The sequence below is a fragment of the Argentina anserina genome, chromosome 5, assembly GCF_933775445.1.
Source record: "Argentina anserina chromosome 5, drPotAnse1.1, whole genome shotgun sequence".
NCBI lineage: Eukaryota > Viridiplantae > Streptophyta > Magnoliopsida > Rosales > Rosaceae > Argentina > Argentina anserina.
In genome coordinates, this window is record NC_065876.1 from 16,479,951 (window position 1) to 16,549,239 (window position 69,289).

Genomic DNA, 69,289 nt, shown 5'->3' on the forward strand with positions numbered 1-69,289 from the left:
TTAAATTCATCACATAGGAAATCAGTAAAAATAAAAATGAAATTACTGAAGTGACAATAGGGTAAAAAAACTTTTTACTGGGGAAAAATTACTATTTCCTATTTACCAATTTACTGATTTACCGAAAGAGGTAAGAACCTCTTCAACCAAGTCGGGTCAAGCCGGAAAAGGATGACCGGGTCAGAGCCTAAGCATCCGGGTTGAGATTGTTGCTGTTGCATCGGGGAGGCTCGACGGACGGAGGTGCCAGACGGGGCAAGAGGAGCGCGGCGGCGATTGGAGGATGCCAACTCGAGCCAGGTGTTGGGCTGCGTCGAGGATCTGTCGACGAGGCTGGAGCGCAGGCGGTGCTCGAGGAAGGTCATGGGCCCGACGATAATCAAGGCTGGGATGACGATCTGGGAGAAGCTGCGGCGGCTTCGGGGTCAATATCGATCCTTCTCGGTGGCGCTGCATGGGGGCAATCTCGACGCCCATGAAGCTTAAGACTTGAGACGCGCACCGATCTGGTATGTCGTGGGGGCTAGACGCTTTGACGCGGAGGCTTGGATGCGCGTGCAGGTCGTCGTTGGCGAGGGGGAAAAACCGATCAAGGCAGATCAGAGGGGATGGGGTGCCCATATCAGAAATCTGGGTGCCCAAATCAAGTTCGGTTTTCTGGTTTTTTTTCTTCATATTTTTTGTGATTTTGTTTTAGCAGAAGAATTTCTTCATGATTTTTCTTATTCTTCCATCGAATGTTTTTCATGACAAAAAGAATTTTTTCAGAATTAAGGGTTCTAGACCTAGGAACTCAGGGTTAGAACTACGTGCTGATAATGTGTTACAGAAGAATGTAATACGTATCAAATAGGGAGAAGCATCATTTTTAGTCAAGCATTATCTTATATATAGGCATTACATTGAGTATCTCGTTGAATAAGGGATTATATATCTTTCCTTATCTAGATTAACATATACTAATTAGGATAAGATACACCTGAAGATTATAAAGATAAGTCTCCTACAACAGTTATTATATATAGTACTAGCCTTTATTCGTGAATATTTTCGCGGAAGTTAATTTTGATGATATCCACCCACTACCCATTTTTCTTTCCACAATTTTAATTTTTATCTTATAACCCCTATGTTTGTTTGTGAGAAACTGATGACAGAAGGGTAAATTGTTAGTTCGTAATTTATTGGTACTCTCCTGCTCGATTTATAATAGTAGAGATAGAGATACTCAAGTTTGTCCCAAAATGTGACAATATAAACACTTTGGAGGTGGGGGCAGTATACTCACATTGCAAAACAATGATTCTCTCACGATTCACTTGATATATGTGCCCAAACTTGTGGCTTTTACCAACTTTTTTTGTAGTGTGATAGTGTGATACTACCATCATATTCCCTTACCTCAGAATTTTATCAATACAAATTTGATATATCAGTTCATTAGCAGAGTGCAAATGCGCACTTTCATTGGTTTTGCATTATGTCCCATTGTTGCATGTTCCCATTGTAGAGGCAACACCTCTAAGGGACAGCCTGTTAAACACAAAGGAGCTTCAGTTTACCAAAATTTTGCATTCAAGGAGACTCCTCCCAAGGTCTGTAAAATCAATTATACTCATAGAGCGTCTTATTTTCTTTAGAAACATTTGAAATATCGCAATAATTTCATAAATATTTGATATTTTGGCGATATCCTCGAAATCTCAGGTGGTCTTATAGCCCATCATAGACCCAATTTGCTAATCTTGATTCAAATTCCAGAAAAAAAAAAGATCAACCTAGTTATCCATGTAAAACTCATAACATCCTTAACATCGTTGTCGTAAGTAGGAATGTGTATTACTTTCATCTTATTATAAACAAGCTTTTACATGTGAATGTTTTCACGGAAGTTAATTTTGTGTTTATACTAGAGTGAAAACTGATGAGAAATAAAATTTTGTAATTTATCTCCCTTTTCAAAAAATCGCTTTTAATGCATCATATATTGTGCACTTATAGTGCTTTAAATATAGTCCTCGAATAAAATTTAGGGATATGATGCACTCGGATACTAAAGCGTCCCAGACACTTCGTATATGTGACTTAGTCCAAACTACAAAGAAGATCCTCTACGACACGGTGTCGAAGAGGCAAAAATTGACGCAGCAACTACACACTGACGGAAACCAAAGTCTCAAAAATTAATAGATAATTGTGGAAAAGAAAGAACTTTACAAGTTTTGAAGCTATCACTTTTATTCATGTCTTGCGTGATGCCAGCTTTTTGTAAATGCCATAGCTTGCCTGGGTTACAGTTCTCATTCTATGCTCTTTGAGACTTTGGTTTCCCTCAGTGTGTAGTTGATGCGTCAATTTTTGCCTCTTCTACACCGTGTCCTAGAGGATCTTGTAGTTTGGACTAACTCACATATACGAAGTGTTGGGACGCTTTTGTATCCGAGTGCATCATATCCCTAAATTTTATTCGAGGACTATATTTAAAACACTATAAGTGCACAATATATGATGCATTAAAAGCGATTTAAAAAAAGGGAGATAAATTACAAAAATTTGTTTCTCATCAGTTTTCACTCTAGTATGAACACAAATATTTCCCTTTCACCAAACCCTAAATAATTGCACGACCGCACAAGCATAGAGTTTTAATCTAATCGTACGTGCAAACCCAATGAATTATTGGAGGCAAATACACCCCATACCCGAAACAACATTATCATAGTGCTCAGCTTAACTACCAACATCGTTGATATCTCTATCGGAGTATTAGATACTTCCTTTATAGTTTTATATATTGGTTATGTTTTATGGGTGATGCAATGCAGTGCAATGAAACCTAGCATGCGTTGCTAGCGAAAGGGAGAGGAAACCTTTCAATAAGAGCAGTGGGGCGATGGAGTTGGCAGACCCAGTTTACCTGCTTTTCTAATCATAACAGTCTCTCCTCTCTCTCTCTCTCTCTCTCTCTCTCTCTCTCTCTCTCAACAATGATCACCCTGTGTCGGTCTCCTCCATCTTTCCCTCCTTTTTATTATCTGCCCTATTAACTAATCACTTTACTCAAGTACTCAAGAGACAGATTTAGTTGCTAATTTATCATGATTCATAATTGTCCCCTGTTTTCTAATGCCTCGTTCGACCTGTCTACATGGGTATCTGCCCCCTCACATCTCTCTCATTCATTATTATCTTGAGCTTTGGTTGGATTTGTTTGCACACTCCATCTCTCTTCTGGTTCTGGTAGATGAACTAATCAATGTATTTTTGGACCTTGGAAAGCTCATGTGTTGTCTGGGGGTCATTTTCTGATGCTTGTTTTTGTTTTTCTTTTGTGCCCATTTCGTGCTGTATCTGGCAATGTCAGCTTCTTGACCACTTGTTCGTTTCTTGTTCACCTTCATATTCATATCTCACCCTTTCTTCTTTATTATATGACATATTAATGGGAAGAAATTATTGTTTACTCTAGAGCTGATGCTACCCTTTTTATAGAGTAAACAGAGTCAACTTTCTACTTCAGTCAGAAATTTGTGATCTCGTCTTCCATATATTGCTCTCTGTCTCTTTATGAACTTCATATTCTGGGTGTAAATTGCCTCTCTTCCATAAGCCATGAGTTCTCAAAGTAAATTGTAAGATTTAACAGGTTTTGCATTACTGGTATGAGTGAACTGAGCTAATTTTTCTTTGCTGATGTTGGTTTTTGGTGATATTACAGAGCTTATGATAATCGGCTGCTTCAAAATATGCTTGGCAATTGCGAGTCTCCCACACTATTGTCCTACTATAACCCTGTAAGATTTCTTGCATTTCAGGCTATTCAAATTTAATCTACACTTCTAGAGTTCTAGTTTATTCTTTGTATTACGTATTGACATGGATTAGTAAGTCACAAGTCTGTTTCAATTTAGGGAATTCCTTCGGATTAAAGAGGCTTCAACTCTGGTCCTCTCCTCTTCACTTTAATAAGTTTGGTTTGGGGGTTTCGGAGTTAAATGGATCTCCCACCTTCTTCATTTCGTGGTACCAGAACATTTGGTACTTGGTTGAAGCTTTGGAACAGTAAATGCCATAGAGCTACTTAGAGTTTTACGCTTCGCACTTTATTTCTCAAACGTTTAGTGAATTGAAACTGTGTTTAGGATAGTTCATACTGCTAAAAGAAGAGGTAGTAACATCCACGGTATGGTCGATCTTTCCCTCTGGCGCGGTATTGACATGTTCTTTATATCTCTTCCCATAGATTGCACAGTCGGACAGGATTTTACCTGACCAGGCTTCTTTATGTTGCGACTCAGAAAAGGCATTGAGCTGTAGTGTTATCACCTCTTCTGCTTTAGATGACATTCCAACCCCAAAGGTTTGTGTTTATACACATATGATGGCTATAATATTTCTCGGAAGAGAATTCAGTCTGCAGTTGTTTCAGGCTTGCTTTCGCTTGTTAGCTAATTGAAATTTGGCTGTGGGGTGTGAAACAGTCTTCTGCAGAGCTGGAGGAGGAGATTGCCACCCTTGAGCTTGAGATTATGCATTTGGAACGCCATCTTCTTTCACTATATAGAACAGCTTTCCAAGGTTGTGCCTTGCCAAATACCCCAGATAGACATGTTCAATTTATGAAACGATCGCCCTCAAAAACTGTACTTAAACAACCACATCCCCAGCTAGAGTTGCAAGTGCATAAAGGTGGACGGTTCCAACATGAGCAAACTTCCCCTGCATATAGTCAGTTAAACTCAGATCATCACAGCAAAACCACTACCATAAAAGTAACACCTAAAAGGGTAACTATTTCTGGCAAGCAACACTAGATCTATATATTAATCAGTTCATGGATATTTAAGCTTTAGTTTTCTCTTTGCCTGGCTATTGGAGTTTCTACACTACTGTGCCGATTTTATTCTAGGACATGCTTCTTGAGTTATGATTTTACTATAATTAATGTTTGTGAACTGGCAGGATCAGAAGGTTGCTGATTCGTGTCATCGCAGTCGCAGCCTTGGGGATCATCTTGGTGCTTCTCGCATAGATAGTTCCCTTAGTACTCCGGATAGAGTTTCTGAAGATATTGTCAGATGTATCTCTTCTATATACTGCAAACTTGCCACTCCTCAAGCTCAGGCAGCACTATCAGCTTCTCCTACTTCATCTTTATCTTCCTCGAGTATATTTTCTTCAAAGAATCCTTGTGAAAGTTGGAGTCCACATTGCAATGATTATTCTATGGCAGATCATGAAGGGTTCAAAGATAATAACGGACCATATACTTCCATGATAGAGGTGCTGAAGATATGCTTAGATGATGACAGCTTTAATTATGCTGCTCAAATGCTCCAGAATTTCAGGTGGGTAAAATATAAATGCAGTTGAAAACATATACTTTTATGGTAAATAAAAGCCCTGCGGACTACTAATTAAATCATGAGTTTTTGCCCTTGAATTTTTTATCTGGTTGAGGTTTCATGACTGTTATAGAGTTCTGATATTCTCTCGAATGTGCAATGCTTTCTTGCTCCATAGGTCATTGGTTCGAAGTCTTGAGAAGGTTGATGTTCTGAAGATGAAGCGTGAAGAGAAGCTTGCATTCTGGATTAATATCCACAATGCCTTGGTTATGCATGTATGCTTCCTGATCTTTATTTAGTTTTGGTCAACTATGCTTCCTGATATTCGAACTATTATGTTTTTAAAATTTATTCATCTTTGTCTCCGCTAGAATTAAAGTTCCTAAAAGTTTAGTTATTTTTTGGCCGATTCCAACTTTACTTATTGAAAACTTCTACTGTGAAACGTACTGCTCCATATGAAAGTGATTATGGTGAAACAGAACATTCCGTATATCAGTAGGATTACTTTTATCATGCTGTATGTAAATGTGAAAAGATAAAATCACTTGATATATGCCACAAGTATCAAGAATATAGAATCAGTATTACAAAGATGGCCAAAAGATCATGTCAAGTAAGGATGATGAAATTTTCTTTGCAGGCATTCTTGGCATACGGAACACATAATCGTGCGAGGAGTACTTTGATTTTGAAGGTAGAAGTTGTATCTTTTTATAGTCTATGTATTTAAGCACATGGAAAAGTAAAAGCACTACTGACCTTTTATTTCTCAGGCAGCCTACAACATAGGGGGACATTTCGTAAATGCGTATGTCATACAGAGCTCCATTTTAGGAATTCGAGCGCACCACGCAGCACCGGTATGCACTCTTCTTTGAAACTCTACTTAACTATATGGTATTTGGATTTTATGACTCTGAAACACTTGCTTTAAGCCGGTTGTATAAATTTGTGGCAAGTAGATGATAATTTGGAAGCTAATTAATTTTTTTATAGTGATAAAACCAAAATTTGTCGTCTGAGCTTGAAAACTGGTGTGTTCTTCTGCAATACTTTTGTGAATAGATAGTAAGTTATTCTTATAATCTATTGACCCTAAAAGAAGCGTGCTCCTTTCATTTAAAGGACCATATTTAGTGATCCCTCATATTAGAGGTGTCCTTATGGACAATTGTGTGATATAGGTGGCTCTTACCCTAAGAAAGTAGTGGATCTGTTCCTGTTTCGGTAAAATGGCAATGCGATTTTACTGATAACTTGTTTTTTTTTTTTGGTCAATGTACTGATAACTTGTTGAGCAACCATTATTTTGAAGTTGATATAATTCCTATCGGGCATTTTTAGAATCTCATTCCCCTGCCGTATTGGAAAATTTTCACTTATTTCTCATGTATTATTTAAATGCAGTGGCTACAATCATTGCTGAATTCAGGAAAGAAGCTCAAGACTGGAAGCTTGAAGCACATATACGCCCTAGAATACCCTGAGCCACTAGTCCACTTTGCTCTATGCTCCGGCGCTTACTCTGACCCAGCGGTATTAATTGTTTCTTTTCTCTCTAAGATGATCTGTCTGTAGCAGATTTATCTAGCTTCTGCCTGGATTTGAAATAGTTATGGCTCCTCATTACTTTGAATCTGTAGTTTGGTCTGAAACAGTTACGCTTTGCTGGATGTAGGTTCGGGCATACACTGCAAAGGGTATATTCCAGGATCTGAAACTTGCTAAAAGAGAATTTATTCAAGCCAGTATCTACACAGATAATGATACAAAGGTTTACCTCCCAAAAATTCTTCAGTACTTTGCAAAGGACATGTCCCTAAGTATCCATGGACTGTTGGAAGAAATAGAGGATTGTATCTCAGAAATCCAAAAGAAAGCTATAGGCAGCTGTGTGAAGGGGAGACTTGACAAGTCTGTACATTGGCAACCTCAAAGCCAAACATTTCGGTATGTCATTCATGAGGAATTAGCCACAGTAAGAATAGCAACTGAATAATTCAACTTGTGGTTACGACTAGGCTTTGGGTTTTTGTGCAAAGTTTCCCAATCTTAGAATGGTACTAGTACATGAAAGTATATAGGCATTGAAATACTTGTACAAACCACTGATCGATTTAATCCATAAATTCATACATGCTGTACATGGAGGATAAATTATTATTATTATTATTATTATTATTATTATTATTATTATTATTATTATAATGAGCACAAAAGAGAATTGATGCACAACTGACCTGGGCTGCGTTACACATTCTTATTTGTAAGGCTGTCCTAAACTAATGTAGGTTGCCTTAAGTTGTACTAGCATCGACTCATATGTGGTGTTACAGGCATGGTATTAATCAGAGAGCAATCTGCTCGGTTTATAGTTTATGGCCAATTGGAGTACCCACCATCTATGGAAGCCAAAATGAAAACAAGGACTAATGTGGGTTGCTTTAAGTTGTACCACTATTCACCTATGTTTGATGTTACATGAAATCAGAGAACAATTTGCTTGGTTTATACTTTAAAATTTTTTTCAAGGTGTTATCTAATGATAACTAATTTGAGTACGAACTCACCGTAACACGATCAATGGAGGCCAAATTGAAAACAAGGCACCATTTAGCACAATCGCAATTAATTTTTATACCCACGCAAGCTCATTTATTTTTATACCCACGCAAGCATGGCATTAACCAAACTGAACTCCTCATTTAGCACAATCTCAATTAATCCTAATAAACAAACGTGATGTACGTTAGAGTAATAATACCCTACGATGTAAATGATCATAGAAATAAGCACATAAGAGAATCAGAGTAATAATCCTCTAACAAATGTTAAGAACTCAACCGGACAAGAACTAAGTCTTTATTTTTTATTTATTTTTTTAGAAGAGGACAAGAACCGAGTCTGTTATAAGTTATTTGCAGAAATTAAAATTACTTATGTGCTTAGAAGGCCTATAACCATCAGTCCATCACCCAGCTTCATGGCTGCATAGTTCAAAGCTTCCACTACAACAAAATCAGCGACAACAATCTCCACAGCAACCGACCATTACTTCCTCCTCTTTCTCAGATTCTGATAAGAGTTGCCTTAATGCTCTTTTTCACCGGAATATTGTAACTTCTCTAAGCGTCACCATATTCTTCCTACCAGGTGGCTAACCTAGTTTGAAGTGATATTTTTGTGAGTTCTGGCTACCTAAAGACCACAAATAAGTTTGCCGTCACCTACTTGGTTTCTGATTCTTTATTTTTTCTTCATTTGCAGTACTTGCCTGAAACTTTATGTCTCACTTTTGCGGAAGGTGTTCAAATGCTAAAGCTCTCTCTCTCTCTCTCTCTCTCTCTCTCTCTCTCTCTCTCTCTCTCTCTCTCTCTCTCTCTCTCTCTCTCTCTCTCTCTCTCTCTCTCTCTCTCTCTCTCTCTCTCTGATTTCTTATCATTTTCATATTGTGACCAACTTACATTGGAAAACATGGTAGTAGACTTTTATAAAATTGCCTTATTGGAGACAAAATTATGTAGGTCCATTTAGTCATTAGAATTTGATGATAGAGGACATCAACTTGATAGTTCTTCATTGGTGGCTATATTGTGATTGTTATTTGGATGGTTGTAGACTTAGTGGTCATGGTTAAACTTACATTACTTGCTTTCAGTTGTTGAATTTATTATTATTTGGAAATGTATGATTTTAAGTTTGACTTGATTGTGTAGGATGTCGGTGTTGAAGTTGATCCTAGGGATGACTTGAATATTGAAGCAGGGAGGAAACTGGGCCAATTAGTCTGGAAAAGTAATTTAACTTTGATGATTTGTTTGCTGTAAAAATATAGTGTTATAGTTACCATTAATGAACTTGATTTTACTTGTTATCCCAGATATGACATTGAGCTCTACATACTGCACCGCTATCCATTGGTTGTGAGGCCTTTCAATACTATGTCTTGCTATGACAATAAGGAGTACAGTAATTCATTTGATGTCTTCGTTCGAGGTAAATTATCAATGATGGTGTCTATGCTTTGCTTATATCTTTGGGTTGAATAGATCTCATGTTCTTTGTTAAACCCAAGATTTACTGAATTGGTTCGCATAAATATTATCTGATCATATCGTTTTTTTTTTCATTCCTTAGCTGAGGAGATTATATCAAGTGCGTAGTGTATTCATGTACCAGAGTTCCTAGCTAAACGTGCTGAAGCATGTGGAATTGATGTCAAGACTATATCATCATACATAGATTCATTCAGGTAGTCTAATATTTTTCTTGTATGTTATGTGTTTCATGTTAAATATTAGCAACCCCTTGTCCCCCAGATAATGTAGCAGCCATGTCTGAACTAGTTCGTAGTTTGTGTAAATGATTTACCGTTTTTCCTAGCTCTCTTTAGTGTATGCTCTCAATGTTCTTCTCACTTTACAACAGAGGTACTCACGACTACTTCTCCCTTCTTATAAACTTAAATTCCTCCCACTAATTTGGCTTGTGTATCTTGACATTATTTTTGCTTTTATAGTAGAAAGTACTTAAGTCTCTGAACCACTAATGTGGCTTCTTGAGGTTTTAGTATCAGGTTTTAGAAAGTATTTACCTATGTCCCTTCTTGTAGCATGATGACAAAGGTTTTGCTCATCCAGAACGTATTCAGAAGCTTGTGAAAAACTATTCACAGTTTTTTCTTTTCCTATATACACATGGCAAGAAAAGGGATATACTAAAGAAGTGAGTGTCATTCAACCTATCTTTTCAATGCTTCTATGTTTGTAATAAGTTCAGTGAGTATAATATCGAAGTATGCTGAGGCTAATTCATTTCAGGTTGAGGTCGATAAGGATCCAGCTGAGTCCAAGAAAGATGAGCAAGATGGCAAGACTGAGGTACTACTATGCTTTGCAATGTCTTTGATTTGTCAATCATTAACTGGTGTTATTCTCTCTGCTAGCTAAGAGTCATAATAGCATGACTGATCCCTATTTATGAATTAACTGTAATAGAAGAAGGGAGAAGAAGAAGAAGAAGATTGTTGTTAAAAAATACTAAGATTGGGATCTGACTAACGAAACACGAAACATAACCAATATGGGTGAGTGTGAGAAGTTATGTATTCAGTTGTGTGCTATGCTTACATTAACTACTCTTTTGTTGATTACTCACCATTCTAAATTGGTATGTGCAGCTTCACAATCCTACTATAGAGGATCACAATGAGTTCTACAAGAAAACTTGTAAGTGTCCTACTATTTTTTAGTCTTTATTTTTTATTTCATTCTAGTACTTTTCCCATTGGCTTATAAAATAAATTCTTTTCTAAAACTACTATAGCTTGTTGTATTATTCCTAGTATCTGTAAGTCACTAGTTTGATTTATTTTGTTTTAAGTAGGAGTGATTAGGAGCATCTAGTCATTTTTGTCACTTGTAGAAGAGGTATGAAATCAAAACCTCTATCTGGTACTGATGAACCTCAACACAAAATTTGGCTCTCTAGTTTATGTGGCGACATTCGTCCCTGTGTTTTTATTAGATATTAGTGTTTATATGAGCTAATGTTGCCCTTTTTTTCTTTCTGTATGATACTTCAATATTGGAGCAAATGGTGTCCAAAATTTAAAGAACAAGTGTGTATTTAATGCAGTCTAGTAAGCATTTGAACAATACTTTACAGGACTTTGTTATATTAGTTTTGTACTTTATAGAACTTTGAAACCAATATACTTTTAATTAGTCTTAATGCAGTATTGCTGCTTGATTATATTAGTTAGTTTTTATGATATGGAAAGCTTAAAAAATCATCTATGTAGGTTTGGATATTACTGTGCCGAGTCTGATGGTTCGGATTAAATTTTTTTTTTGGGTCGTGGAACCACTATGGGGACGGACAAGAAAGAGAAACAACTCACTGTAAGGCAATGCACTATGGAGGGATGGACAACTTATTCCGTCCCCAAAATGTACCAAAACCAAAATGGGGATGGTACAAATAGAGACGGACATGTTTTTCCTCCCCAACCATCAATAGAAACTGATTTCGTCCCCTATAACGTTAGTGGAGACGGAATGTTGTATGTCCCCATAGTCTCAATAACTAGTGGTGCACATCTTTCTCCTGACAGTCTCCGCCTCTGACGGTCCTCCATAATTGCAACAGTGTGGTCAAAGAAGTACATGTGCGACGATACATGTATTGGACCACCGTCACTGAACCACCGTCACTAAAACAAATTTTAAGGTGTGCGGTAGGAAGACTTGTTATGGGGGGTAATTAAGATTCTCACATTTGGAGCCTACCTCTATAATGAGAGCAATTAATCAGAGCATATGAGAAGCAAATCCTCGTTGAATGCTACAACTTTTAAAAATAAGTGATGTTAGAACAATGAAAAATTTGATTAAAAAGTGTTGTAGAGATCAAGTTAGCAATTAGAAGGCTTTCAAAAGCCATAATCTATAAAAGCACATAATTTGCAACTTTTATAATCTGCATTGAATTTTGTGAGATTTTTTTTATAAGTGGTTAGATTTTATTTCACCAAACACAATTTTCAGCTTAAATCATTTTATAAGCTATAATCTCATAATCAACTCGGGCCAAACTATCTCTTATTGTGGAAGTAATAAGTTGTTAAACGTGCATTAGTCCCAAAATGATGTCCTCATATAGTTTGGCCCCGATGTGATTATGAGATTATAACTTATAAAATAATTTAAGCTGAAAGTTGTGTTTGGTGACTTTTCTCCTTTCCTTCTTACACTCATTCAAAATCCCTTGAATTTTGAAAAGAATGAGATCCCAAGAAGCTGTTGAAATGAGAGTTTAAACAGGTATAACCAATTAATCACAGGTAAATAAAGAAGATGAGTATCTAGAATTTAGACTAAACGTTTCGGATTACCTATTAGTAACTGGGTATAGAGACACCCCCTACAAAGATGCTAACGTCTTCATCACTACCAAATCACATCACATGGACGAATTCCACATGAATCTCAATCAAATGCAGTAGGACGGCCCTGTGTTTATCAAGGCCCCAGACAAAAAATAGAAAAATATTAATTAAAAAATATTATTAACTAATTAAATAAAGTTCAAGACCCACACATTCATAATGTAAATGTAATTGATCATTTTCATACCAAATTTATGATTTTAAGAGTCAAATATCATAAATGATTTACAAAAATGAAAAAATAATAATATATGTAATCATAATTTGAGCCTATAAAATATGCTAATTGAAGTATCTATTAAATTTTTCAATAAATAATATGTAAAGAAAGAGTTAATCTTGGACCTTATAATTTTTTTTAAGAAAGGGATCTAATAATTAATTACATATTAATTTTAAGTATTTTTTATTGAAGCTTTATATGTAAATCTTTAAAAAAATAGACCCCTATTTCTTTTCGGGCACTAGACATGGGCCTACTTGCTCTTGCCCAGAGCCGGCAGAGCTTAATATGTAAAATGTTAGGAATTACATAAACTTAGTCTAGTTTTATTATGTCTTTTACTTTAGAAATCATTGTATTAGATGTATCTTCATCCAGCTTTGGTACAATGTGGTGCCCTTAAATAATTTGAGATGACTACTTTGAATAATTAATTACTACAAAATAAGAAAAAAATGACAAAATTATCAAAATACACTTTAAATTTGGCTGAAATTATCAATTTATACCCTATACTTGCAATTGTGTCAATATACCTCCTAAAGTTGGTAAAAATTGCCGATTTACATCCCCCATGTTAAGTTTAACTGTTTTCATCCAATTTTGTGTCACATGTCATGCACATGAGGAGTAATGTTGTCATTTTATATGTTTTTAATAAATAAATAAAAAATTCTTTAAAAGGATGATTTTTTAATCAAAGTATTTATTTACATCTTTTTTCTACATACTCATTCCTACTTCGAATTATATATTCTACATATCCACATTTCAAATATAGTGTGTTACGTATATAATTATATTTGTACACATTTATTTTTAATTTTTTATGTTATTATATATTTATTTATATTTTTCTAATATTTTTAACATACTATATCACGTAAATTAATAAATATATACAATAACATGTTTCGAAAAACAAAAACGTACTTAATAGCAAATCTTCCTCTTAAGTAATTTTATTCATTTATTTTATTATTAAAATGAATAAATATATAATGACAAGACTATTCCTCACATGTATTGCATGTGACTTAAAATTAGATGGAAAATATTAAATTTAACGGAAAAGGTGCAAATCGGTAATTTTTACCTAATTTAGGAGGTAAATTGACTTAATTACAAGTTCGGAGTGCATACTGATAATTATGACCAAGTTTCGGGTGCAAATTGACATTTTTGCTAAAACAAATATACCAAAAAGTAGCAGCTTCATGCATGAGAAAATGAGGCAGAATAGGAAAAATAGGCCTAGGCCACTGATATAAACTATTATTGATTATGTTTTTAATTAAACTTAGATCATTTTTATTAATTTGGTTGATATATTGGAACAAAGAATGAAAGATACCAAGGCTGCGAAGCAAGATAAAGTTAATTTTTCTGATAAAAGCATTTATTGATGTTGATTGAAGCATATAAAGAGGAAGAAAATGCGAATGAAGCGGATCAGTAGGTCAAATCTTTGAAAGCAAATTATTTGAAGCAGAGAATAACGACTTCTCCGATCTTTACCCGAGAAGCTCTCATAAATTTATTCTAAATTATGAAGATAAATATAAATATATCAATTTAAGCTCAATGTTCCGGCATAATCAAGATCTATATTGTCCTCAGTGATGGTAATTCTTAGTTGCATAAGTTGCTGATTTGTGTTTCTAGATTTTAAGTACTAAAGATTTCATGTTCACTTGTTTGCAGATTCATTTTGTCATTCTTGTTAGTCGACAAGGAAAAGTGAGGTTGACTAAATGGTTTGCAACCTATTCCCAGAAGGAAAGATCCAAGGTAGATTCTTAATCACTTATCAATAATCTTCTAAATCCAGTATAATATTGCATATCTTCACAACTAAATATGTGTCACAACCCTTATGATTTAATAATAAGTGGCTACTCTGATATGTTTTTTTTTGCCGATGATGGATGTATTATTTTTCTTACTAAATGGGATGATAATGTATATTTCATTCTCGTTCCTCTACGTTATTGATTTTGCATCTATAGAAAATAATTCTCTCAATGAGCTACTTTTTCAAAGGTAGATGATCTAAAGCTGGACCTCCTTAAGTATATCTACCCTTACATTCAACTTGCATATCTAGCCAAATTTCCACTAGCCAATATCTCCTGGGTTTTATTTTTAGGAAACTTAGTTCCACTAGCTAAAATAACTCTCTCAATGAGCTTCTTGTATACAGTTTATTACGAACTTATATCACCTAAAGAGGCTTTATATACTACTTACATATGTACTTGAATTCTTTACTCACTTCTTAATTATCACCAAAAGTGCAACGCCCTCAACTAAAATGAACTAATGCAATGATTGAGAGATTCAAAATTTTCCATTGTTACTTCTAATTGTAATTATTATAAAATTTTGTGTAAGAAAGGTAATGCGGGAGCTGAGTGGTATAATTCTCAATCGAGGTCCCAAGCTGTGCAACTTTATAGAATGGAGGGGGCTTAAAGTTGTCTATAAAAGGTTATGCACCTACATATAGTTAACCTTATTTAAATTTAGTATGCTAGCTACTATATTTCTCTGTATATAGTTACAACTAATTGGTTTAATTATTGGTTTATATGCAATGTTATGTACTTGATCAGATATGCGAGTCTTTATTTCTGCATGTGTATTGACCAAGACGATAATGAATTGGAGGTTCTTGAAATAATTCACTACTACGTTGAGATACTCGATCGATATTTTGGTAGTGTAAGTAATTTTTAAGCATTTTCCCTTACCTATTTATTAATGAACAAAACCAGGCATGCTACTAATGATTATAAATTGTTATGGTGTTTCTGCCCTGCTAACCAAATAGGTTTGTGAGCTGGATTTAATTTTTAACTTCCACAAGGTATTTTTTTGTCTTTTTAATAAATCATTTTCACAGTTTTAAAGCCTCTCAGGTAGTTTCATATACTCATTTAGTTTCAACATCTTGAAAAATGTTATTGAAATTTACAGGCTTACTTTATATTGGATGAACTTTTGCTTGCTGGTGAGCTTCAAGATTCGAGTAAAAGAGCAGTGGGACGAATGATAGCTATACATGTAAGCATTCTATTATATACTTTTTTATTTTTGATTAAATCTGATGTACTTAAACATATATAAAAATCTGAAAAGAAAAGATAAAAATGATATGGTATGAATCATGCATTTAAAAATTATATTAAGCAACTATTTGTCATTGTAGTTTTGTTGTAACTTGCAACTATTTTGACGTTTGAATGCACCTCAATATTACACATACAAATAGATAAGCTTATGGATGAGTGGGTGCACATATTTTAAAAAGTAATTTTAATTTTATAGTTGAAGTGAATGTAAAAATTGACTTTGATGCCTGCAGGATCGATTTGTGGAAGCTGCTAAAGAAGAGGCCAGTTCAATAAGTAATTTTATTGCACAAGTTAGTATGTAGGTTGAATAATATATATTCATTTGTCTTCTTTTACCGAAATCATCATTGAACTTGTATCGTTATATACCTATGCAATTGCCTTTATTTTAAAGGTTACACTTGCCTTTTTTTTAATGGAGCTAGTACGGCTGCCTTCAAATGTTTATTAATATAATTGTGGAAAACAATGAGAGAACGTGAAGCATAAACCCTTTGATTACAAAGATCTAAAATAATAACAAAAATCTATAATATTTGATAACAAATAGATGCATTCATAGGTTGACTATTATGCAGCCTTTATATCTCATTTACTCACTACTAACAACAATTTAATAATTGTCCAAAATGTGTTCATGCCAATACTTACTACATACGCAGGTCTTCTATTGCGATTGAGAATGAAAACCATATGTTTCGGTCAGATTCATGTTTATAGACTTACATGCTCAATGGAGTCTTCATTGCCAACAAAATACAAAAGACTCCAAAAAATTATAAAAACTTGAGTTAAATGGCATGACCCAATACCATTTAGTCTAGTGGCATAAATATATGTTTATATGTGATATCATGAGTTCTAACTCATAAAAAACTTGTTATAATATATTAGTTGTTGTATTTGACAAATAAAATGACGTGGATTAGTTCCACATCATCATTTAAATCTTAATAATTAGGCGGTTGCAATTGAATATCTTAATTGTATATTCCTACCTCCTCTCTATGCGCAAGGTAGTGTAGTGAAAATGATCAATTAAACTGATGAACTTGTTGTAGCATATTAGTTATTGTATTTATTAAAAAAATAAAAAATAAAAAAGTTTTCATAATCATGTCTTTCATTTAAATTTTCATGTGCAACTCCTTTTATTTATCCAATTTCTAGATGAGTATTTGTCTCATGGATTCTAAATTTTGGTGTGGCATGAGGTGAGGATGATGATGACTGGTAGTATTTGAGAATGTCCCTTGTGTTTTTTGGAGTTCAATTTTTTAGATTTCAGAGAGAAATTATTTTTTCTCATTTAATGAATGACTTACAAGTTGGAAACTGTAAAAGAAAAAATTAATTGCGCAGTACCAATTTACGTATGTACATATGGTAATTTAATATTGACGACGTGCAAATGTGATATCATTTTATAATTTGGTATACTATTTCGGTATCTCTAGCACTCTTTGAAAGTAATTATATTATATTGTTATATCCTCATTTTTGAAGTTGTTCAAAGTCTACTTTCCTTTGAGAAAATAGAAAGACAAAATCGTCACGAGTTCGTCGTATGTTTTAGTGAATTTTTTTGACAACTTGAGTTATTTTTAGCGATTTTTCAAAGTTAATCAGAAGAAGATATATATAAATGATGACATGACAAACTCTGATTGAATCATAAGGTACATGTGGCAGGTTTGGAGGACACCTATTAATGTTGATATCAAACATATATGTAGGCTTCTCATCATTGTTCAAAGAAAAAAATGTAGTCTTCTCATCAACCGCATGGTAAATTGTGGTGCTTGTAGTGTGGGCTTTTACCATTTCGTCATGTGGTAACATATTAGCTAATGATATGTTGACACATTGCGGTTTTCAACCTATGTATAGGGACCAAGATAGGTTTATGGTTTTTTTCATGCGTGCGTGCGCGCGCGCACACACACTTTCAAACATTTTATCTAGTTTTGTCATGTAGTATTTAGCGGCTTAAATTTGGGCGGATCATTACTTTTGATCTATAACCTCGATTTTGAATCTGCAAGAGGTTATGAGTTTGTATCGATGTCCTCTTTCCATGAATAGAGGTTGAAGTAAAAGTCATTTTTTTTTTCTTAAAGGCTCATTATAAGAGGTTTTGTTCACGGCTTAGGTGACGAATCATATTCTGAAGATGTTTTATGTTATATGTTTTAAAGATTTTTATATGCTTTGAAAATGATCGAAAACATATTTTTGATCTATTTCAAAATAATCTTTATCATTAAGTGACAATTAATGAAATATGCAGAGTTTATATTTATTATAGTCTTGGACTTATGGTTAGGCTAGTTATAGAACATGTGAACTTCTTAATTGAGTTATGCCGACATATGGATGTAACACACGGATGTATATGGCAATAATGTCTTAAGTGTCTTGTGGACGATCACTATATGACAAATCCCGAACCGATACCGATTGGTAAGTACTCGCCTACTAGGTCCGACCGTCCGACAACAAGGGAGAGGTGAAAGTGCTTTGCTGAGAGCCTGAGATTCAAAACTTTACAAAATTTTAAGGGAGGTTTATGCAGTAAATAGAGAGCATGGTAGAAAATTAGAAATGTGTTTGAGAAAGAACATGGAAAATAAAGTAAAATAAAATTGGAAAGCCTTATCCAGATGGCAGGTCTCTGAAATCCACTTCGTGGCCGCTCTAGGATACACCTTGCCCATCCTTCACTGCTCACTCTCCCTCCCCTTATTCCAGAACACTTTCATCGACTCAGTGAGACTCCCTTAACTTGCGGCGGCTTCAGGTCTGTGTTATATCTCAGATTGTTTCTGGGTTTCTGCTTCAGAATCTCACATTGATAAGGCTGCCTTGTGGTTTCTATTCATTACTCAAGTAGAGACTTGATTGTTCGCTCTAAAAATCTGATAATCTAGTTGGGTTTTCTTTGGGTTTTCCTCCTAACGTTTCTTTGCGACTGTAAGGAATGGAACTGGGTTCATTTTATTTGTGTGGTCTGTGCTTGAATTCCGGAATTAGCTTTCTCCTATGGTTTTGGCTTTTCTTTTTGGTACATTGTTTTGTTAATTCATCAGGCATTTAGTTTACTTGAGTTTACTTTCTTTAACAAACTTCAATGTTATGAATTTGTGAATCTCTATTGAAAAACTCATACCAGTTCTGTTTAAGTCATACTAACCACATTGTCCACATAGGAAGATTCATGTATATAAAATGTAAGCTTTTGCAATTTGCTAATATGCAATCTATCCATAAATCCTTAGTGGATTCTACCTGCATCGAGATTATCTGAGCTCTCATTATTTTTAAAGAGATTCTCTTATGCTGTCTGAATACACAAAATATTACAAGAGGAAGTGTGTGTGTATAGCTATAAATTTGGAAGAAACTGTAGAAAGGACATTAGATTTGTTTACTAATTTGGCGTTATATGTTTTTTTTTTGTTTACATTCTCCATGATCTTATTGATTATTTTGAAACCCATTTCAGGTTCGTCGTACTCTGCTGAGGGATTGCAGAACGAATTCCTTAGAACGCTATTGAGATCAGGGCAAGATGACAACTTCCATGCTAGCTCTTACATCCTCCCTCGCTTCCCTCTCATTTTCATCCAATGTAGCTCAGAAACCTACAACTGTTTCATTTCCTCGTGCCAAATCTGCCTCAGTTACAAACATATGTGGAACTCCTAGCCGTATGCCTCGGCTTGTTGTGTCTGCCACCGTAGCTTCTCCGGAAGTGGAGACAGTGAACCTCAAGAAATATGTTAAATCAAGGCTTCCTGGTGGGTTTGCAGCGCAGACAATCATTGGCACTGGTCGGCGAAAGTGTGCAATTGCCCGTGTTGTGCTCCAAGAGGGCACTGGCAAAGTTTTAATCAACTATCGTGATGCCAAGGTATTTTTCCATACTCTTTATCTCTGGCACTTTTAATTAGGGTTTCCAATTTGTTTTATGTTCATTCATTTAAATGCACAATGTTCTTAATGCTGGTTTTTCATTGCTTGCAGACATTATTGTTTAATTATACCTTTTTTTTTCAAAGCAAAAAACAAAAACTTGCCTACTTGTAAATACCAATGATTTCTATTAAGTTAGCCATTTGCTACCTGTGAACAATTTTCATGCATAGGGATGGATTTCTGTTTTTATTTGGTGCGTACTCTGTCACTTTATCCTGTGAAGTCTTATTGTTTTACTTTTGTGTGTTTATTGTGTTACTTTTAATGTTGTGTAGGAATATCTTCAAGGCAATCCATTGTGGTTACAATATGTCAAAATTCCATTGGTCACTTTGGGATATGAAAGTAACTATGATGTGTTTGTCAAGGCTCATGGTGGTGGCCTTTCTGGTCAAGCTCAAGCTATATCGCTTGGCATTGCTCGAGCATTGCTTAAGGTAAGTGAGGACCACAGAAGACCTCTGAGAAAGGAAGGTCTGCTAACCAGGGACTCCAGAGTTGTTGAGAGGAAGAAACCTGGTTTGAAGAAAGCTCGCAAAGCCCCCCAGTTTTCAAAGCGTTGATTTGGTGGTTTAAGTAGTCTTTTCTGATTTTTTGTTTTTTGTTTTTGTAATAGCTTCTCCATTCATCAGAGATCTTGACTTTGATTGTAAATTCAGTTGAAAATTCATATGTTTGGGCCTCTGAAGTTCTAGATTGATTTAGGCTCCATATACAGGTCCAAATTCTGTTGAGAAAACTTTTGATTTAGGCTCCTGAAGTTGCATGTACAACCCAAACATATGATGGTTTATCAAGTAAATGTGAAATTGCAGTGCTTCCGTGCGCATAGTATTAGATATCTCAGTCCTATCTCTGGTACTCGTTCGGAAAATGTTGTTCTTATCTAATAGATATTCGAGTTTGAATGTTGCACGAGTTGTACATATCCTATTACTTGAACGTAGCTACACAGCTAGACAAGGGCATACTGCGATTGCATTAGCGCAACGGTGCAACACTGCAACCTGAGCATAACTACACGGCTAAACAGGTGCATATTGAGGTTTGCTTGTTGCAACCTCGGCCTCTACTCGTCGTAACACGGCGTGTTTAAAATTAAAATTTCTTCCCTATAACTCAATTGCTATGACCATGAACATTAATCAATATTCCTCATTTTGTTGTAGGAGAATCATCTCATATCCATTTTTGGTGTATCTTGTCCTAATTAGTATAGCCTAACTAGTTAAGTAACGTTATATTATTCCTGATTCATCGAGATATTTGATGTAATGCATATATATAAGACCATATGTATATCAATAAAATTACAGTTATTTTCTCGAATTCATTCTATTGTTTCACGTTATCAAGCACGTAGCTTTAGCCCTGAACATCCTAGGCCTAGAACCCGAAAAAATTCATCAATGTTTTGACGGACAAAAGAGATGCACATTTCTAAATCTTCGGAAGGAAGCCAATGGGTGCCCATTATTTTGGAAAAAAAAAAAGCTAAACGAATGAGAGAGGAGATGTAGGAAGATGTGAAATTTGTTGTGCACAAATTGGTGCGAGTTGATCAAATATTGAAGTAGTATTTATAGGCAAATTTTTTAGAGAGTTTTGAAATTTTTGGGATTTTTTTAACTTATATCCGTTCTGATCAAATAGTCATAGTTGCCTATTAATTCTAACCGTTTGATCGAAATTTCTGATTCAAAATGGCAGGCCCAGATCTATTAAACCGTTGGCCCATTCGGTAAGCCATGTGTCAGCCATTTATTAGCTCGTTAATTTTTTTTATCTTTTACTGATGCACGCGCCTAACAGAAAAAAAATTTAAACGCGCATGATGTCACCCACGTGTTGTTGGCTCCGCCAGGCGGTCGCGCAATCGCCGGAGCAAAGTTTGCTCAAGTGGAGGGACGAGTAAATCGTTCCGGTTGACTGAACGAGCAAATCTCGTCCGGTGCGAGATCGGAAATGGGTTTGCTCGAGCAAACCTCTCGATTCCAGTCGGTGCCCGAGCACCACCACCTCTTTTACTAGCCGGTGGGGGTGCTCTAATAGACGTGTCGTAGCATATTAAATAAAAAAGAAAAGTATATTGTAAAACGGGATGGTGGACCTTATAAAATTCAGTTGATCGAAAGCAACTCATGAAATTACCCTCTTTCCAGGCGAGACTGACAATTTCAACTAAAAAGAAAACTAAACAATGTGAGAGACAATTTCTCCATACTAGTAGTTATAGACAAAAACTATAAAAAGGATTCAAGGAATGAGCTTGATTTGACATTAGACTGAAAACATGTGATAGACAATTTCTCCAGTGGTAGAGGCATGGCTGGTACGAACTAGGGTTTCTGCCGGTTTCCATTTGGTTTTGGATTGAAACTTGGGTTGAAATTTGGTGAACTAGAACATCAAAACAGCTACAGGGGTTTGGTAATTCTCCATAACAAAATTGGCGTTAAGTCTATGCACAAGTGTCGGAGCTTCTACATGTCTCTTATATATGGTGTTACTATGTTATTTTATTTGTAACACATTCATATGATTATTAACAAGTCTATGGATTTTAAAATTTTCTCGTCCAAATACATCATTATCGTTAGAGGCTTATTTGCTTTGTGATTTTGAAAAAGAAGATGATAAAAAAAAGGAAAAAAAAAGGATTTACCATGAGTTACAAAGCTTTTCACTCTCCCATCGTCTCTTTGATATTCTTTGATAAACTGGCGGGCAACACCTCAAACAAAACCCAACGCAACACTCTTCGCTGCGCCACACTTCTCCTCACCACTCCGCCCTCTCACAGTTTCGATCGATCATCCACACAGAACCCCTTAATGCAATGCCACACTCGCAGGTCTCTCTCTCTCTCTCTCTCTCTCTCTCTCTTCAGATTTCTATTTCACTGAATCATTAGGGTTTCGATTTCTTTTTCTTCCAGGACCAAACCAACGAATCCGACCTCCGCCGCCTGCAGGACTCCGTGCACAACCACCCAGACGATCCCTCCCTCCGCTTCGAACTCGTAAGCTCACTCCCAACTCAAACCCCCAACCCTTGCGCATTTTTGATTAGTAATCTGAATCGTTGAATCTCCAATCAGGGAGTGTTGCTATGGGAAGACGACAAGGAGAAAGCCGCCGAGCAGTTCATCGTCGCGGCGAAGCTGAACCCGGAGATTGAGAAGGGAGGGGCGTTTAGATACTTGGGGCTTTACTACGCCGCTCTCGAATCGCAGCCACATGCGCAAAGAGCTCTCAAGTGCTTGCAGAAAGCCGTGTCGCTGAACTCCGATGACTCTGTCGCCGGGGAAGCGCTGTGTGATTTGTTGGACCGGCAGGGGAAGGAGACACTGGAGGTGGCAGTGTGCAGGGAGGCGTCAGAGAGCTCACCGCGGGCTTTTTGGGCTTTTCAGAGGCTTGGATACTTGCAGCTTCATCAGAATAAATGCTCCGAAGCTGTGCAGAGTCTTCAGCATGCTATTCGGGGGTATCCTACCTCTCCGGTTCTGTGGGAGGTATATGACATTGTTTTATTAGTCGATTTTGTTACTACTTGACTATCTCATTATTCGTTTTTGTATTGTTTTAGGCTCTTGGCCTTGCATACCGGCGACTTGGCAGGTTCACCGCTGCTCTCAAGGTGCTTTTTACCTTGTCCTTCTATTATTTTTTTGCTTGCTAGGAGATATGGAGTGCTTTTATTGGAACACATTCTAGTGTTGTTGCGTTAAGTTGAGCCCTTTCATTTTTTTCTTGGGGAAAAGCATGACATGATCTTCTGTTTTTATCTTAAATTTTAGTTAATATTTCTGTAGCAATATTTTCTACTTTATTGGATTTGATATTTATTTTTCTTATATTACTCATTCCAACAGTCCTATGGAAGAGCTATTGAATTGGAGGCTACAAGAATCTTTGCCTTGATTGAAAGCGGGAACATCTATTTGATGCTTGGTTCCTTTAAAAAGGTGAGTGGTATTTACTTATGCCTTTTTATTGCATATCATTATTTTTGTCATTTAGTGACTTTTATTTAGGATTCTATCTGGAGATTAGTTTGTTAAACCCGTACTGGTTTATTTGTGTATGATTGTTGTCAAAGCCAGTGTTGTAGGATTCATCTTGCATGGACATTACCCATATGATATATTGATGTACAAATAAGCATTTGCCCACTGTGTTCTACAAACCTCTCAAAATTTAAATAATGTGATATTAATTCTGATGTTGAGTTGTGAGGCATAGTTGGACTTGCAATTTTAGCTCTGTCAATTGGTGATCAGATTGTCAGCTAATTAAGCTGAAGTTTCACCTAGTGTTTAAAGTTTTCTGATCTATGATTTTATAATATCTCATATTTGCTGGCTTTTATGTGAAGGGAGTTGAAGCATTTCAGCAAGCATTGGAGTTCTCTCCTCAAAGTGTATCCGCACACTATGGGCTTTCTTTGGGGCTGCTTAGTTTGGCTAAGGAGTGTATTAATCTGGGAGCATTTAGATGGGGAGCTGCTGTCTTAGAGGTAAATTGTATTTGAACTATTAATAAAATTACAAATCTTGTTGATGAAACCCCCATCGATGAAATCCCCTTTTATTTCAGGAGGCATCTAAAGTTGCATGGAAGAGTACTCATTTAGCTGGTAATATGTCATCCATTTGGAAGCTGCATGGTGATATACTGGTATGATTCGAATCAGTATCCATTTTTATGCTACAAGAAATTCAACTAAACTTTCTCTTGCATAAATCTTGTTGTTCCAAATCCATTCTATTTTCGTTGACCTTGCTGTTTAATAAACAATAATTGACATATGCTCATTCTGATAAAGATATTTTGCTAGCTCACTTATGCAAAATGTTATCCCTGGATGGAGGAGGACTGTGGTTTAGAATTTGATGTTGAGGCATTCAATAATTCTATCCTTTCCTGGAAGCATACCTGCTATGTGGCTGCAAAAACTGCCAGTTGCTCTTATCAGCGAGCTTTGCACTTGGCCCCATGGCAAGCTAATGCATACTCCGACATTGCAGTAACTTCAAATTACATAAACACTTTAGATAGCAGTTCTGGACATAACTCAAGTTCTTGGTATGGTGTAATGGTCTGTTTTCATCATATTAGTTTGCTGTAATCTGTTCACATCATCTTATTTAGCTATGTATTGCTACCTTAACTACCATTTTCTTTCATGACAGGCAGCCGTCAGAGAAGATGGCTTTGGGGGCCTTGTTACTTGAGGGTGACAATTCTGAGTTCTGGGTGGGACTAGGATGTTTGTCTAATCACAGTGCGTTGAAGCAACATGCTTTTATCAGGGGACTGCAATTGAATGTATCACTAGCTGTTGCGTGGGCATTCTTAGGGAAGGTACTGTCTGGTGTTGTTACTTTAAACTTATCTTTCTCAATATTCTTTTGCCTTCACTTTATCTCATAAACTTTTCGTATGAGTGATCTCAATTGATAAAGTAATTTTTCAAAGGGAAAAGAGGAAAAACAGATAAAAATTTCCCAAAATCTGTAGTAACATTTGACTTCTTTGGATTGTTGTACTATGGTCACATTTATCCACTTATGATTGGAATATAAACTGATTGAGACTCACTAATGTGGTTTTGCTATACTTGAACCATTTAATATTGGGGAAATGCTTAGTAACTCAATTATTTGCCTTTACTTTATGAACACCATTTTCATGCCACCAGATTGACTCATTATATACATAATTCGGAACATGTCAATGGTCTCACTAATGTCTGTTAGAAAATTATGGCTTGCAAAATTTCCTGTCGGTTTCTGAGTTGTTGTTGTTTGTATAGTTGTACAGAAAACAAGGTGAGAAGCAATTTGCCAGACAAGCATTTGATTGTGCTAGAAGTATAGATCCTTCTCTTGCTTTGCCATGGGCAGGAATGTCGGCTGATTCTCATTCCAGGTTAAGTTTCGATGTTTTGTTGGTTTGATTATTTTGTTCAGCTGATTTAAATTTTTGTAACTTCATATTTTTGGTGTCAAATATCTGATTGATTGAGAATTGACTTTGTCCTTTTTAGGGAGTCTTCCGCAGATGAAGCTTTCGAGAGCTGCTTGCGAGCTGTCCAAATATTGCCTGTAAATTTCTTTTTTACCCCTTTTGCGTTTTATTATGTTGTTATTTGGTTTAAGGAACATTAATTGTTATTTCTTTTTGTAGTTCTCTCACTGTCTTCATCTTCTTTAAAATTATAATACTTGTGTTTTTTTGGTTTCCATATTTTTTTTATTTGAATTTTTTTCATTTTGTTTTCTAAGAGTTCTGCCTTTACTGTTAATTTTCTTATGGACTATGATTTTGTTTCTTACTTGGGCATTTTTTTTATTTATTTTGATTTTTGTGCAGCTTGCTGAATTCCAAATTGGTCTTGCAAAGCTTGCTCTTGTTTCAGGGCATCTTTCATCTTCACAGGTATAGTCATACCTACATGTTAGCACATATTTTGTTCTCTACCCAGCTAGGCGTGCAGGAATAGAGATGCTACTTTGATTTTAGTTTAATTGATGGCAGAGCTGCTTATCCTTGCCACAGGTGTTTGGAGCCATCAAGCAGGCTATCCAACGTGCACCTCACTATCCTGAATGCCACAATTTAAATGGCCTAGTCCTTGAGGCACAGTCCAATTATCAGTCTGCTGCTGTTTGCTATAGACTAGCACAATGTGCATTAACCAATTTATCAGGCAGTGATACGAAAACTTACATAAAAGATATATCAGTCAATTTGGCCCGAGCACTCTCTAAGGTAAGATTTATAATCTTCTTTCAGTTCTTATTCTGAGCCTGTAGGGTATATATTTAAAGAGAGTGTGTGTGTGTGTGTGTGTGCTTGTGTAGTGAGATACATGTATGTATATGTACAGTAAGTGTGTCTATTGATACATGTAGAAAAACTGAGGAATGAAGGTGTTGCTTCTGACGTTGTTAAACCCTTTCTGAAAAGTGCTCCTCTATGATGCAGGCAGGGAATGCTCAAGATGCTCTGCGGGAATGTGAACTTTTGAAGAAAGAAGGTTTGTATCTCAGATTTAATGGCTGGATATTAATTAATTAATTAATTATAGGCTGATGCTTTCTTTTTCAGACCAGATCAACTTGTTCTTATGATAAGGATTTTTACCGTATGCGTTTATCATTGTTTCATTCTTTCAATGAAGATTAATAGTTAGTTTCCAATTGATCTAGAATGTGCTCAGCTACCCAAAATTTCTCACAATTACATAAACGGTTCTGTTTCTTCTTTAGAAAGAGATGATTACACTTCAGGTTAAGTTGAGATTTTATTAATATATATATATATATATGTTTATATATGTGTGTGTGTCTATAATATATATTTATTCTCAACCAGAAAACATTATAGTCCTTCCCTTAGAGCAGTGTTTACTCTGGTGGTTTGGTTTTCCAATTGTCTTTGAGTACGGTCTCTCAGGAAAGGGGAATATATATCACAGTAAACATTGTGATAGGTTCTTACATCAGTAACATTTGGTCAATTGTTCTAATGGTCCATGTGCAAATGTCACACTACACAAAATAATATCTTTGATGTCAGTAAAAACAGGTGTTGTTTTACTTTGGGTTTCTAATGTCAGTAAAAGGTTAGCACAGAAGAAATGATCATATGGCCAATTAGGTATTTTTACTTCCAGATTAAGCTTCAGTGTAATATTGTATTGAAAGAAAAGTTTATATAGTTTAATCTTAGAGTGTTGTATGTTATATATTAAAGCTTGTCACACTGTTTTTCACTTTTCTAATATTTCCACTTTTATTTCTGTTTAAGGGTTACTTGATGCGGAAGCCTCACAAATATATGCCTTTTCCTTATGGCAACTTGGTCAGACTGATCGGGTTCTTACTGTAGCAAGAAATCTTGCGGAGAGTATCTCTACAGTGGAACAAGAATCTGCAGCTGCCGCTGTTATTCTTTTATCTAGATTTGTATATTATATTTCTGGACTGGATTCAACAATCAATGACATTCTCCAGATGCCAAAGCAACGGTTTCAGAGTTCTAAGTTCAGTTTGCTAGTATCTGCTATACATGCTTTGGATCAAAGAAATCGACTTAAACTGGTTGGTTCAAGCATCCGTAACAATCTGAAAACGCCTGAAGAGATCACTGAAATGTTCTTTTTATTAGCGCTGGGTACACTAGTAAGTATATATTTCTCCCTCAAGACTGTTGTATTTGGTTGGGAGTTGCTTATTTTACATTTATGTTGTGTGTAAATTACATGCATGTCAATATATGCAGGTGAAGCATGGATCAGAACACCGTCTTGGGTATCAAAAAGGAATTGATCATGTTAGGAAGTCTCTTCACATGTATCCTAACAGTAGTTTGTTAAGGTATCTCTTATCTACTGAATTATGATTTCTGGTAACTGCTGACAGTGCCAAGACTAAGCTGAAAAGGAATCGAGTGACCAATAATTTTGTTGTTAACTTTAGCTTGATAATGCTTTTCGGCTAGTAGTTAAATTTAATCTTAAATCATTATCTGAACCAACTTTCTTGGAACAGGAATCTTCTTGGTTATCTTTTGCTGTCAAGTGAAGAATGGAATAATACACACATGGCAACTAGGTGTTGCAGCATAGGCACTGACCCAATTAAAGGCGGTTTAAAAATGTCGTATGAAATTTTAGGTGCCGGAGCAGTTGCTTGTTATTCTGCAGGCAATAGCAATCCTAAGTTCTCCTACCCAACATGCTCATATCAGTGCCTGAATCAACCTGGAACCATACAAATATTGCAGAAGTATATGTTACTTATTTTTGCCTCTGCATTTTTATTCATTAGCCCAATCGGGAATTATATAATTTTTCATGTTACATTTGATTAAAAATTATTTGCTTTTGAATTTAATACCAATTTTTCTTCTGGTAAATAATATTCCTTATGCCACTCCTGTCAGGAATTTGGTGAGCTATTTCACAATTAAAAAAACTATAAAAAGATGCTAGGACCTGTCCATTTTGGTATTTGTAGCAGTTATTTTTCTACTTAGTAATTCGATACTTTTATTTTCTTGAGAAAATAATTACGTTCTTATTTTAAATGCACAGATGTTTACGCCAAGAACCATGGAACCAGAATGTAAGGTATCTGCTTGTTCTAAATCTGGTACAGAAGGCGCGTGAAGAGAGATTTCCTCGTCATTTATGCATTATACTTAGGCGGTTGATAATTGTAGCTCTTTCCGATGAACTGTATCACAAGCCAGGCATAGCTTTTAGATATATGAAATTCCAGCTTCTTCTCTGCGCATCGGAGATCTGTTTACATGATGGTTATTTAATCGACTGCATCAACCATGCCAAAGATGCTTCAATGATTATGCTTCCTGATGCCTATCTTTTCTTTGCACACTTGCTATTATGCCGTGCCTATGCTTCAGATAATGATGCAGTAAACGTTAATAGAGAGTATAGAAGATGCTTGGAGCTCAGGACAGATTATAATATTGGTTGGTTATGTCTGAAATTCATCGAATCTCGTTATGAATTGAAATCTGGTTTGGATTCTTTGGAGTTGAGCTTCAAAGAGTGCTCAGAGTGGATAAATTCATCGAATATGTGGATGGCTTTATACAATCTGGTTCAAGGTTTGATGTCTATATCGAGCCAGGATGTCTCTTCCGCTGAAGTGTTTCTTTCACAAGCTTGTTCTTTAGCTGGTCCCGAGAGCACTCTCCTGCTTTGTCATGGTATGTTCCATTAATATATATGGGATCTTGAAGTCACATTTTTTTCTTTGTGCTTTGCATAGTAAAGACTTCACATATTTCAATTAATTTAGGTAACCAATATTTGGTATAATTGTTTTTCTGGTACTATGAGTGCATTAGGTTTTGTACTTATTGTGTACGTGGTTACTGTATAGAGTTGGTTTTTGGTCACAGAAAGAGTAGTTGACATCTTTTCTGTAGCTTATCTCATGCACTAATAAGATGATTGATGGGTCCAGGTGCCACCTGTATGGAGCTTTCACGCCTGGGCTATGATTCACAATTCTCATCACTTGCTGTAAGGAGTCTCACTAAAGCTCAAGAAGCTTCCCTCATTCCCTTACCGATTGTCTCAGCATTGCTAGCTCAAGCACAAGGAAGCCTTGGCTCAAAAGAGAAGTGGAAGAAGAACCTTCGTCTTGAATGGCCTACTTGGCCGCCAGGTATGATGCTGTGTTTTTACTCAGCTAGAAATGAACCACTATTGCATCAGGATTTACAATTGTAAATTTGCGGTCCTGTCTACAGCTTCTACTCTTTGGCTGATGTAGATGTAATGCCTACCTGGGCTGTATTTTTGTACCAGGTCATTGATGTAAGTTCCACTTGTATGAATGATGTGGTACACAGTATGGTGCACAAAAGTCAAACAGCCGTTTTACTTATTATAGACAGGTCATTTTGTGTGTCAGATATTACATGTTGTTTTATGCTTCCTAATGAGTATTTTTTTTTTCAGAATTGAGGCCTGCAGAACTGTTCTTCCAGATGCACTTGCTGGCAAAACAGTCGAAAGCTAGTGCAGACTCCACCAGTATTGAGTTCTGTCAGAGTCCACGGGGATGGGTACTTCGAGCAATCCATACAAATCCTTCTTGTATGAGATATTGGAAAGTTTTGCAGAAGCTTGGGGAATGAGTTGCTAATCTTGAAGGGGCATGCTTTTTATGTCATGAAGTATATAAAGTATGCTTCCTTCTTCAGTGTTTTCAAAGCTAATTTAATTGTCCTTGTGTACAATATAGAGATCTGCCTACATCTTACATGTTCCCTAGGTTTTCCACCTTTGTAAAATATGCCATCAATGCTGACCCCTGTTGTATTAGTCACAATGTTAGGTCAAGTCATTACAGGAATAACAGTTCTTTTGTACATCAGATTAGATATGGGAATTATATTATCTGCACACTGGATCAAGTTATTGGGCTTCAATGATGTTTTGCGGTATTAGACAGCATGTCTGTGCCAGTACAAATATGGGACTATAGGTTCATTAAAGCCCACAGAAAATGCATTTCGATTCTTTTGCGTAGTCTTTGTTTTTCTTTGGGTTTGGTTCCCCTTTCATTTGTCGTTTTTGCATCTTTATAGCTATCTCCGCTCTTGTCAATTGCTCATTTGTTGATATCAGTCTCCTCGGGTTCTGAAACATTTTCCTTTTCTGAAATTTAGTGTAATATGATGTGTCGGGCATCTTTCATGCCGTCCTAGTTGGTTTGTGGTGTTCCTTCCGGGTCAAGTTGAAAACTCATTTATGTTCTCAGTAAAAATCGTGACTTGAAGACGTGGGAGGGTTTTATCTAGTTCCCATGTGAGATCACTATCAGTACTCTTGGTTGAGTGAATGATTGTCATTTTTTGTGGAATGTAATACTGTGAGGTGGGTTTGTCAAAATTTAATATGGGAAAAACTTGCGTACAAACTAGTATGTACGCGTGCGTCCAAACTCTCGTTTATTTGCACACTTTGCGAATATAAATACATGATTTTAACCGTTCAAAAGTTTAGTTTATTACTAAAGATCATTTCTGTAAAATATCAACATAAACAAAAATCGTCTTCATAGTCGATTGCATCAAACAAATTGACGGTTGATCATGAGACTACTAACTTTCACCATAACCGTTCATTTGTTTGATGCAATCGACTATGAAGACGATTTTTGTTTATGTTGATCTTTTACAAAAATGATCTTTAGTAATAAACTAAACCTTTGAACGGTTAAAATCATGTATTTATATTCGCAAAGTGTGCAAATAAACGAGAGTTTGGACGCACGTGTACATACTAGTTTGTACGCAAGTTTTTTCCTTTTAATATTTATGACCTACTTGGGGGTCTTCCTATTTGTCTTTTGATTTTTCTGGTCACATCCTATGTGGGAGGATCAGGTGCTGCCTAACTTAATGTGCTCATACATTGGGTATTTGTACAGCAGTACAGGTAATCGGATTATGAAATTGACTGTTATGTTAGCAGTAGAACTAGTATTACTAGATTACCAATAGTTTTGAACTTATGATGCAGTAGTATCATTATAGATGATGAAAATATGAGGAACGAAGTATGTTTGTAAATATTAAGGATAAAAACATATGGTGGCTTGTTTGATAATATATGTTTCAAAAACGAACTTGATCCCAGTATAGCGAGCTACAGAAAATAATTATACCAAATATAAGCATCGTGACTGTACAATTTGTACAGTGCTGGGTCTATGTAGTCGTGTCTATCTACCTTGATTGAGTGACCTTGAATATTCACGATCCACAGCTTCAGATGAATCCCAATCGAGAGTCGAAGAAAGAATCTTAGATAGAGTAGCGGAAGCTTGAGCCATGGTGGGTCGCGAGTTGATCTGAGGTGCAACGCAGCTCTTTGCGAGTTGTGCCATCGAAAACGCCAGTTCCATAGGGTAGTGGCTCATTAGAGAAGGATCCATAAACCCTTTCATTTTGTCACTCACATCATCTCCTTCAAGCACCACCCTTATGGATGAATACAGCAACGTGTACTCATCGTCGCCTGAGGCCGGTCTTCCGGACAACAGCTCCAGCAACACAACCCCAAATGCAAACACATCCAGCTTAGGAGTAATCACTCCGTCTTCGAGGTACTCCGGCGCCATGTAGCCCCTCGTACCCACCACATGTCTTGTCTGTTGAAATCCATGTCCTCCATCTCTGTCTTCGTTATCAAACTTGACAGCTCTTGCCAGACCGAAATTCGCAACCTTGGCTCTCAAGTTTGCATCCAGGAGAATGTTGCTGCTGCTCAGGTTCTTGTGGATTAATGGAGGGTGTGTGAAGTTGTGTACATAGTTGAGCGCATTGGCCACGTCATTAGCAATTCGAACTCTCTGCTTCCATGATAGAGGACTACTGTTGCCCTTCAACTCAAGACAACCAAGGAGTGAACCAGAGGCAGCGAACTCATAGACGAAGTATGTGTTGCCTTTGTGGACACAGAATCCACAGAGACTGATAATGCTGGAGTGATTGATCCGCTTTAGTATGTTGATCTCGTCGCCGGAGAGAGACGAGTTGCCTGTCATCACCTTGACAGCGAGAACGCTACCGTCAAAGGTAGCTCTGAAGACGGAGGAGCCCTCGATTCTGTTGGCTTCGCTGAAAAGTTCAGTGGCTTTCTGCAGGTCCTCGAACGTGAAAGCCGTTAAAGACTCTACCGCGTTTCTAAGACCGTTAGAGGATAATGGAGACCACCATGTTGTTGTGTTGCCGGAGGTGGTGCTGGGAAGCAGGGAGTTCGGCGTGTGATCAACCGTCTTTGGTTCGGGCTTGGGATCAGAGTGGCGCTTCTGACGGCGTCGTCTTTTTGCCACGAAGAGGAAGGTAAAGACACATAGGAGGACACAACCAGCTCCAGCGCCAACGCCAACGCCGATGAACATCCATTTCTTGTTGGAAGACCCACTTGGCGGTGAGGGAGACGGCGATGATGATGACGGAGGTGGAGGACTTGGAGAAGTCGGGGATGGTGGAGATACTGAAAACTGGAGTTGAAGAGGAGAAGGTTTGGTTTTAAGAGGAATTAGAACAGCCTGGTAGGGATAGATGACGTCGTTGGAGGTCTTGAAGTTGTTTGCTGCGAGCAGGGTGGGTACATGAACACCGAAGCGTATTGCTATCTTGTCGAGATAGTCGTCCAAGTCGATAAGGTAGGCCAGTAGGTACTTGATCCCGGCGGCGACCTGTTCGGCGGTCAGGCAAGCACACCTGATCGGAACCTCTATGACTAAGCCACCAGTGAGGTTCAAGGCGTTGTAGCGGTTCTGATGCATGAGGGCCTGACATGTTGTGAGGCCCTGGTAGGTGTCGTTGGCGATGACGAAGTAGGTGTCGTCGGGCTTGAGGGTGTAGGAGGCGTTGTGCTGGGAGAAGTTACCGGCGCAGGTGCAATTGACCGGAACGAGGACGGAGGTGTCGGTGGGGATGGGATCAAAGTCGGAGATGTTGTTGGCAGCGGCGATGCCGGAGGGGGTGGAGCCGAGGAGGTGGGCAATGGAAGTGGGGGTGTTGTAGAGGTTGATGGAGCGGAAAGTTAGGTACGAGGCGCATGAGGGAGCGTCGCCGTTGCAGATGTAGCCGTCGGTGGTGATGTCGTCGTAGCCGCAGTCGAGCTGCTTGTTGTTCAAGTAGCTCTGCTGCCCACGAACGACGGCAATTAGTAGAACAGAGACCACCATTAACAACATCAACTGCGTCTTCATCTCAGTCTATATCTTCTGGCAATGGCTAGTTAGGGCTACCTAATATGGCTGTGAATAATTTCGTATTAATATACAAGTAGAGGAGTGGACCAATAATATTGACCCATCATCTCAACCATCGCCTTGTTCGATTCTCAATTCCACTCTGGTCACATAAGAGATCCAGCCAACTTGTTTCATTTCTCATTTTCTCAGACGGCAATCGTACATGCAAGACTATATTATTTCTTCCTTTTGTTCGTTTTCAGATTATCTCCATTGACGTATTAGTTAAGGTCTTCCCCATAAAATAAAATAAAAGATACCGCGGCTCTTTTTTCACTCTCTCTAAGCCTCTTCGACTAGGGTTAGGGTTTTTTCACGAAACCATGAGTTGTGCGGCGTTAATTCCACCGATGGCAACGTTATCTTTCTCTGTTGCTTCCATGGCTGTGTGTCTAGCACCTAAGCTCTTTCTCTCCAACGATGAACCGGTCAATTTGGGCAATCTCAAATGCCCTAAGGCTGGTTTTGTTGCTCCACGCTTCTACCTTGTTGGGAAACTCAACACGGTTTGCGTAGCCTCCTTTGATGCTTTCAGGGGAGCAATCCGCTCGATGTGGAGGCTTACCGCTTCGGTGGAGATCCAAGCTAGGGGCGATCGATATCTGCTTCCGTTTATAAACCTTAAAGATGTTGATCGCGTGAAAACGGGTGGCCCTTGGGGATTTCAGCGTGCCATGATCTTGTTGAACGACTATGATGAATTTTTTCATATCATGGCAGTTCCACTTGACTTTATATGGATTTGGGTGGAGATTAAAAACCTCTTGGCGACGCAACACACTCCAGCAGTGGCACGTCGTGTAGAGGAGACCCTAGGTCCCGTGTTGAAGATTGATACACATAACTTCAGTCGTGGGATTGTTAGGGTTCGTGTCACTCTTCCTTTGAACAATCCGGTGAGGCTTGGGCGTCGTCAACAAATTGCACCGGAGATGGAGGAGGTAATCTTGGTTTCCTACCGCTATGACCGTCTTTTGGGGAGGTGTCGAACGTGTACCATGATTAATTATGGAGGGTTAGAATGTCTTCTTGAGGCGGAAGAGGAACTAAAGGCGGAGATGGCTCTTGTGACTGAACCGGTGGTGCCTGTGACTGTTGTGGAGGCTAGGGTTTTGGAACCCCAAACCCTAGTTCCTCCGTCTCAGTCAGAGAGTCATGTACCTGCGCAATCTATTGTGGAGGTGAGGCAGTGCCCTATTCTAGTGAGGGAGTTGCAATCTCCCTCGAGACTGTGCGCTATTCTGGCGAGCGGCATCGTCGGGAGGATGTTGCATGGCCAGCAGAGAAGAGAGGAAGGCACAGCTTGAAGCTTGGATCAGTCAACCTTTCTCCAACAAAGCTTGGTCTCAAGGCAACGGCGACGGGAGTGCTAGGTATCCATCGTTCTCCACCAAAGCCAGATTGTCCGAGTGGGTGGAGAAACAAGAAAAATTCCTCCTGCCGGCAGCTCAACATGGAGGTGACGACAAAGATGGAGATGACTTTGGCAACGTTCATCACAACAACCAATCCCAAAGGAGATGTGCATGAGGAGGAGTAGCCAATGGAGGAGATGGAACATGACTGTGGAAATTAGGACGATGCTGAAAGCCTCCATGCGGAGGTGGAGGGCGATTAAATTCCTACCTGTACCAAGAAAGATCCTCATTCTAGTTTTTTCTTTCGATTTTACTAACATTGAGAGTACGTAATTGATGCCCTGTGCTTGATGTGTTATTGTCAAAAGTCGTTAGACTAGACTCGAATGAGTTACTATGCTTTAATTTCTGGCTTTAATGATTTCTATTTTTGTTTCGGACTTTTTCAGACTTTGGTTTGTATAATAAGCGCGTTTTTTTTCGCATTTATTCGTTTTCTTAAGTTATCATATATGAGAGGTGACATGTCACCTCTTATATTTGACCATTGTGGTTGTGCATGAATTTATGTCAAATGAAATTAATTCATTTCCCTAAAAAAAAAACAATTATCTCCATTGACGTTCTTTTTCCGGTGAAATATCTCCATTGACTAAATGATGAAACGCCTAAGTAACTAGTTGTGTACTTGTGTAACAGATTTACATATGTTTAGTAACTTTGGTTTATCGTATATGAAGTTTGCTTATAGTATGACTATGAATAATGAAGCACATATGATGAAATCGATTTTGCGAGAAGCACATCGGCTCTATCTGTTTTTATTTTTTTATTTTTTATTGTTTTTAGTGGTTTAGGTGAAAGCACTCCGAGTGCTTCTTGAAAAACCAGAGAAAGGCGGATGCACTAGTGAACGTCCATTATATTAAGGGATTCTTATAAAAATATCACATTCCATACATGAAATTAGAAAAAAGTCATATTCTTAAATCTCTTATAGTGTTGCTACTAAAGTTAGAAGTATTTATAAAAATGCCACTATAGCTTTCTCTGTGCTTGAAACAACTGAGGAGGTGCTGATAACCGGTGCATAAGAGTTAGGATGCACCTGAAGAAGCTTTTGAGCGAGATCAATTGAGATGAGCCCTGCGCTGCATCTCATTCCACCTAGATTGTAACTGACTATGTTCCCTCGAAGCTGGTAATGGTTGATAACCATGGCAGAAAGCGATGTAGTTGGATTGAACAAACGGTAGTTGACAATCAAGATTCCAATGTCCTTGGGCTTGACATATGTCCTAGCAAAAAGCTCGTCAATGGCACCATACATCAGTGCCTCAACTTCTTTCCTGGCTTCTTTCATTGAGGGATTTGGAGGAATGTTGAGTACAACCTCTAGAAGATATGTTGAATCACCAAGGCCGGATCTCTCAAGGATCCTTCTCTGGAACTGTAGATTCTCCTATGTGAACGAACCAGTCATCGTAGACTGACCCAAAAAAATCTTTTTCGTACATTTTCGAGTTTCTCCTTTGTGAACGAAATTTTGTGTTGTGATAGATGCTGTGATAGGAAGTGTGACTTGTGACATCAGCTATGATAGGTAGTGTGACAGCAGGTGTGACAGCAGCTGTGATAATATCTGTGACATGATCTATGACAACTTCTGTGACAGGATCTGTGATAGGTAGTGTGACAGGATATGTGATAAGTAGTGTGAAAGCGGATGTGATAGGTAGTGTGACGACATGTGTGATAGTGAGTGTGATAGCATGTGTGACAGTGGATGTGATATGTGTGACAACGGGTGTGATATGTAGTGTGATAACGGGTGTGATAGGTATTGTGATAGGAGGTGTGACAGTGAGTGTGACATCAACTGTGATAGGTAGTGTGATAACGGGTATGATAGGTAGTGTGATAACAAGTGTGACAGTGAGTGTGATAGGTAGTGTGATAGTGAGTGTGACAGCAGTTGTGACAGTGAGTGTGATAGGTAGTGTGATAGTGATTGGTATAAGTATGCTCAAAATGAAGAGAATAACTAGAATTAGGGAACCTTGAGCTTCGGTTTCGCCGGAATTGCTTGGAGCACCTCCATCGATGGCGGCAACCATTTGCGATGGTTGTTGTGCCTTGTATGGTTGGTTGATTCGGATTGTGTAGTATATCAAATGAAAGAGGGGAGCGAGATCTTTCTAACGGTACCAATTTTGTCAAAATCTATCGCCAAACGAGAAAGTTATGGCCGAAATTAAAAAAAAAGTGTGAGAAATGGCAAAACAGTCCAAAAAATATTTTTAAAGTGATTTTTTTCTAATTTTATTCTCATTTTTCTAATTTCCACTTAAATGTGATGATTTTTTTCTAATATAAATTAGGAGATGTTATATTTTTATAATTTAACCTTATAATAATAGACATGTATGTAATGTCTATAGAGAAATGATTTGAGTTGGGCAACTTTCAGTTGACTTGACTATGATGAGGATCTTAGAAATACAAAAATTGATAATGCGCTTCTTCTATTGAAAGCAATAATTTTTCTCACAAAAAATTTTAAACAATAATTCCTGTAGTTGGAGAAGTGCCGTAGTAAGTGTCACTATCTGCAGCCATCCTAAGAGAAGTGATTACGAAGCAATGAGAAGCATTCCACGAATGCATGGCTCCATTAGGTCTCTCTACTTAATAATAATATTAGCTTTGTATCCGATGCACGTTGTTTTAATCGCACCGATTCGTAAAATTTTATTTAAATTATAGTTTGAATGACAATTCTTTTATGCAATATTGTTTCTTATAAATGATAGTTTTGATAAAATGTATTAGTAAAATATTTGTATTTTATATAATTGTCTTTTTATTTATATGCGATGATAAAATTATAGAGGGATAGATTAGACAGTTTACAATTTAGAGAAGTTTTTAGGTGATGATTTTATAGTAGTACCGGCAGTTAGCATCCAAATTTGACTCGATCTCCAGGTGATAAGAAACTATATCATCAAAACTGCATCCTGTCCAAATAATTTGTGTTATCCTATATTGTTTTCTCTCTTTCTTACCCTCTTTTTTATTTTTAAATTAGTATGCAACTGCCTCATGAAAATCCATGGAAATCGACAGATCGTATCGATTTGTTAACAGCCGAAAACACATTTTGCCGCATAAGGGACAAACTTCAAACAATTTAGCCCGACGTATGGAAACTTCTAAATATAAAGTTCCTACTTGCCTGCTTCTTCAGGTAATATAATATAATTCCTTCATTTCCCACTCTGAACTCAAAATGGTTTTACTGCAAATGCGTCTATACTTGTCTTTCTATACCAACACACAAAGCAAGCTAGAGGATATTACTCATCGCTTGGTTTGCTCATAAAATGCTGGAGCCCTTTAAAATGTATATTCATCTGTGCCCTGTGCAGGTTTGTCCAAATTGTACAATTGTACAAAAGATCAATCTTAATTAGAATAAGAAGTTGCTCTATCAGTTGGCACTTGGCAGAGATGGAGAGGACTTTGGTGAAGGTTGTTTTCAGAAAGTTTGAATAAGTTTCGGCACAAACAAATAGATTTTTAAAAGAATCCATAGTCTTGAGCAATAACGTGAAAGAGGCATCTACGACAAGCAACTGGTGATCAACTAGGAGTTGAAACAAAGTGTGGACAAGCATGAATGCTATCTTGGGCATCTGATAAATTATAAGTTACGGAAGAGTTGAATGTCTAAAATTTATGCATGATAATGTCTGTGTCTGCAACAAACTTCAACAGTGGAGACTGCTGTTTTCCAATGCAGCTGGAAAAGAACTCTTACAAAAGGATGATTCCGACAGTTCAATCCGATTTAAACTCTAGTGTAAGGTTCCGAAAGTAACTAAGAATTATCTTTAACATCTTGACTCTCTCACTGGAACAAGTGGCTACGTTCCTCACTTCTCTGTGGATAATTTGGACTGCTATGAACGTGGTGGATAGAAAAGGTGAAGTATGTAAATCATGTGCATGTAGTTGCTCTCAAGAAGATCAAACTCAAGACAACTCAATACCACAGGTTGCAACTCAATAATGAAACTCAACAACTTCATAAATCCAAATAACACATGCCGCAATTCAGTAATGCAAATCAAGCGTTTCAGAAAAAGCAGTTTGTGGTTTATTTGGGGAACACAGAATTAAGCAACACTCACCACCAATGAGAAACTTGATACCAAAAGCTCATTAATCTTACACGTGGTTACCTCATTTCAGATTGTCCATTTCCACTTTAGACACCCAAGCAGTTGCACAAAGAAACTCTGAAAGATCAAGATTCAAGAACTACTGCTGAGACATAACCAAAAGACTAAAAACTAAAAACATTCAGAAACTATTTCTTTTAAATCTATTGAGCCGTCATAAGATAAAACACAAAGACCAACAAAAGTAGAAATAAATTTAAGAATATCATTGCTTAACTAAATGCCAACAATTGTTCAGAGTAGAATACTCATTGAGCAGATAACTGCTTATCAAGCAGAAACTGAAATTGCAGTTATTTGAGACCCTGAAATTGAAGCCAACAGACCGAGGAAATAAATACACAGCAATCAAGAGCACAAAGAAAAAATCACATACCAAAACAAAATCTATTTAATGGATAAAATTATACACAATGCATAAGAAATGAACAAAATACGTGATAGAACCAATGCTACAGCGAATAAACAGTTAAATGCATAGACACTGAAATAAAAAACAATGCAACACACCAGAATTCAAAAACTGTTGTGTGCAATTCTGTATAGACTCTGAAACCAGTCACTACTTAACAGGGAAATCAGCACACAAGCAATCAAAAACTTAACAAGAACTCAGCTCACCTTTTACAACATAACAATGAAATCAAAATCTGATAGCTGCCTGTAGGAATACTCTCTTCTAAAAACACATTCAAGTAAAACAACAAGCTGTTCATTTTGCCAAAAAACTCCAACAAGTAACATAAACGGAACTAAGGTCCATGTGTCTTGTTCAACTTCTTCCTCGAAGTTAAGAGAGTGTCTAAAGTCTGAACCAAAGAGCTGCTTCTGCAATGATCATGCAATGCTGCAGTCCTTCATACAGGTGATACAGCTATTATAGAACTTGCATTATATTATATATAGAATATTTAGATGGTGGCTCTTATACAACAGAACTATATATTAAAGCAATGGATGCATATTGAATTCTTTTGTCGTGTTTATCTGACATACAAGTCCATCGTCATCTCATCATAACTTCAGACATCTCCACAGTTTTTGTAGCAGCGCCATATACTACAGATTCTGAAACTAAAAAAAATCTTGGTACTCTATTGATGTCAAGTTCATTTAGCTAAGATGTCCTCAAATTATCAAGAAGTAACATCATAAAATGTTGGTCTCATGTATAGGAATTTCTAATGAAATTCTTGTTGAACCACTCAGTATAGAAGAATTACTAACTAATGTTCTCTTATTGATAGAAGAGAGTATACAGTAAAAATCATACACAAAGTTACGTCTTACAATGCTGGGCAAATGTGAAGTAGGACTTTCTATCTGCCAAAACTCAGTGTCCTTGAATCACTAAGGTCCTCAGCATCAGATGGATCCCAGTCTAGAGTCGACGAAAGAATCTTCGCTAGTGTGCCAGAAGCTTGAGCCATGGTAGGTCTCGAGTTCAACTGAGGCGCAACGCAGCTCTTTGCAAGCTGAGCCATCGAAAATGCCAGCTCCAAAGGGTACTCGCCTTTCAATGAAGGATCGATAAACCCTTTAAGTTTGTTCCTCACATCATCTCCTTCAAGCACCTCAGCAATAGATTCACACAGCAATGTGTGCTCTCCTTTATCACCCGAGGCTGGTCTTCCAGACAAGAGCTCCAACAAAACAACCCCAAATCCAAACACATCTAGTTTCGGAGTGATCACTCCACCTTCAATGTACTCCGGCGCCATGTAGCCCCTCGTACCCACAACGTGCCTCGTCTGTTGAAAACCCTCTCCTCCATCTTCATCTACTTTATCCAACTCAACTGCTCTTGCCAAACCGAAATTGGCAACCTTGGCTCGCAAGTTGGCATCCAGAAGAATGTTGCTGGTGTTGAGGTTCTTGTGGATTAATGGAGGCTCTGTGAAGTTGTGTAGATAGTTGAGCGCACTGGCCACATCATTAGCAATCTGAACTCTCTGTTTCCATGACAGAGTACTAATGGCGCCCTTATGAAGGCAATCAATTAGTGAACCAGTCGGTGCGAACTCGTAGACCAAGTATGTGTTACCTCTGTGGACACAGAAGCCGGAGAGTCTGATAATGTTGGAGTGATTAATCCGCTTGAGAATGTTCACCTCCGGCGACACGTCCCCTATCATCACCTTGACGGCGGCTTCGTCGCCGTCGAAGTTGGCCCTGTAAACAGAGGACCCATTGATTCTGCCGGACTCGCTGAAGAACTGGGTGGCCTTCTGCAGGTCCTCGAATTTGTAAGACGTCAATGACTCCACCGCACTTTTTAGTCCGCTGGAAGAAGAATAAGCCGACCATGATTTCGTGGTGTCGTCGGAGTTTGAGGTGGTGATGGGTAGCAGCGGGCTCGGCGTATAGTCACCGGAGCTCTTTAAGTTGGGTTTGGTGGATTGGCGGCGCTGACGGTGGCGTCGTTTTGATAAGAAGAAGAGGACGATGAGCAGGAGGAGGAGACAGGAAGCTCCAACACCAACGCCGATGAAGACCCACTTTTTGTTATTTGAAGAGCCGCCACTCGGAGGCGGCGGTGACGGCGGAGACGGAGACGGAGTAGGCGAGGTTGGGAGCTGGAGTTGTTGAGGAGTTGGTTTGGTCTTGAGAGGAACCAGCAACGGCGTGAAGGGATAGATGATGTCTGTGGACGACAAGTCGTTCGCCGCGAGCAAGGCCGATTCATCGACTCCGAATTGTTCAGCGATGGCCGCAATAGAGTCGCCCCAGTCGACAAGGTAGACGAGCAGGTAGTTGACGCCGGCTGCGACCTGGACGGCGGTGGGGCATGCGCATCTGACAGGGACTTGTAAAACTAGCCCCTTGGTGAGGTTGCGGTCGCCGTAAGAGTTCTGATGCATGAGGGACTGACAGGTGGTGAGTCCCTGATAAGTGTTGTTGGCGACGCCGAAGTAGGTGTCGGCGGCGGTCTTGAGGGTGTAGGAGGAGTTGTGCTGGGAGTAGTTACCGGAGCAGGAGCAGTTGACGGGGACGAGGACGGGGGTGTCGGCGGGGATGGGGTCGACGTCGGAGATGTTGTTGGCGGAGGCGATGGCGGAGGGGGTGGAGTCGAGGAGGTAGGAGATGGAGGTGGGGGAATTGTAGAGAGGGTCGATGGAGCGGAAGGTGAGGTAGGACTGGCAGGAGGAGGAGACGCTGTTGCAGAGGTAGCCGCCGGTGGAGTTGTAGTCGTTGTAGCAGTCGAGCTGCTTGTTGGCTACGTAGGTCTGCTGCCCATGAACAACTGCTGCAAGTAGTAGTAGAGCAGAGACCACCATTAACAACATCAGCTCCATCTTCATCTTCATATTCAGATCATCCAGTAGTGTTGAGATAGATGATGAATGATGGGTCTGATTTGTGTATATGAGTTGCCTTGTGAAATACAGATGGAGGAGATGACGAATTGACGACCAGGTTTGATTATTCAACGCGTCTTTAATGGACCAAATGCGTCTACATCTCTGATTTGGATTTTTCAGTCAGGTCAACATCAGCTATGCAAAATTACCAATGCGTATACAAACGTTTTGCTCTTTTTTTTTTCTTCGAAAACTGAAATTGATGAGAATGAAAGTAGAGGATTTTGACTTGGTTATCTGCTGATTGTGGGTTGATTAGTTTGATTATAATTAGTCTGTAGTTTCGTTTTGGTGATGGAGTTCCTTGGTTGCTTCAGAATCTTGAAGTCGATTGAAGGAATTGAACAAAGGATTGCTAGTCTAAAGATATAAATTCTTGGTTGAGGCTAAATTGTAGAAAGGGGCAATTATGCCTTCCAAGGTAAATTGCAGCCTTGAATTCAGATTGAAGTTTAATTATAAGGCTATTTCTAGATTATTAAATGTGTTGTGACTTCAAACTGAAATGGAATTGGTAATGAAATTCCTAGATTGTAGAATCTGTGAAGTTGGTTAATTCCTTGTAATTTGAACTACGATTATAATTGGTGAACTGGAATTGCAAGGAGAGTTTCTACTATACAATTTTTTATAATTGGTCGGGTCTGAACATTTTTAAAATGAAGCTGATGGTTCTGTCCAATCTTTGTGATTTGTAGTGTTAGTGTTTTAAACCAAGAAAGTAAGTTGTTTGATTACTGGACTGGCGCATGCATGTGATTTCTTGGTTGCTAAATGTGCAGGTTCATGTGGTGGTAGTGTTTAAAATCAGAATATGTTCATATAACTTCTATATGTCACAAGTTGGCTTGGTAGTGAATATGAATCTCCTGTTATCAAATGGGCTCTAGGAAACCTCATGCAACCGGGTCTTCTGAACTATCATTTTGGATTCCAAATGTGCCTAAACAGATAGCTTACGATGGTAGAAGCTAGTTGAAATTTTTGCCGTTCTAACTTTCCATAGAAAATTTCACTGGCTTCTTTGATTTTTACTTTTACATGCTTCCATTATTTGGATTGTATGAATATTTCATGATTGTAAGTTGTCTTTCAACTCAATTTAAATATGAAGAGGTGGTGACCCTTGATCACTGTTGTTCTCATCTCTTTATTTTCAGTCATCATGTATGAAAATGGTTAATGAGGTACAAGTAGGATATAAGGATTTTAATAACAATCACCATAAAAGTTGCAACATCAATAGCAATATTTTGTACATATGTAGAATGTGTATGTTTCTTAACTAGCTGTAACATTCTACAACAAAATCATTGAGCGAATATAAAAGCAAAAACTATATCAACAAAAGAGGAAGTGGTAAGCCAACATATGCTTCAAAAGTTTCCTCACTGATCTAAAGTCTAAACTGCATCAAGAAATTTCATATAGACAAAGTCATTGTCAAGTTACTGAATGCAAAATTTTAAAAACTAAAATTAATCAATGAATTTACTTTTCTATGAGATTCAAGTGGAATAACTTACTAGTTATAGTTCATCCACCACATCATCTTGTTCACCCACTCCCATGTCAACATCATTTTCTCCAACAGTTGATCTAGCAAACGTAGGAGATTGTTTGATTATTAGATAAACAACCTAATATAAAGACTTATAGCATTTGAATATAAGTAAACTATTACCTATCAACTCTGCATTTGTTTTTCGTATGTTTAGTACTTCGACAAATGGAGCAATGTCTAACTTTTCCCTTCCTGTCTCTCCATGATGTTAAGCGTTTTCCACTACTTTTAGTCTTCACTTGAGAAGGATCTAAGAACTGGTTTTCTTCAAAAGTCCCCATTGTGAATTTGTTGGTAGACGCTTGCCTAATGGAAAGATTTAATTTATTAATTTGCTCCACAAGTCCTTCAAATGCCTTCTTCACAAGTTCTGTACCCTTATATGAAATCGCAACCTCATCAATTAAATTGGATGCAATTTTGAACAAGCCATTGTGCCTAAAAATTAATGAATTATCTGCACCATCTTGCCTTTGACACATTTCTCTACGAACTCTTGAAAACCTTGTCCATCTTCGCAAAATATATTCTTTTGGCAGCTCCATGATCTGTTTCACCCGTAATAAAGCCAAAATATGCCTACAAGGGATACCTTCAAATTCGAAAATTCTACAGCTGCATGTTACTTTGTTAGATACCTTCTCATGTACAAGCGTCTGCATTCTAAGGTTCTGAGCAAACACTCTTTTAGTTTTGTAAACACAATGATCATCATCTTCCTTTACGACATCTACAATGTAACTATTACTATCATGGAGCTGAACTTGAAAGTATTGAAAATATTTTTTGGTATACAAATGAGCCATTTGGACCTCCATCGGCATTCCTAATATTAAATTAGGTACCTCATTCAAATGTTTATGGTCTTCAACCAATTCTTGATGTCATTGATGAGCAATTGCCTTATTGAATCGTGTGACAAAATCCATCAAAGAGTTTTCATGATCACAATAACGCTTGAAGAAAGCATGAGCAGATTCTACTCTTTGGCTACTTGACATACCTGCTGAAAAGTACTTATTTACATATGCTGGAATCCACTTGTCTCGCAATTTGTACATTAATTCAAACCATGAATTACGGGTTTATTGACTTTTTTTGCAATTCTTCAAACCATCTCCTTTCAAATTCATCTGGAGACTCTGAATCCCATATGCACGCCTTGAAAGAATCATAGTACTTGTTCATAAACTCCGTACTAGTCTTATCTTGAAACTTTCTTAGAATATGCCACACACAATACCTATGAAATGTGTTTGGCAAAACGTGACCTATTGCCTTAGCCATTGCTTGATCTTGATCGGTGATAATAACCTTCGGAGCACCTCTAGGCATTGCTGCAAGCCATGTGTTTAATAACCAAACAAACGAATCAAAATTTTCATTACTCAAAAATGTACATCCAAAAACCAATGTTTGCCCATGGTGATTCACGCCTAATAATGGAGCAAAAAACATCTTGTAACGGTTGGTGTTGTATGTTGTATCAAATACAACCACATCACCAAAATGTGCATATGATTTTTTCTCACTTGAATCAACCCAAAAACATCTTATAAGTCTGTTTTCTGCATCTGTATCAACAAGATTCTTCTCTTGCTCAGCTTTGAAGTGCTCATATAAAATGTCAACGTCATGACCCTTGACAAGATTTCTCTCATCTCGCACCGCATTTCTTAAATCTCTTTCTGTGCAGCCAACATTTTCATGTCCACCAGCTTGTGCCTCCAATAATGCAAATTATTGGTATATTGGAATGTCCACCTGTGTCAGGTCTTCTATCAAATTTTTTTTCACTGCAGACATGCTACGATGTGATGTTAACAAGTGAACTCTACTTGGTGTTGTCGGTGAATGATTGTGTTCCTCCTTGAAAGTTTTGACCACATAATTACTTCCATCATAACATAAGGTTAATTTTGCATTGCACCTTGTTCGAGTATTTCGACGGTCTCTTTCCTCAACTTCATTGTTATTTCTCCATGTCTCATATGTTTCCCCTTCTTTGTCTCCTTACTCTTTCGGACACCAAAACCAGCCTTACGTGCATAATCATTATAAAACTTGTAGGCTGCATCTAATGAATCGAACTGCTGCCCAGGTTTTGGCTTTATATCATCTTCAACCTCAGAAACATAAGTCAGTTGCACATTGTTCGGATACTTCCATTGCTCTTGTATAACCTACATGATGCCAAGACCATTGCAGCTGGTCAAAAGATTTAAAAAAACATCAATTATAAATAATCATCAATTATAACATCAACATGTGACTCCAATTTAACTAATTTGTAAGCTGGATTATTATAAGAATAAAACAAATGACACAACCATTCTAAAAGCCCCAAATTCGTAGAAACATGCTTGGCAAATAGTCACACTATAACCATATTATGTCAATCTCTTATGAATAATCTTAAAGCCCCAAAATTTCTCTATTTCTAATACGTTTGGATCAATGTTTTTCATCTTTAACTCAATACAAGCATATATTTATATTTCCTATCAGACATGATGTAAGAAGGGAGAGCTAACCTTGGTTGGCAAAACAAAGATGAGAAGATTGAGAGAAGTTTAATCGGCAGTGTTGTGTCTCCGTTGGATATCTTATGAGTTTAGCAATGGATCTTGGTGGAGAAAAAGATCATGAGAAGAAGAGAACTGATGTTCTGGGTAGAAGAGAAGGTCTGAGGATTAAAGAGAGGGAGAGTTTTTAAGTAAAAGTGTATATAAAATAATGGGTTTTGGTTCAACTTTGACCTCATTACTTTCTAACCGTTTGATTAAAAGTATGTTGATCTAAAGACAATTGTGCATATCTCCCATGGTCATCAACTGACTAGTTGAACGGGAGTGGTTTGCAATTATGGTGGTTTCTTCCATTCCGTCGGGAAAGGGTTAAGCTTGTAGACATTCATCGACATTCATTCGATTTCAACTGGAAAAATTATAATAGTTCTTTAGAAAAGAAAAAAAAATCTCTAATTTATAGATTAAATAAAATTGTGTTTTGATCTTCCAGTCATGTCAGCATTCCTTATGACAGCAAATCAGCAATCGGCCCATGTGTTGCACGGTTTTGAATTTGTGTTGTGGTAGTGGATTTAAACATTTATTCTTCTTGTGCTATTTTCTTGTTAATTTATGATAGTAACTCTTATTGATTTCATTTATTAATGTAAATTTTAAACATATCATAGGTGATATAAAAATTTTAAAAAATTAGTGAAGTTATTGACACCAAATGATGACTTCCAGTTATAATAGTGAGATGAGATTTCCATTCGATTGTTATAGCCCGCCGAGTAATACCTACCTAAAAACCATGAATAATAATACCTATCTAACAATTTGTTGGGTACAGATAATATTTTTTTCATAAATAGGTAAATTCATTACCCACATGTCAATTTTTTTGTTAATTTTAGTCGACATTACATGGCCACATGACAATTTCTGAGTGATTTTCTACCTTGATTAGGTGTCATTTTGGGTACTTCGAACTTTACCAATGGGTATTACCCATACCCAATATATTTACTCGCGGTATTTTTAAGCTACTCATTACCCATCTATCAACTTATGTGTATTTTCAAACTACCCATTACCAAAAAAAAATACGCAAGACAAATTTTACCCATGGGTATGTCCTTACGTAAATTACTGGCTTGCTATTATGCATACATAAACATGACCCTTGTCTGAGTCATAGACTTTTTATCTTTATCATCTTTAAGGCTTCATGTGAAGCCTTCTCAAGTCGGCCGATTATTGACTCAAGACTTCCATCATCTTTGGATAATTCCTTCCCTTAAAAACACCCTTGGTACAATATTGATGATCTCATGAAGATTTTTTCACTTACTGATTTCATCTTTTACGGAATCCACTAAATATAAAACAATTTGAAGACATGGAGTCTTTGTAGTATAGTGGTAGGTATTCTCATATGCCACCCGGGTTCGAACCCGGCGTTGTTTTATGTTTTTTTTTGTTTTTTGAAAAATATTGAACTTTTGCTAGACTGCTAGTTCTAAAAAAGGAAGATAATAGCAATTAGCAATGCCTCCACCTTTAGGCAATGTCTGGATCAATTATGCAGATTATGAGCTCGTCACCTCTCTCCTCTTCATCTTTGATCAGTTTTCAAGTTAGTTTAGCAGCGAGGTATGATTTTGTCACCTCTCCTCTTCATATTGAGTTGGTGTTGATTTAACATGGCATCCAATTAGTACAAGCGTCTCTCACCTATAATGCCAAATCATTACTTGAAAGCATTGTCTGAATTCTGAAATACTTTCCAGAACCAATGCCATACAAAGCAAAAGCAAATTCAAATTTCAAGCGCAAGTTGCTGAAATACTCAGCCTGAACATCTCGACTTCCTCCGTGTTGGTCACCCAAATGGCCAGTCGGTACTCTTCTACAATTCCACCCTTTTCAATGCCTCTACACACCACAATTCAAACCCATCACACTCTACAAAACCCTTTCCAAGTAAGGCATTTTCTCCCTTGCCTGCTATAACCGGTAAATTTACGAATCGAAGTAATTTTGTTAGAGAGCCTATATGGCTTTCTGGATAGGTATTCATCAGCGCATGTAATTTGTCCTTGGACTGTGGCATACTAAGACAAAAAGCTCAACCGAACAACAAGAGAATAACAAAAGCACATCAAATTCGACATCAAAGACACCAAGTTCAATAGAATATAGAATACATATGTTATCCTGCTTGCGCATACATCGTGGTCATGTATTCATTGCCCTTTCGATACAAATTGTTGTAACTAGTTCGATCACGTCACCCCTTCCGCCAGAAGACATTCTTTTTTATCTGGACCTGCACCCTCAATCACTGGCGTAAGATAGTTGATATTGATTTGTTGGCCATTTGTAGAAGCTCTTCCCTATGAATAAGGAAGAAATCCAAGTGAGCTCCTAGGTCCTAGATAAATTGAAGAAATTCTACTACATTTCTGCTACTTGTATTGTATCACAGATGCACCAAATGAGCACTATGGTTGCAACACACGTATCACATACTTACCGAAGAGTAGAGAATTCCAACAACTTCTAGAGTTCTAGCACAGTTGGGAGAAGTGGCACCTTATCAATTGCCTATCCACGTAGATGGAGGATCAGTAACACAATAAGGAGCATTGAACCATTAGAGCTATTTTTTTTTTAATAAAGGGAAGTTCACTCATATAAAATCATAAACAGTCTGTGTGTGGCATGGTTAAAAGGATCTGCTAAAGATCTTTCATAGGTAGGAGGAATGAAGGTGGGAAAAGTTGAATTTTAACTCCAAACTCCACCCCAAGGCTCTTAAATTTTGATTTATTTCCTTCTTATTTCAAATATCATACCCTTACTGAGGAAAGAAGAGAAAGTATTCGCTAAAAATCATGTATTTTCAGTTTAAACTTCAGCTATTAACCTCAACTTCTGCCTACAGTTAACAATAGTGTATTATTCAGTATACTAATTTGTTTCGTACACTGATGAAAGAGGTCAAGAAAATACCATGACCCGATTTGCTGATGCCCAAAGACCTACAACAGCTGCAAATCCCAAACCAACGAGACCTATCCGATCTTCAGAATTACCCCACTGTTTTCAGTCCAATCCAGGTCCCAAAAAAACAAGGGTAAGACAAATGGACCCAGAATCAAAAATTACCTTTTCTTTTGTGTGGAATGAAGAACTGACACTTGAGGTGAAAAGCAAATGAACTCATCAAAACTAAGAGAAAAATAAATGCTTAAAATTGTTCAGCTGAATTTTGATAGCCAATTATTTCAACAGTATGAGACGAACACTGTTATAAACTGTGTACAACACTGAGAACTAGTTGCATGCATTTAGATGCTAGGATTTGGCTTCTCTGCTTGGATTTTTTGTGCTTGTACAGCACAAGAAATCCAAGAAGAGAAGCCAGATCAACCCATAAATATGATAAATTTCTTACAACCAAATCATACTCATCCAACATAATGATAAACTCGATTACCAAAAGGATAAAGGAAATGAGAATAGCTTACAGCATTCTGAACAGACTCAACTATACTGAGTGAACTGGAGGATTCGGAGCTTTCCCTAGTAGCCCTGACCACAACAGCAACACGATTCTGTCGCTCTAACTCGTAAAAGTTATGAGCAAATGTTAGAGAGGTAGGAATCAACCTTCAAACCTTAGAATAATGCTAGCAAATGGTTTCTGAATAACAACTACCACGAATATGGAACAGATTGTCAACTCTATCAGTTGGCAAAGACCCTAGCATCTGATACTAGTAGCACAGATTGATATCTGATATTCCTTTAACTAGTTTGACACATCTCCAGAATCAGACACATAACGCTGTTTTATATTCAATCTGTTGGAATCATCTGGTCCAAATACCAAAAGTCTATTGATTTTTTCTCCTAATAATTACCTTGAAAATAGATAATTAATCAACACCTAAAATCCTTAAACACATTCCTATGTCCAAATTTGAAGAACTAAAACACAGTGGAACCGAATATATATCGGCATTGTGCCATACAAAAATCTTGCAGAAATGTCCTGTGAAACATTTTGTGGATATAGTTATCACAATTCACAAAGACCACTACATATGTCTAAAAACTGAAACTTCCGTATCTTAACCTAATTGATTAGCTGAGCTTCAACTTTAGAGAAAATGTTAGAGAAGAATGCGTCAGTGCATAGAATGTCAACCTTCAGTGCGTAAAATATCAACCTTCAAAACCTCTGGATTCTGGATAATGCTTACACATGGTTTTCTGGATTCAACTACCACTAATATATTGTTTCAACTATATAAGTTGGCAAAGACCACTATACTTACATCTGATACCAGTACCACAAATTGACATCTGATATACCTTTAGCTAGTTTGAATTTTTTTCCAGAATCATATACAAATACATTTTTTTCTAATTCAATCTGTTTGAATCATATGGTCCAAATACCATGAATTCTATGAAGTTCTTCCTCCGGATAAGTATCCTTGAATATGAAGAACTAAACACAGTGGAACCGAAGGTATACAAGCATTTTCACACAACGATATTGCAGAAACTTTCTCTACAACCTTTTCTGTGGATCACATGACAGTTTTCACAAAGACCAGTACATATGACTGAAACTTGGGTATCTTGACCTAATTGATTAGCCAAATTACCCCCAAAAAAAAACTCTTGAACATGCATATCCCAATGCATTTTTACCATGAACTTATCAAGCCAACCCGTCTCTCTCAAATAAGTAAACAAATAAAGCAAGACTAGGACTGAATAAGGAACTATTGTTGTTCACAGAAACAAATGTAGTTTAACTCAAAGTTAAGAGAACTGGTAAAAAGACGCCCAGAACAGCTGCAAGCTCACCTCTAATGGGACACACTGGTAGCTTTGGCAGAGCAGTCAGTAAGGTATTAGAAGTAGCATGGGCCAAGAACGGAGAAGGTAAGCTTGCAAGAATAGAAGCCATGTAGTTCGAAAGTTCGGAGAATCTTGTTTAGTCGGAGAAGAACAAAGATAGTAGTGAGTGCAAGAAAGTGGTCGTGTAGTCAATGCGCTTTAGCCTTCAAGCACCACACAATTTATGTTTTTTTGTTGTTTTTTCTTAATCTTATATAGTACGTCATAATCAAATTAGATTTTTCCCTATCCAAATCTTACGCATTATCATTAGGAAAAATGCATTATCCATCAAATTGGCATAAAACTCGAGTTTTGTACAAAAATGGATTTGTATGATATTTTGGATAACAAATTACGAAAGTATCAAGTGTTTAAATTTTTTAGTGCGATATTGTTAATTTTTTTTTGTTTTAATGTAGTAGACTTGTATTTACAATGACGGCATGTTTACTTACGTAGAATGGAGTTTTATTCTGCTGGAATCAATTCCATTCTGGCGTTTACCTGTCAAGAGGAATGAAATTCGTAGTGGGACCCACCTCCAAAACTGGAATGAATTCCGAAAGAGACATGGAATTGTAATACCAAGGGAGGAGGTGGGAATGGGAGGGAATGAAAATTGCTTCCAAAAATATCCTTACCCCTCTGACTTGAATATATTAGTTGTGTGTTTGGTTTGACATGTAGACAATACATTGTACCTTAATAAGCCTCTACTTAATTATTAATAGCTACAAAATGACATACTTAAATGCATATTTTGATCAAGTGTTGCAAAGGAAACACTAAAGAGAGTTTCTTCCTGTTTGTAAAAGAGTATTTTGGTAATTAACTTAAATTTAATTCTGATTTCTTATTACAAGTAAATAACAACAATCGTAACTAGTTTCTTTCCTATTCCTCCATATTATTCCATTCCGGGTAAGTAAACGTGTCATGAGATCTTCGTAAAGTTAATCAGTATGGGTGCTTTCCTTACTGGCAAAAAAGAAAAGGAGCCACTCGTCGAATTAGTGAATAGATGAACTCCATAAATTGGATACTAGAAGAAATTGGAAAGCGCCATATGAGAATTTAGTAATCAAAGGACTAAATGCTCTTCTGCTACCCTGATTAATTGTTACAATGAAGAAATTGCATTCTGATAAAAAAAAAAAAAAGGAAACATCATTCAGACTAGAAACAGGTTGACGCATTAGTTCTTTCATTAGTTCCTTCCTGTTATACATAGTATACAGTCATTTAGACAAATAAGAAACTTTCTTTATTTCTAAATTCTAATGGAATTAGCTATTATGAATTTATGATTTCTGGTTTGCTCCGGGTACAGATACCTTCACTGTGTAAAAGATTTTGAGGCTCTCAAATAACCATTGTGGACTATTACTCTATTAGTGATTTAGTGGTGATAATATGCCGCAGACACCGAATAATGGCTCAAAGAACTATTACCAAAAGTTCTTATGTAAGTTTTACTAGTACTTGAGGTCTCCAATTGTGTATCAAACGTTCACTACAATCATTGATCCGAAACTTGAAAATCTATACAGAAGTACGTCAATGCACTTACTATTGGGAATACGCAGTTCTAGATATTAGCATGTCAAAACTGGCTACCCTGATGAACAAATAAACTACCTCATTTATCAATCAGTCAGTCAGTCGCGCTTGTTCTTAAGCGGACATCTGCAGCAACATAATGCTGCAAGCCAAATCGCACCCATCATAGACAGGATCAATACTGCAACATTGGATGTAAAATATCACAATTAACAGATTATTCAACGTTACAACATGCATTTAATAGAAAGGTGGAAGTGTGAAGAAACATACCAGCTAGAGCACAATAAGCTAAAATAGCCAAGCGATATCTGACAATCCCTGGTTGATTGATTTCAAGATAGCAGTGCTTTTGGTGCTTTCCTACTTTACTGCTACTCACATAGTTGAAATTTCTTGCTTGCAATTCTGGTAACGGTGCGGATACACCTGCCACAGGAATGCCATCCGTACCCCTCACCTGAATCTTCAATGTCACAGGATTTGCATCCCAATCTACCTCGATTGCTCCAAAATTAGGCATGCCTGAAGATATATACATCTGAAAACTCAAAAACTAGACATTTTATCACAACAGGGCTCTACATGAGTCAAGTTTAAGATGACAAGCATACCGTAAGTGCATGACTTGCGTCTGCAATTTCCATCCATTACTCTCAAGGTGGCAGGAGTTAACCAAGCCACAAATCTCACTAAAAAGTGCAGTGGCACTGGAACTACCTTTTCAACTGCTTGGGTGATTCCGCTTGCAGTTACATCATACAGTGGATATCCAGTGGCACAATCATATCTCGTAATTTCTCCAAAATGAACGTCTCCACTAATGAAAAACACTCCACCCCTCTACACAAGGAAAAATATTTGTAAGAACTGGAGCTTGATAGCTCTCACCCAAGAGAGAGGGATCACAAGTCGTAAAAATAATGAACATGCCACACTTCATGCATCTGTTCGTTGTACAGTATGAATTTGCTACTGAAAGAGGTCAAACTGAAATCATGAACATATAACCACCTTAGTATCAGCCAGCAGTTTAAATAATCGATCTCTCTCTTTCGGAAAACGGCCCCATGATTCCATGTAAAAAAATGGCCCAGTTGTTGCTGAGAGATTTGATATGACCTGAATTGTAATTATAAAACAATTATTGCCAGTTTAACTAAAAGTCTAATCTTATAGATAATGAAGGCGTAAATTGACAAATGCAACTGGAACTTACCAAGCTGAGTGGAAACGGGCATATAGTTTTTCTCTATTCAAGCATAATACCTCATACAAGGCATAAATTTATAATTTACCTGTATAGATGACCCAATAATAGTAACGGCTGTCGGCGAACCATGCAGCTCTTTCTCTAACCAAGTCCACTGTGAACTTCCCAAAATACTTCCATCACTACGTAAAGGATCTCGGTGGTATCTAGTATCTAATAGGATAACCTGAGGAAGTTTATTTGCAGCATTAGTACAAACTGTATCCTTACCCATATATTTGTTTGCTTAGACATGATTGCAAATTGGTTTCTTCTATTGCGAATATCATGCTAAATGAATATTATGCTCAAATTGAATAGCTTTCCACAAATGGCATACTGAAAGAAATTTGCTACGGGAAAGCTCATTTTGAAACCTCCGAAGAAACACCCAGGAAGAGATATAACTAAAAACCCTGTCGGGCTACCAAACATACAAACAAAAACTGTCAGATAGCATACCTTGATTTGTCTACCTGTGGGGCCAAATGTATAAGATGCATAGACACCAGCTTGTTTGCGCCTAAAGCAAAGCCACCGTAGCAATTCATTATGATCAAGAAGAATTGGGCATTATCAAAACATTGCCCTCCAACAGAGTAATATTTGAATACCAATATTCATTAAAAACAAGGGGCGTGCAAGGGGCGTTGTAACAATATTAACACCAACATTTTCGGATATCAACAAGGCATAACACCACTACATAAGAATGAACAGTTCCTCACCGTGGACTATCATGAGGCTCGTCTAAGAAATCAAGCATGAGTCTTTGATTAGTTATTTTCCCAACAAATTCTTTTCCTGCGTCGTTCAATCCATAATCATGGTCATCCCATGTGCCTATGACCTACAAAATTTGACAAAGAATGAAGATTAAATATCATGAAAGGAACCTGAATGAGCAATACCAAGAACTGTCAGACACAGAAGCAAGGATGGTAAAACACCTTAGTCTTCTGTCGAAGACGAGAATAACCAGGATTAGACTTGGCTATATCATACTTGGACTTCATTTCCTGCTCACTAGCAGGAACAAACCTTTCAGTATTCTTCCATGGACCAATATTCCTTTTCCTTCCAAATAGCTTATTAGGCAGCCTGATGTCTCCATATATGTTATCACCCAGCCAAATAAAAACTTGGGGATCAAACTTAATGATTGCATCCCATATAGGCTGCACAAAGGCACAAGCTTTAAGTCATTACACGAACCATCTAACAAAAAGGGTAAGTTGGAAAACAATAGAACTCAAATTTAGGTATCATCAGATTGTCAGTTGAATCTGGCTCATCTCTATCTATGCTGTTTCTTCTATGCGCCCAACTTTTATATCATAAACTTGTAGTGAATAACTGAATATCAACAATGTAGCACATATATATCTAAAGACAATAATAACCCACAAAAGATATTCACAAAACAAAAACAGGTGTGGAAGTGCAGAGAGTTCAAACCTGAGGAGCAGATTGGTTGGCACATGATCCAAAAGCAATACGACTAACTAGATTGGTGTTCTTAGTCTCAGAAGAGACACCACTAACCACCACTCCAAGTCCAACCGCTGTAACCGTTAACCACCAACACCACCACTTCAATCGCAACCCCATTTCTCTCTCTCTCAATTCCCAATTCTCTTTAGATTGTATTATAAACAGAAGCAAAGCAGCTATGGGCTTCTGGGTTTCATGTGATGATTATTCTATATATAAATGATCACACTTCAACCCACAAATCTATTAAAATCACTCTGCGAAGGAAAAACTTTTAATATTTTTCGAGCCAAAAAGGGAAAATTAAAAACGGGGGCTGATTTTCAGGGGTTAAAAATCGTGGAGGAGAAGCAAAACTCTGCACACTGAAAACCAAATTTTAAGAAATATGGAATGAAATGGTTTCCTGGGTTTCGTTTAAATAAAAAGCAGAAAGGGAAGAGGCATTGCATCTTTAAAGCTCGCCTGGTATGCGGTTATGGAGGTAGAGGTGACCACCACTCTGAATCCTCACTTTCAACTCTTTCAATGTCCCCCCCCTCCTTCTACAAAGAAAGGTAACATTCCAGTTTCCACATTTCTTTGTTTCTTTTTTACTCTCTTTTTCCTCCTCTACTCTTTTTATTTCACCAAAATGTCATCAACTCATTATATCTCACCACATTGGTTTTTTCTTTTTAAAAGGTAAAGGAAATTGTATTACATCGGCAAAAAATGTCATACGACCAAATATAGTCCTACAAAATAGTCCAAAACAAGCGTACAAACCAAACTAGAAAGCAAATAACCTACATATAGCAAACAAGGAGCTCCAGCTATACCATGAGGACTAGAGATCTTCATGGTGTACTCTTCCAACTTAGAAGAAATTGGGTCCTCGCTGACCATGTGTAACGATATGGTTTAGACCAGACAGAGAGAAGAAAAATAGAAAATAGATGGGCCAACCCATTTGGGCCACAACACACAACTCAACCAGGTTAGAGGCCCAAACCCCATAACTCAACTTGCCTCCCCCTTCCGTCTGATCCAAGAGAACTATGGCATCGACACCAACCGTGATGCCCAACCCATATTTTACTTGCAATCATGATTATAGAAAAAGAGGCTATATGCATCTCACAATCTGAGGATTTGGTTCCGTTATCAATTCATCATTGTGTGTTGCTATTGAGACCTTCAAATTTGGCCAATAGACCTCAAAAATTTCTCAATAAATAGATACCTTCACGTAAAAAACATATTTACACATTAAATTTGACAAAGTAAAATTAACAATAAGTTATAATCAAACTAGACTTTCATACGAACCTCTCAACCAAGTTTTAAAATCGATAATTATACATATATATTCTTAGACCTGTCATCCATAATAACACCAATTTCTCATAAGAATATTCAGTGTTGCATTGAAGAGCAATTTCACCTAATAAAAAGATATTTCCTAAATAGTAATATGAAGTCTCTTTCAATTAAAAGTCTAGAAAATTGTCATTGAGCTCTACTAAGTACCTAGTGTAGATTGTTTCAAGGTTTGATCGGAAACATAGAGTCTAGTTGGAATACATTAGTTTATGTTAATTTTTTTTTTGGAGTTGCTACCGGGACTTCCACATTTACTCACTTGACCTTCCTCTATTTTTATTTATTGAATTACATATATATCCTCTTACGTAATGACTATTAAGGACGATGATTATATTTTAAAATATTTTTATTTAATTTCAATATAATTTCCAATTTAATAATAAATTAATTGTAATTTATTAGTTTCCTTATCCATTTTCATTTTCCAATTTTATTATATTCCTTATAAAATTCAAACGTATGTGAATCAAAACTTTAGTATAGTGAATATCGGTCATGTCATATAAAGTCTCTATCCTCATGCATGTTGAGCTCATATACAAAATATATTATACACACACACATATATATATATATAATGTAATATATATATATATATATATATACACACACATTTACAACAGAATGAGTTAGTAATTAAATAAAATTAAATAACTATTTAAAATATTTAGTATGAGGCATTGCACATAGAACACACACAAAATAAAGAAAGATAATAGATTCATACAATTCAAATAATCTTTTGTCTTGAAGTACATGTCATTAAAAAATCTTTATTATAATTTGATCAAAGAATGGTCGTCCTCTTGATATATATTTTTTAATGAAGGTTTGTATGATAAATGACAAAATCAAAATGAAAAAGTGGAGGGGTTCAAAATTAATGATTTCTGATATAAAAAAACGGAGGTCCAATGAGTAAATGAGAGGTGTAATGGTAATACATTGAATTACATATGAATAATATAACTAAAGTTATTTTAGGAATTTAAGAGGAGGTCTGGTGAGCAAATGCTTGTATTGAAAAAAAAAAGAGGTGTAGATAGCATGAGAGGTCTACTGAGAAAATGTGGAGGTTCCAATAGCAAATTCCTTTTTTTTTTTCTTCTTATCTTTCTTTGCATTCAAATACATGTTTTTTTTTTCATTCTTTGATTAACTTCTAAAAGAATGATAGTGGTGGTAATGAATGTGGGAACATGTGAAATTGTTGGTGGTGGTGGATTTGGTGCGTTTTTTTGTTCAAAAAGCCATCATGATGCTCTTTCTGCACTATTATTGACCTTTTGCCCTCCCAACCAACTAACTTCTACATCCAACTACATCGAAATAGTCTTAATGGGCATTTATCACTATCTTTAGAGATCTTCATTGAACATTTGGCGGCTTACACTTGTGGTTTCAATATAAACATCCTTCAACTTCATTTTCTTTGCCTTCTTAAATTCAAGTAACGCAACTTTCTGGTTTTCCCCTAATAATGAGGAAGAAGAATTGAGCTTATAGTTCAGATAACTATGTCACTATGGTTAATTCTGGCAACTACTGCAATCTCAGAGTAACAATCAAGATAAGACCATGCAAAATCTACATTGATCTTAACTTGTCTGGTAGGAGGAGGGGTCTACCTAACATCATATTTGAGTGAATCAACACTAATTTGTTACAAGAATCACAATTCCGGCCTCAATTGCAGTAGCTAAAACATCTAATTTCTCAAGCTTATTGTCCACATCTGATGCTCTCAATGACACAACATCTAACAAGCTTTTAAATAAGCTTCGTATCCTCTTAACTAATGCTCAACAAATTGATTTTTGGTGCCTCACTTGAACAAACACTACATATTTTTCCTTCTTCAAGACTTTAAAGAGTAGCTTTATCAGTCTTAATTTCACCTATATGTCAGCACAAATGTTTTCATCCTGATCTTGGACTATTACTATAATTGGTTGGCCAATAGCCACATCCTTCAAACCCTTCAAGTGCAAGTATTTTAACCAAGTATTTGTCTTCATGACTTTCAAATTCAAGAGTAGCTTTGTCAATTTTGATTTCACACAATATATCACCCACTTCAATCGTATCTCGTTCATTCTTCCACCTTTTATCAATGTTACCTTGCATTATTGTAAGAGACAAATCAGCCATATCAAGGACAACATGTAAAGGATTTTTAGTCGAGTAATAAGGCTTGACACATAACGAAGACTTGAAATTTAAACACTAAAAGTGATGTTTGGTACAAATCCAATTCTTTACTCATTTTCATGTACAATATCCAGATGGATTGAATATTCGTCTTTAACATTTGAACCTCGACCATTTTGATTTCATCAATTGACTACGAGCTTATTGAAATTGACTATCAAATTATTAGATTTGTTCTCCACATGATTTTCTGTCTTTGTCCTTGTGTTTTACTTTGCCTCTTTTCTTTTCAGTTTCACTTTCACATCCTCACATACATAATCAGAGACTATTGAGTTTAAGGTGTTGTACTAAAAGCAGTTGAATTACTAAAGCACTACCTACTAAATAAATCTATTAAAGAGAAGAGTTTTCAATGAAGAGTGGAAAATATTTGCACTAGGTATTAGAGGTTCATTTAGTAATTCTTACAATTTAAATTTTTTCATGTACTTTTAAATCTTAGCAACATAACTTGCTACGTTTAATTTCAATTGAACATTAACTTTGATTTTTGTTCAGTTCGAGAATCGAGATGCCTAAACTTAGGTCATTTCCAATAAGGGGACTAAAGTGTGCTCTCTAGCCCTAAATGAACTCTAATAGCTTAGGGTTATAATGTTATATGACCGAAAAATGGTGGAGAGAGTTATATATTTGGCCATGATAATGGCTCCTTAGTCCTAGTGGGACCCACAATTAACCACAATAATTTAACTCCAATTGAAAGAGATTTCCGCGTAATGCTTCTTTCAAAAGTAGATCTAATGGTCTGAATTACATGTATGTTGATCATGTGGTGGGAAACTACACCTTTTTTGTTTTGGAATTAGAACACTTTAAGCAGCCTAACTGTTATCTCATTTAAAAAAATCATTTGTAACTTATATATTTTGAGAACAAGAAAAAAAAAGGGTCAATTTCTCCAACAATGCCTATTTATGTATCAATCATAAAATTAAAATCATCTAAATGGCTAAAATTTAGCCATACGTTATTGGAGATGGTTTAATAAAAAAATATTTAGGGGGGTTTATTATAACTCTGACCCCAATATTGTCCTCCCTTACTGGAGATGACCTTACAAATGTGTTGGAATATGATAAAGCAAATTACTATATCTCATAGTCTAAACCCTATATTTTCTATTCATGTCTTTGTTTATCTCATAGTCTATGCCTTGAGAGTTTTTTATGTTTGTTACATTTTTCTAAAATGATTTGGAAAATTGGAGACTAGGGACTTTTATGCTTTATAATTTTAATATGATATTGTTGTCCTGATTTCCAGTACTGTGATTTAAGAGTGAGTGAGGCCTAGCACGTTGTTTATTCATATGTTGTCGATAACCCCTAACCTCCAAAGGGGCAATGCCATATTTTCTCTTACATAAATGTCGCTCCTAGTAAGTGATTGTTGCGGTGATGTTAGACCTTGACTATAGTTCGCGTTTATTTATAGCAGGGTCTGTTAATGGAAATTATCGGTGAAATATCACTAAAAATATCATTTTCTTCTGTGTAACCAAATTTATACCAGTTACCACATTAATATCATATCATTTTCTTGATATTTTCGATTACTTTGTCAATTTTGGAGAACTCGTAGGGAATTTTGGGACAGGTGGCAATAATAACACAATAGTCTAGAAATTGAGCAGAAACTCATACGCAAAACTAAAATTTTAGGAAAATTACAAGAATCTCGAGACAATGGGCAACAATATCATGGTATTCTATATACTAAGCAAGAAAATATGAAAACAAAATTGAAAAGAGTATTAGCTATTGACTAATGTGATAGATGGAGAAGTAAATTTAGTTTTCAACGTACAATAATGCATATATTGTAGTAAAATATGAAATCCAAATCCGTGGGGTTTAAACTGCAATGTAAGAACAATATAAATATTTCAATTATTATGATTGATGATCGGATGATATACTTGGGGAATACAACAATGAACTATGGCAATGGATTGCAATCATATTGACTTGTATCATAGTTAAAACAACATAACTCACCATGCCTCGTTTTCCACAAACAAATTCATGGTCTACAATACTTTCTTAAGATTCAACTCTTCTGGTTGTATGTAAGGGCAAGTCCAACGGTGGACCTAGAAGGTGGTTTTGGTTTTATTTGAGAAGTTTTCATCACCAACAGGTAAAAAAATGAGGTTTTAGTCTTATAAATATAGATCCCATACTCATTCAAAATCTCATATATGAGCCAAAACTAAGACCAAAACTAGAACAATAACACGGGCCAGCAACAAATCAGTCATAATTGAATTTTTTCCTACGCACCTAGATAGGAGAAGAAAAGTCACGCACATTTATTTTGCTATTTGTGTGTGGGGACACGCCAAACACATGTGTGGGAGACAAAATAGGTCCATGCGGTTCTAGCTGATGCAATATTGTCCCTTTTCAGTTAATAATGAGTTTTTAACAGTAAAAAAAAAAAAATCAAGGGCATTGATTTATTCAATTCAAATTTGTATAGTGTAGATTTTAAGTTACAAATACTTTCCAACGGACAAAAAAACATCAAAGGGCTGAGAATTTATGGGAATCAAAATCTAACGACCTTTATTCATTATGATAGGATTAATTCCAAAATATAACAAAAAATTACCAGAAAATTCATTTTAAAAAATTTACCCGTTGGAACAGTAATTTTGATTATACTCTATAAATGTCAACTCATTGTTTCCTAATTCCTCACACCAAAATCTTATCTCTCTCAATACTTCTCATTTATTTACTTCCTTCTTGTTCTTGAAATCTTTCTAGAGAAAAAAAAATGGCACCAAGAGGTACTTTAAGGAGACACAATGATGAAGCTATTCTTTGTCAAGCTTGGATCAATGTTGGGGGTGATGCTTGCACCAGAAAAGATCAAAAGGGAGAGACATTATGAGAGTAGATTGCGGAGGAGTACAATCCGCAAATGGCGGCATATTGCATAACAAGATCACCTAAAAGTTGTCACTCTCGTTGGAAGATAATAAGTCCAGCATGCATGAAGTGGCGCCAAGCTCTTTTGTTGTCAAACTTTGTCATAGAAGCGGCAAAAATAAGGAAGATGAGGTAATTATATTAACTATTACATAATTTAACTATGTCATAAAATTGTGATAACTAGGTTGTGATAATGAAGTTATGAACCATTAATTTTATAATCTATTTTTATCTAGATGATGATACACTTTATATTATTTATGTAGCTTTTAAGTGCTAAATCGGCCTACTACGACGTGGTTAATGCGGATTTTACTTTTGATCATTGTTGGAGATTCTTGAAGTATACTATTAAATTTGGGAAGACGCCGTCACTGGAGAATATGAACACGTCTATTGGTACTCCCATCAACTTGGATGAGGAAGGAACACCCACAACTAAATCGGAGACAACTATAACTACAACTACAACAAGGCCAGGGGTGGAGCTAGAACAAGAGAGAGTGGGACTCAAGTCTTACCCAAAATTTTAGGGAGAAAAAAAAACCTACATATAATATACATGTTAACATGGGATAATTAAGATTTGATATAGTATATTAGTCACACCCAAAAGGCCAAAATTATAAGTCCAACACTTATATTGTTCAAGCCCATGATGTATCAATAATAAAACAAACTTGGTGTCTTGGTCAGAGTGTGCATACTATGAGAAAGACATGTATATTGATGCTAAATTTCGAAATTTGACTTCTATATGTGAGCTATGCACATTGTTAGTTCAAACAAGGAAGTCGGAATTATTTCTCGTGCTAAATAGATTAATCTATCTAGTTTTGACTCTTTCAGAGTTCCAGTATCTACAACAATAAATGAAAACACATTTTTGGCCATGAATATCATCAAGAATAAGCTTAGAAATAAGATTGAAGGAAATTTTTTAGATGATTGTATGGTCCTTCACATTGAGAAGGAATATGCTGATTCCATTAATAATGAATTTGTGATAAAGAAATATGAGGTTTCGGGTACTCGTAGAGTAAAATTTTGTTAGCTGAGTTAGGTTTGCATCGATATATTTTGTATTACAAAATGATTATATATGTACCTTATTTAATTTGTCATACAATCGAATGATTATTGAGCTTATTTTCAATTTATATTAGAGTACCGTCGAAATGTTTTTTGTAGGCAAATTCAAGTCCCACTCGGTTTGAATTCTTGGATCCCCCACTGAACAAGGCAAGCACACCCTCAAGGACAAAAGCATCAAAATTGGCCAAGAAAAAAGAAAAACAACAATATGTGAAAAAATTACGTAATCAAATGCAAAAAACGTATGAGCAAAATGAGCGTGAGTATCGACAAAGGCAATAACAATGGGAGGAAGGTCAATTAATTGAGAAATGCGCCGAGGATGTTTGTGCAATGATGGTTGATCCATCAAAATTCGCTCCAAGAAAGAGGAGTTATTGGGAGAGAAAGCAACAAAAAATAATTGAGAGGGAAGAAGAAACATCAAGTATCCCAATAGACCCTCAATGTCAAATACCCACCGAAGATGACAATGCAAGCTTGGTGAATTATGTTCCTTTTGGTGAAACACAATGGATTTAAATTTTAGTAGAATCATGTATTAGGTTGTCACAATTTCAATTCACTTTAGTTGTACGTTGTTGGTAATTTTTAGTTGCTTCATTTTATTTGTTTGAATTTAATCGATTTATGAAATAAGTAATTATTAGTTTTTATTATTACAAACTAAACAAGATATAATAAATAAATAAAATACTTTATTTTCATATTAAAAGCACACCAAACAAAGTCAAAACACACAACACAACAATAAAAACAAATAAGGCTATGACTACTTATCATGTCACATAGCCACTTATTGAAAGCAATAAATTAAACTTATAAGTCCCTAGTTCTTATGATCCTCTTGTAGCTTCATCTCCCATAGGTGATTAACTAAATTTTGTTGGAGGTTTTTATTAGTCACTGGACATCTAACCTCCCTGTAACGGTGCAAGAATTGATCCTCTTGTAGCTTCATCTCCCATAGGTGATTAACTAAATTTTGTTGGAGGTTTTTATTAGTCACTGGACATCTAACCTCCCTGTAACGGTGCAAGAATTGATTTAGACAATTCGGATTGTGGTAGACATCAGTATCAACTTCTCTTGGTCTTTCATATATTTTCGCATTCCTTGGTTTGGTTGGGATATCATTTATATCAAATGACACTTTTTTTATTTTCATCGTGTTCGTCTTCCACAATCATATTGTGCAAGATAATACACGTCATCATGATGTATTGAAGATTTTCTTTACTCCATCCACGAGCTGGTCCTCTTATGATTATCCAACAAGCTTGAAGAATGCCAAATGCTCTCTCCACATCATTTCAGTATGCTTCCTGCATCTTTGTGAAATATTGCGTCTGCGGACTCCTTGGGTTTCTAATTACAGCTTGAAATTCTCCTCAATTTGGTTATATGTCATCAACTAGATAATAACATTGGTTATAATGTCTATCTCCTACCTCGTAGCTCACCTAAGGAGTTTCACCACGACAAGCATCATTAAACAAAGGTGAACATCCAAAGACGTTAATATCATTGAGAGAACATGGAAGTCTGAAAAAAAGCATGTCAAATCCAAGTGTCATAGGATGTCACTTCCTGCAAGATGATTGTTGGTTTCCCTTTAGATCCAGTATACTGCCCTGCCCATCCAGCGGGACAATTTTTCTATTGTCAATGCATGCAATATAGGCTCTTGATCATGCTTGGAAATCCCCTTTCTGCTGCCTTATCGAGTAGTCGTCGAAATCTGCTGGTGTTGGTCGACGAAGGTAATAAGTCTCATGTTACACATTCCATATTGCCTTAGTGAAGTGCTCTAAAATCTCGACTGCAGTGGATTTTGTAATGTCTAGATAATCATCACACATGTCAGTTGTTATGCCATAAGCGAGCTGCCTCATGGCACATGTCAGCTTTTGTTAAGTGGATAAATTGGCTCTCCCAGTGGCATCCATTTTCTGAACAAAGTATGGATCGTAGTTGGCCACGTCACACATCATTATGTCAAAGACCCAAGGTTGCATTCTATATCTTCTACGAAATATGTTTGGTTCATACCTACATGGATCTGTGAAGTATAATGCTTTCAGTTGTCGATCCATGATCTCTCGATCTCTGGCAATATAATCGCGGCCTTTCGAAGACCCCCCCCATTGAGACTCCTCCATGTTTGGATTTGCAAGGTGTTTCCACGACTCTACCGCCCAGTCAATTCTGACTGTTTTACCCACTCCAGCTCCCCCAAAAGTCTGATTTCAAGCTCTTCTATTCTGGTTCATGGTTTCTCTTGGGCATACATTTCATGCTTGTTTGAGTAATAGCCATATTTGGTTTACTGTATGGGGAAAAACATGTATCAATGACGTTCATCAACAAGGATCTTCGGCGGTTTCTCGCAACAACTTCTTCTTGGTCTTTCAACAACCATTTTGTCAATCGATTCATTACATAAATAATTAAAGAGAACCGAAGATAAAGATTATTTAAGAGGGGGTGGGAACTAATAATTGGAGTGTATGAGAGGTGTTTGTGAATTTTTGAATATGAATGTGAGAAAACAATATTTAAAGAAGAATTGAATAGGATATGATCAGATAAGATATGACATGTGACAGACGAACATAAAACTGTAATTTGGATAACCAATTACAATATGACACTGTTGGGCAAAAATGTGTAGAGAATATACCTAACATAATTTCGTCCTATTTCATTTATTTGGAAATAAAACTTTTTGTTATGTTGTGTTCGATCCATTCAAGACAATTATGTCTTTTAATTACAACTCCTTATTTAAAGAAGTAAACCCTTTGATTCAGAATATGACGAAAATAACGAATGAAAAATGTGTGTGTGTGTGTTTGTTTTTGTGGCTGCACCCAAAAAATAAACGGGCTGCCTACGTACCCTGCGAGAGGGATCAAGCCACTCGTAGTTCTAGAATTCCAATGCGTGAATGACACAGTGAAAGGCTATGATTTTGGAATGATATTTGTATTTGGGACCAATTTGGTGCAAGTGAACCAGGGATTGGATTTTGTGTTTGGGATATGGGTTTAAAGCCCATGGATTTGATTTGGATTTGATTTGTGATTTGGGAGTGGATATGATTTTCTGGTGTTTGATGAATGTGACTACAGTCAGTGATTCATTTGGGACTAGCCGAATTTAACTGGTGGTGTCAGAGATTCTGTTTGGGCGAATTTGACTGGTGGTCAGGGATTCTATTTGGACATGTGGTTGCACCTAGTGGGCCGCTAGATTGCCTACGTACCCTTTGCGGGATCAAACCGACCGTAGTTCATTAAAAGTCCGTTTGGATTCTTTAACGAAACATTGAAACTGGGCCTAAAGCTTTAAGTGGGCCTTGTACAACCCATAGTCTTGCTCCATGTCGAAAACTCTCTGTCAGAAGTTAATTCCATTTTTTAAATTGCTATAACTCCAATGCTTCTGAAAGACTGAGAGAGAATATCGCCTCTCATTTGATCAAATTGATTGAAGGAGATTGAATTCGACTTGGAGATGGAGTCATCATATAGGACTCTCTATAAATGGATAGAAATCCTCACTGATTCCCCACTTCTTCTGATCACGCATACGTGACTAGGTTTCAGTGCTATCTGAGAATTTTCGGTGAGTGCTGATTCCTCTATGTATTTTAAGATCGCCAACTCACATAATAAGGAATCTGTCTTTTGTGTGAAAATTATGTATGTCAAGCTGGGTGTGTACTACCCCAAGGCTGCCACCATATGATTCAGATATCAATCTCTGACCGCTTAAGCACCTGATTACATTTGTAGGACTTGAGTACCAATTCAACTTTCTACCGCTTGATTTCCTTGTGGATCTTTAATTGAAACCTTGTCTCATGTACACAACTCAAGTCCCTACCTCTTCATCATCACGGTTTCACATAAAAAGATTTCTTTTCAAACTTCAAGTACCCACACCTTTCGTCCTTTCATCCTCAATCCCAACTATTACCTTAGTTAAATAAATCTGTCACATATCAATCTGTTTGTCAGCAGACAGCACCGCTTAGCACCATTCCACCTATCCATCACAATTTTGATTTGCCTTCTTTCAAATATTGTTAATTGAACCAGTACATCCATAGTCGAGGAATGAATTCAATGTATTAATAACATGTCTCTGATGTGCAGGCTTTATCAAGACCTTGACATTTGAAGTCAAAATTGAAGGTGAGACCCTGGTCACTATACTCGACAATATTCAGTGTGGTGGTTTCTTCCTCTCTCTTTCTCTATTTTTTTTGTGGGAAAAGGTAGAACTTTAATGATATGTCGATGGTATATTTGACTTGAGGGAATTTTTTGTGCTCGAGGGGATTTTTGTGCTCGAGGGGATTTGGTGAGGATGTTTCTGGTGTTTGGTGCTTGAGGGGATTTGGTGAGGATATGTTTATGACTTTATGGTGCTCAGTGCTTGAGGGGATTTGGCTTGGATATGTTTATGACTTTATGGTGCTCGGTGCTTGAGGGGATTTGGCTTGGATATGTTTATGGTGCTTGGTGCTTGAGGGGATTTGGCTTGAGAGGATGCAAAGTCATATTTTGATATAAACTGCACTTATTGAGAAGTTTAGCAAAGATAAATAGAGATGAAGACGTGAGACCATTGAGAGATGAGATACCTGAAATTGGAACCTCTGGTATTCTTCTAGGTAAGAATAAAACTCTTCACTCTACTATTTCACTCCTTTAATGCAAAAAAAATGAATATGCCTTCTTCTCTTTTTTGCTTCACCGTGTGCTCACCTCCCCTCTTTTTTTCTCCTCCCTTTGTTGTGCAGCTTGTGCTCTTTAAATAGAGGGGCTGAGCAGATATCTACTCATCCAAATTTTGAATTTTCCATGAAGATAGCTATTGAAGATCCCCATCTTTTGGAAATGATTAACTAACCTATCTTCAATTTGAATTTGGAAATCTCCCGTAACTTTGTTGGTTATGCATTCTGTTGGAAGAGTCAATTACACAGTCTTCTTCTGAATTTTGACTCCACCCAAAAACGTTTTGGATATATATTCGTCAACTATTCAATATGTATTTACCTAATCATGTTTTATCATTCAACAGTTGCCCCCTCAAGCATCGTATATGTAGCTGCCTTACATGTGCGGGGCTTGACCATTAACCTATTTTTTGTTTGTTAGGACATGAATCAACGTGGAGAGCTTTATTCTGAACGTGTCTCTGGTAGAGATGGAAGAAAAATCATGAGTGCTCTAGAATATCAGAGGTCTCTTCCACTTAAATCAATCAAACTCACTATGTCACTTGAGAGTCGACCGACATGGGCTATTCAGGAAGACCTGCGTTCTGGTTTCCTCAAATTTGATCCTCGTTCAGAAGACCAAGTAATCAAACCATGTCCTAATTATGGCAGCTATTTTAAAGCTTGTACTCTGGAGAAAG

The 69,289-nt window shown here is 36.8% G+C and overlaps 9 protein-coding genes across 11 annotated transcripts; 4 read left to right on the plus strand and 5 right to left on the minus strand.

Moving 5' to 3' along the window:
- The first annotated feature begins 3,063 nt into the window (after positions 1 to 3,063).
- Positions 3,064 to 7,518, plus strand: LOC126793595 (uncharacterized). 2 transcript variants are annotated; one of them, XM_050520160.1, is made up of 10 exons: positions 3,064 to 3,632; positions 3,719 to 3,794; positions 4,244 to 4,360; positions 4,482 to 4,787; positions 4,963 to 5,348; positions 5,524 to 5,623; positions 5,992 to 6,045; positions 6,125 to 6,211; positions 6,759 to 6,887; positions 7,030 to 7,518. In XM_050520160.1, exons 1-10 carry the CDS (start codon positions 3,613 to 3,615, stop codon positions 7,348 to 7,350), a joined length of 1,596 nt encoding a protein of 531 aa, XP_050376117.1. In that variant the 5' UTR covers positions 3,064 to 3,612; the 3' UTR covers positions 7,351 to 7,518. The 2 variants fall into 2 exon arrangements, with proteins under 2 accessions (XP_050376117.1, XP_050376116.1); XM_050520159.1 differs by having other exon boundaries at positions 3,083 to 3,152.
- Positions 7,519 to 7,689: 171 nt separating this feature from the next.
- On the plus strand, positions 7,690 to 15,962 carry LOC126795614 (AP-1 complex subunit sigma-2-like). The gene is made up of 10 exons (XM_050522419.1): positions 7,690 to 7,785; positions 9,068 to 9,174; positions 9,232 to 9,347; positions 10,131 to 10,231; positions 14,228 to 14,314; positions 14,922 to 15,013; positions 15,139 to 15,247; positions 15,357 to 15,392; positions 15,503 to 15,589; positions 15,891 to 15,962. The coding sequence occupies exons 1-10, from the start codon at positions 7,690 to 7,692 to the stop codon at positions 15,960 to 15,962; spliced, it is 903 nt and encodes a 300-aa protein (XP_050378376.1).
- A 2,348-nt stretch (positions 15,963 to 18,310) lies between these two features.
- LOC126793607 (30S ribosomal protein S9, chloroplastic) lies at positions 18,311 to 20,457 on the plus strand. The gene is made up of 3 exons (XM_050520172.1): positions 18,311 to 18,460; positions 19,166 to 19,573; positions 19,914 to 20,457. Exons 2-3 carry the CDS (start codon positions 19,232 to 19,234, stop codon positions 20,199 to 20,201), a joined length of 630 nt encoding a protein of 209 aa, XP_050376129.1. The 5' UTR covers positions 18,311 to 18,460; positions 19,166 to 19,231; the 3' UTR covers positions 20,202 to 20,457.
- A 1,907-nt stretch (positions 20,458 to 22,364) lies between these two features.
- LOC126793589 (tetratricopeptide repeat protein SKI3) lies at positions 22,365 to 30,983 on the plus strand. Of its 2 annotated transcripts, XM_050520152.1 has the most exons (21): positions 22,365 to 22,492; positions 22,577 to 22,660; positions 22,739 to 23,152; positions 23,227 to 23,277; positions 23,513 to 23,605; positions 24,016 to 24,156; positions 24,237 to 24,317; positions 24,478 to 24,725; positions 24,833 to 25,004; positions 25,456 to 25,571; positions 25,690 to 25,747; positions 26,016 to 26,081; positions 26,202 to 26,414; positions 26,631 to 26,682; positions 27,456 to 27,829; positions 27,930 to 28,024; positions 28,199 to 28,435; positions 28,744 to 29,384; positions 29,645 to 29,848; positions 30,145 to 30,371; positions 30,858 to 30,983. In XM_050520152.1, the coding sequence occupies exons 1-20, from the start codon at positions 22,478 to 22,480 to the stop codon at positions 30,321 to 30,323; spliced, it is 3,534 nt and encodes a 1,177-aa protein (XP_050376109.1). In that variant the 5' UTR covers positions 22,365 to 22,477; the 3' UTR covers positions 30,324 to 30,371; positions 30,858 to 30,983. The 2 variants fall into 2 exon arrangements, with proteins under 2 accessions (XP_050376109.1, XP_050376108.1); XM_050520151.1 differs by lacking the exon at positions 30,858 to 30,983 and having other exon boundaries at positions 30,145 to 30,679.
- Positions 30,984 to 31,765: 782 nt separating this feature from the next.
- Positions 31,766 to 33,961, minus strand: LOC126793592 (protein LYK5-like). Its single transcript, XM_050520156.1, has one exon. It carries the CDS (start codon positions 33,914 to 33,916, stop codon positions 31,916 to 31,918), a length of 2,001 nt encoding a protein of 666 aa, XP_050376113.1. The 5' UTR covers positions 33,917 to 33,961; the 3' UTR covers positions 31,766 to 31,915.
- Positions 33,962 to 40,740: 6,779 nt separating this feature from the next.
- Positions 40,741 to 42,962, minus strand: LOC126793593 (protein LYK5-like). The gene has a single exon (XM_050520157.1). It carries the CDS (start codon positions 42,872 to 42,874, stop codon positions 40,886 to 40,888), a length of 1,989 nt encoding a protein of 662 aa, XP_050376114.1. The 5' UTR covers positions 42,875 to 42,962; the 3' UTR covers positions 40,741 to 40,885.
- Positions 42,963 to 45,569: 2,607 nt separating this feature from the next.
- Positions 45,570 to 46,960, minus strand: LOC126795615 (protein FAR1-RELATED SEQUENCE 5-like). The gene is made up of 3 exons (XM_050522420.1): positions 46,940 to 46,960; positions 46,423 to 46,675; positions 45,570 to 46,210 (listed from the first exon to the last, which is right to left on the minus strand). The coding sequence occupies exons 1-3, from the start codon at positions 46,958 to 46,960 to the stop codon at positions 45,570 to 45,572; spliced, it is 915 nt and encodes a 304-aa protein (XP_050378377.1).
- A 2,607-nt stretch (positions 46,961 to 49,567) lies between these two features.
- On the minus strand, positions 49,568 to 52,053 carry LOC126793610 (protein CURVATURE THYLAKOID 1C, chloroplastic). The gene is made up of 4 exons (XM_050520177.1): positions 51,893 to 52,053; positions 50,539 to 50,633; positions 50,021 to 50,107; positions 49,568 to 49,612 (listed from the first exon to the last, which is right to left on the minus strand). Exons 1-4 carry the CDS (start codon positions 51,993 to 51,995, stop codon positions 49,568 to 49,570), a joined length of 330 nt encoding a protein of 109 aa, XP_050376134.1. The 5' UTR covers positions 51,996 to 52,053.
- A 1,328-nt stretch (positions 52,054 to 53,381) lies between these two features.
- LOC126793598 (uncharacterized) lies at positions 53,382 to 56,816 on the minus strand. The gene is made up of 9 exons (XM_050520162.1): positions 56,199 to 56,816; positions 55,691 to 55,918; positions 55,469 to 55,590; positions 55,203 to 55,263; positions 54,787 to 54,927; positions 54,503 to 54,610; positions 54,103 to 54,331; positions 53,762 to 54,013; positions 53,382 to 53,669 (listed from the first exon to the last, which is right to left on the minus strand). Exons 1-9 carry the CDS (start codon positions 56,349 to 56,351, stop codon positions 53,587 to 53,589), a joined length of 1,377 nt encoding a protein of 458 aa, XP_050376119.1. The 5' UTR covers positions 56,352 to 56,816; the 3' UTR covers positions 53,382 to 53,586.
- Between the last annotated feature and the right edge of the window lie 12,473 nt (positions 56,817 to 69,289).

What these genes read in the sequence shown, in the direction of transcription:
- LOC126793595 (XM_050520159.1), top strand. Translation starts at nt 3,127, where the DNA reads ATGCCTCGTTCGACCTGTCTACATGG. An exon ending in ACAATGCCTTGGTTATGCAT is followed by an intron (nt 5,624 to 5,991) that starts GTATGCTTCCTG and finishes TTTTCTTTGCAG; the next exon opens with GCATTCTTGGCATACGGAAC. An exon ending in GGAGTACTTTGATTTTGAAG is followed by an intron (nt 6,046 to 6,124) that starts GTAGAAGTTGTA and finishes TTTATTTCTCAG; the next exon opens with GCAGCCTACAACATAGGGGG.
- LOC126795614 (XM_050522419.1), top strand. Translation starts at nt 7,690, where the DNA reads ATGGTATTAATCAGAGAGCAATCTGCTCGGTTTATAGTTTATGGCCAA. An exon ending in ACTTTGATGATTTGTTTGCT is followed by an intron (nt 9,175 to 9,231) that starts GTAAAAATATAG and finishes TTGTTATCCCAG; the next exon opens with ATATGACATTGAGCTCTACA. An exon ending in GACGAATGATAGCTATACAT is followed by an intron (nt 15,590 to 15,890) that starts GTAAGCATTCTA and finishes TGATGCCTGCAG; the next exon opens with GATCGATTTGTGGAAGCTGC.
- LOC126793607 (XM_050520172.1), top strand. Translation starts at nt 19,232, where the DNA reads ATGACAACTTCCATGCTAGCTCTTACATCCTCCCTCGCTTCCCTCTCA. An exon ending in TCAACTATCGTGATGCCAAG is followed by an intron (nt 19,574 to 19,913) that starts GTATTTTTCCAT and finishes AATGTTGTGTAG; the next exon opens with GAATATCTTCAAGGCAATCC.
- LOC126793589 (XM_050520152.1), top strand. An exon ending in GGTTCACCGCTGCTCTCAAG is followed by an intron (nt 23,278 to 23,512) that starts GTGCTTTTTACC and finishes TCATTCCAACAG; the next exon opens with TCCTATGGAAGAGCTATTGA. An exon ending in TGCTTGGTTCCTTTAAAAAG is followed by an intron (nt 23,606 to 24,015) that starts GTGAGTGGTATT and finishes TTTTATGTGAAG; the next exon opens with GGAGTTGAAGCATTTCAGCA.
- LOC126793592 (XM_050520156.1), bottom strand. Translation starts at nt 33,916, where the DNA reads ATGAAGACGCAGTTGATGTTGTTAATGGTGGTCTCTGTTCTACTAATT.
- LOC126793593 (XM_050520157.1), bottom strand. Translation starts at nt 42,874, where the DNA reads ATGAAGATGAAGATGGAGCTGATGTTGTTAATGGTGGTCTCTGCTCTA.
- LOC126795615 (XM_050522420.1), bottom strand. Translation starts at nt 46,960, where the DNA reads ATGAAAAACATTGATCCAAAC. An exon ending in TGAAAAACATTGATCCAAAC is followed by an intron (nt 46,676 to 46,939) that starts GTATTAGAAATA and finishes GGCATCATGTAG; the next exon opens with GTTATACAAGAGCAATGGAA. An exon ending in CGTCGAAATACTCGAACAAG is followed by an intron (nt 46,211 to 46,422) that starts GTGCAATGCAAA and finishes TGGAGGCACAAG; the next exon opens with CTGGTGGACATGAAAATGTT.
- LOC126793610 (XM_050520177.1), bottom strand. Translation starts at nt 51,995, where the DNA reads ATGGCTTCTATTCTTGCAAGCTTACCTTCTCCGTTCTTGGCCCATGCT. An exon ending in ACCAGTGTGTCCCATTAGAG is followed by an intron (nt 50,634 to 51,892) that starts GTGAGCTTGCAG and finishes TTTACGAGTTAG; the next exon opens with AGCGACAGAATCGTGTTGCT. An exon ending in TTGAGTCTGTTCAGAATGCT is followed by an intron (nt 50,108 to 50,538) that starts GTAAGCTATTCT and finishes GACTGAAAACAG; the next exon opens with TGGGGTAATTCTGAAGATCG.
- LOC126793598 (XM_050520162.1), bottom strand. Translation starts at nt 56,351, where the DNA reads ATGGGGTTGCGATTGAAGTGGTGGTGTTGGTGGTTAACGGTTACAGCG. An exon ending in CCAACCAATCTGCTCCTCAG is followed by an intron (nt 55,919 to 56,198) that starts GTTTGAACTCTC and finishes GCCTTTGTGCAG; the next exon opens with CCTATATGGGATGCAATCAT. An exon ending in GTCTTCGACAGAAGACTAAG is followed by an intron (nt 55,591 to 55,690) that starts GTGTTTTACCAT and finishes CAAATTTTGTAG; the next exon opens with GTCATAGGCACATGGGATGA.